Source organism: Lygodium microphyllum, chromosome 8 (assembly GCF_053477565.2).
Source record: "Lygodium microphyllum isolate KBCC chromosome 8, Lygodium_microphyllum_v1.1.10, whole genome shotgun sequence".
Taxonomy (NCBI): Eukaryota; Viridiplantae; Streptophyta; class Polypodiopsida; order Schizaeales; family Lygodiaceae; genus Lygodium; species Lygodium microphyllum.
The window spans coordinates 120,885,393-120,957,481 of NC_141142.1; the positions used below are offsets into that span (position 1 = coordinate 120,885,393).

The 72,089-nt window shown below is 41.5% G+C and overlaps 1 protein-coding gene and 1 pseudogene across 1 annotated transcript; both read right to left on the reverse strand.

The window, feature by feature from the left end:
• Nucleotides 1-209: 209 nt before the first annotated feature.
• SD3 (import inner membrane translocase subunit) lies at nt 210-15,793 on the reverse strand. The gene is made up of 6 exons (XM_087683484.1): nt 15,563-15,793; nt 15,264-15,479; nt 14,773-14,957; nt 14,626-14,674; nt 14,414-14,533; nt 210-827 (listed from the first exon to the last, which is right to left on the reverse strand). Exons 1-6 carry the CDS (start codon nt 15,572-15,574, stop codon nt 669-671), a joined length of 741 nt encoding a protein of 246 aa, XP_087539610.1. The 5' UTR covers nt 15,575-15,793; the 3' UTR covers nt 210-668.
• Nucleotides 15,794-46,134: 30,341 nt separating this feature from the next.
• Nucleotides 46,135-47,062, reverse strand: LOC148032810 (accumulation of dyads protein 2 pseudogene; annotated as a pseudogene).
• Nucleotides 47,063-72,089: the final 25,027 nt, after the last annotated feature.

A 72,089-nucleotide genomic window follows, 5' to 3' on the forward strand; every position in this document is an offset into this window, starting at 1 on the left:
CCTGCCATCACTTTTACAAGTACATTAAAGAAACTATTCGCAATACAGATGGGCTCAACAATTTAATTTCATACAATGCCACTTTCAACATTCAAAATAGAAACCCCCCCCCTTTATGGAATTGGAGAGTACTATGAGTGTGCACGCACACACGCACACGCAGACACACACACAGCTTTTGAATACTGCTCTGTAAAAATGGACAGAAGTCCTGTGAAACTTTACTCAATCATACTAGAGCTGAATGAAAATGGAATGAACGCAAACACTCATGTACAAAAGTTTGAAATTGACTCCATCCTGTTCTATATCTGCAATTGGGTCATTACTAGTCTAGCAACATGGTGATGCAAGTATACCTGCACTTAGGCACCTGCCTAGCTTTTCCATCAAGTGTAGCAAGCAGGTACAGACTAGCAAAAATTGGAGTCGACTATATTATGTGTGGTATGTTATGGAACCAAAACTTCAATCAGCCTTAGACAACATAAAAGCCAGCTCTCAATGAGCAGAATGAGCTGAATGGCCTGCTCCAGTCAGCTAGATCAAAGATCTCACTCAACACTTGAAAGAATTGCTATATCAGAAGCAATATTTCACCATCCAACAACTTTAGCTGTCTGTCGTACTGAAGCAAGCCATAAGAAGTCTCCAAACTGATTACCTTGTTACTCCGGCACATAAGACTCCAGCATCAACCGAGTTGGTGAAGGAGAGACAATATCTACAATCAGATATGTGAACTTCCACTTTTTGTCCTTTTTAACTTTAAACATCTCAGCATACACTTTACCAGCACCACGTGGACCACGAATATGGAATTGCACCTGAACAACACAGAGTAGTCAGAAAACAACAGGTTCAAAGGCTTTTCACAAGACCAAGTGCCACTTTAAATGAATTTCAGATACAAGGCAAGAAGGTTTCAGCTGAAGATCAACTCCAATTTTGAGCATTCTCAAAAAATCAAAGCATTAAGCATTCAACAAAATCTTACCATGCCTCAAACGTGAATAGTCTATATGGAGATAACATTAGACCTAAAGGAGAAAAGGAGGAAATGATGTAAGCACTAACAAACACTGGATAAAAATGAAAATGTAGGATCCCAGTGTCTACATACATAGTGGAACCATCTTACAAGGTCACAAAGGGAAACCCAAGACCATTGTGAGAAGAGGGACAAGCACCCAAGTGGCCAAGCTCAAGCAAGCACCTTCTATCCTAGGTACTCAGATGTGCTCACACCCCTATCAGCTCATAGAAAAAGAGATTCCAAGTTGTTTGATCTTTGACAAGTACATGCTCCCCCTCAATCATGCTCCTCTTGGTCGTTCTACTCCTCAAAAGAAGGTTAGGCCATAATGAGAGAATCTCAAGTCCACTAGATAGAACAATCATAACAAAGATTGGTGATATGCAAGATGACTGACGAAGAATGGAGAGAGAGAGAGATAGATACCTGATGTACTCCTGGTCAACCAGTCCAATCAAGAAGAGGTTCAACAGTCCAATCACAGAGTTTGATTGAGCATACAAGAGATGGGAACAGGGTGAAAAATGTAGTGAATAAACATGGCAACCAACACAAGCAAACCCTTTCTTAAGGTTACATGACATATAATCAAAGTCACCACCAGCCATAAAAATGGAATTGCATGCATGAAGACTGTCCACATCGTGAAAAATCCAGCATATTGATGACAACAACCCAAGCCAAGATGCAATGTCAATAGGGTGGCTAACAAGTTGGTGACAACATAAAGAAGCTCATCAAGGCCATCTGCTGCAAAAAAACCAAAGCAATATATGCTGAAAATGTAGAGTTACCAACTAGCAACGGGTGAAAACCAGGTTGCCAAGCAGGAGTAAAGTTCACCCAGCTCAAAATGCAGCAATCACAGAAGGTCGCCCAGCTCAAATGATAACATTAGCAAGTAAAATATAATGATTAGCAGCCCCTAGAGCAGTAGACCAGCCTGTAGCAGATTTGTCAGAGTGAATAACAGCAGCATAAAAAGCACCAAAGTCAGTAGCATTGATCAGCTAATACCATATGAGGATGAGCAACAAAAACAGAAGATAATAACTGTTGGACACTGAGAATAACGAACAATGAAAGAGAGAAAACAAGAACTCAAAGAAAGAATGAGCAGGTAATGGAAACCATAAAACAAGACATGGCATGCACCATACAAACCACACTAGTGATGTCACATGTGATAACCAGCAGTACCTCCAGTCTCCCTCTCTCCAAGTGTATGATCCAATACAACAAGTGTCAAGGAGTGGAGTATATATAGAACTACAGGTAATACCCAAGACAAATGGACTAGCCCTAAATGAGCATCATTATGCTCATACACGTGCCCAACACCAAGCCTAATAAATGTGCCTACAACCCATCAAACGTACACGGCTAACACATTGATGGCTGGTTTGTCATGGGGACATGTATCTTTAATGCTTAGCTTTGGCATTATTAAGTTGTGCACAAGTGAAGTGCAAGTCACTTAGGTCACAATGACATCCTAAGTACCCTAAGAATGTAGTGGGTGACATTGGCCAAAGTTGTATTAAGTTATGCTACATGTGTACTTCTAGCTGAAACCCTATTTTACAGCAGCAATTAGGGTTTCTCCGCCACTTGAGATCCGTACCCAATAATTGAAGACCCCATAGTAGCAACTATGAATTAGCTAACCTACGAGATGAGCATATTCCCAATTGTTAGGCCCATATGCAAAGAGTCCAAGAATTGAACTGTGTTCAAATCTAAACCTAGAGGAAGGGGCAAATTGCTCCTTGTTGCTACTAGTCATTCAAGACAACCCCATTGTGAAAAAAATACCTAACACAGAAACACAAATAACACCGTACGACAAAGCACAAACTAATAGAAGAACACAATTAGGGTTAGGGTAACTCAAAGACAATGAACACAGAGAATGAATGAAGTGATATGACTATTGAATATACAATGCTCATGCAACAAACACACTATATTGTACCTCGAACTCTTGTATCCCAAGGATTAGGGCAAGGGTAATGAGCTGGAGAGTGTGTCATACTCCGAACAGATCTTGAATCGCAGCAAGGCAACCTCCGAATGTCAAACACTGACAAATGCAACCAAGGAAGGCTAGATCTGATGCAAATGGCAAAGCAGGAGAGAAAAATACTAAAAACAAAGGTGAGGAGAGAGAAAATAGTGAACACAGGCTGCAAGAGAGAGAAAACAACAAATGCAAGTTGGGACGAGATTAGGGCTTAATGGAGGGCAGCATGCCTATTCATAGAAAGTTTGGGCCCTCCCAAGTGGGTTTGTGATTATGGGATACAGACACTCTCTAGAAACGCTTTCCTTTTTAAATAAACAAGGTTTCTTCTTAATTAAGCATGTTTTGAGGTTGTTTAAGTAAAGCTAATGCATTTTTAGCGCAACACCCCCTCTCAGGCCCAACAACGGTGCCACGAGAAGTAGGCCAACCAAGCCCTTTTTCTTTTTTTTGCAATCCCACCCCAAAGCAGCCAAAGCATCGAATAAAGGGTACGTGTCAACTGCCTAGAGGCTTACTAAGACTACAGAAGCAATGGTTATCTTACCAAGAAAGCCCAAGTGATCACCCCAAAGAAGCCACACCATCAAACAAAGGGTGCACGTTGGCTGCCCAATGGCCTATCAAGTCCTACAAAGGCGGATGGAATCAACTATAGACTTTTTTTTTTAAAAGGGCCTTGTAATTTTAACATTAAGTGAGGGTTTCAAATCAAGGTTTGTCCTATTGAGTATCCGTGTCCCAAACGGAAGAGTGATAAGGAATGGTCAGATCCAAGACCTTCACAAAACAAGCATACTATCCCTATCATTATTGGGTGTCAACAAAGAAGGAAAATGGCGAAGGTGTGGATGACACAAATATAGCAAAGATGTAAAGCAAGCAAGACAAGCATAGCAAGCAAGCAAGCTCGGGAGACTACCATGTGCAATGCTACAAATATGGTGGATCTAGAGTTAACCACTCCAAAAGACCGAACAAGGATAAATACGCACAGATGCATGTTTACATAAATAAAATGTCAATACATGGAATAATGCAAAGGGAGATGCAAGATGTCATGCTTACGCAAAATGCAGCACAACGGTGCCACTTGGGCAGTGTCCTCGCAAGGAATTGTTCACTTGCCCAAGTTTCCTTTTACGATCATGTCATCCTAGCAATGCAGATAAAGTTACAAATGTCTATAAATACAATATAAAAAAATAAATGAATGAATGAATGTCTAAAAATTGTAAGCATCATCATTGTCACTATCAAGAGAAGTAGTAGTCCCCCTCTCAAACTGAAAGTAAAAGTAAAAGGGAAGCACCCTCTCCCCCTCAATGTGAAGAAGTAGAAAAGGGTGTACCCAAGCTGATCCTAGATAGAAGATACTGAAGAAATGGACGGTTAACCACTCTCGTCAAAATGTCTGCAAAATTGTATGATGAAGGAACAAACTCTAGATGGATAGTATCTTGCTCAACCAGCTCTCTAGAAAATTAAAAGTGAACTCCCATATGCCACGTCCCTGATATGATGATCAAAGTGTCTGCAAGACCAATGGAACTCTGATTGTCGCATTAGACAACGGTGGGTGAGTCACAAGGGAAGTGAAGCACCGCCAGTAAGCTCCTCGAGTAGATGGCCTCGGTGGTGCCATTGAAGAAAGCACTATACTCAGTCTCGGCCTTGGAAGCCGCCACCGTATCTTGCTTACACCTGGACCAATAAATGGGAGTTGTTAGTCACCATGGGAATGCCGAGTATCAAGATCTCCTATCCAATTATATCAATGTATCCCTACAAACATAAACCAGAACCATAAGTAAGGCCATAAGAATAAGTACACCGTAAATAACGCAACACATGAAGAAATACAATCCATGTGACATCCTAGGTGTTGTGAAATGTTGATTGAGTAAGCTAAGTTTGACCTAGTATGAATTAATCAAAGAAGTTTCCCTACAATAGACCTATAGGTATGCGTATCGAGGACTGACCTAGGATATCCTTTGACAAGTGGACAACAAGATCAAGAGGCATAGCCACTAGTGGCCATATCTGATCCGTAGTGAACTGTTCCATGAGCTATGACACAAAAATACAATCCCCAGAATGAACTACCTCCATTCCCAAGAAGTAAGATAACAAACCAAGGTTTGTCATCTCAAATGTAGCACTAAGCTTTGCCCTAATTGCTGCCATAAAGTTGGGATATCGGCGCTCTACGTGCACACTTCCGAGGGTGGTCGTGTGTTGTTTGTTTTGTATGTTGATGACTTGATTGTTGCACGTGATCATACCCAGAAGGTCGACGAGAAGAAGGCAGCCCTGTATCAGAAGTTCAAGATGACAGATTTAGGACTTCTTTTTTTTTTTTGGGCCGCGAGATTTATCAATCTCAAAGGGGGATTTTCATCTCTCAGCAAAGATATGTACAAGAGCTCTTGATGACTTTTGAGATGGAGGATTATCGGTCCATTTCTACTCCTATGGATCCGAACTGGAAGGCCACTTTACACACAAATTCTCCTCTGGTGGATGCTACCCGCTACCGTCAGTTGATTGGATCTTTGATTTGGCTCCTCAACACACAAATTGATCTATGTTTTGCTGTAGGTCTCTTGGCTCGGTTCATGAGTGCCCCTTAGCAAGTGCATTGGCAATCTACTCAGAGGATACTTCAATTTTTGAGAGGAACTTCTGACCTCGGGATTTTCTATCCAACAGGTACAGGTGCTTCTTATCTTGTTCTTACAGGTTGGAGTGATTCAAATTGGGCTGGTGATGTGGATCAAAGGCAGTCTACTACAGGTTACTGTTTTACCTTGGGTGCTGGTGCTATCTCTTGGAGTAGCAAGAAGCAGCCCACGATAGCCCTATCTTCAATTGAGATAACGTATCGGGCTGCATCTTCTACCACATGTGAGACTGTGTGGCTTCAGCGGTTGTTGGAGAAGCTTGGCTGCCCCTAGACTCGTCCTACTATTTTGCAGTGCGACAATGAGAGTTGCATTGCCTTGGCATGGAATCCTGTATTCCATGCCCGGACGAAGCACATAGAGATCCAATATCACTTCATCAAGGAGAAGCTTCTGGATGTGACGATCGATGTGGAATACTGTAAGATTGAAGACAATCTTACACAGTTGTTTACAAAGGCACTTCCCCAAGCTTTGCTTCACCGACATTCCACATCCCTTCGTCTCTTGCTGTAACGTGCCCGCTCCTCAAATCGCGGGACATGTCTTAGCAGTCCATCGAGAGATATATCTAGAAGACACCACCCGGCACTCCCAAGGAATGACACGGGGTTTACCAACTAGGGTCTCTCGAGTCTACCCCGCAACGGAACTTATCCGGCTGTTCCTACTAGGATCGACCTGAAGTCTGGGTTCCTTGCAATCGGGTCTTCCTAACAGCCTTCTAGCATCGGTCTACAACTGCTCCACTTTGCACAGACACAACCGGGCCAAAGCAGACTCATACCGCACTTGGTTCAAAGAGAATGGGAAACGAGAGAAATACATCGCTCGATCTCTCTCCCCGTAGGGCATAGTCCCATTCCGGTCCCCTAAAACGGTATGAATCAGGGTTCTAACCAACATTATCTAAGGTCATCGTCCGACCTTTCCTAACTTTCTCGTTAACATTTCCTTTGAGGAAAGCTCTCGGCTAACCAAGACCATCCTTCCGTAGGATAGACCCATTGGTCATATCCACCATGCTTCCCTCGGGGGTTGTTTTAGTTATCTAATTACCTACCACATTATGTTTGACATATAAAAGCAGCTTCCTTAATTAACCCGTTAATCACAGGTTCCTTTACGTAATTTAGGGCACAGACACGAAGATAAGATAAAACAAGATCAAACACTTCCTTAACTTATCTTCAGATTAATGTTTGTCTCCTGCCCATACAGGAGAATGAACTATTCATTTCTGCCTCCACAAAAAATCCTTCTGTCTCCCGGCAATAAAACCCGAAGGTTTATCCTACCAAGATTCCGCCTTGTAACTAGTATCAAGGCCTTGAGATCCCATCTTCAGTCACGTAGAACACTTATGTAGGGTCCGGAGGTATTGAGATTTACGGCCAGAGCCCCCACTGGCACCCAAGCGTCCCCCTACGCCAAGTAATTTTCACGGAGAGACCTATCGCGGTGAATTCGGTCCACATTTCCGGCGCGGATTCGTAACCCCCTTGGTTAGGGTTTGGCGGTTTGCGGGGGATAGCTAGCGCCATCCTTCCTTAATTATCCCTTTAGAAAATCATCCATAGCTGAAACAACCAGCCTAATAATATTTACTAGGGAAAACATCCCTTTTGTTCCCATGGCAATCCATCATCACAGACCCGGCCATGAAATCATCAATCACACCCCACTTGGATTAACATCCAAAACCACATTAACAAACAGTGGAATGCACAACTACTTGCTTCAAGTTTGCATGCACATCCAAAACTTAACTAGGATGTATCAAAACACTTGCTCAAGGAATTTACAACCTTTTCTAAGGTAGAAGTCCTTCTAAGATAACAATCACCTAATTTGCTTAGGTGGCTCTTCCCCTTAGGGTTTATACGGCTAGACTCCAAGCCTTCTTTGCTAGTCATTAGGTTTCATCATAACTTGGCAATATCACAAATGGAATTTCATATGATCATCTACATCTATGAACAGCTAGGAATGAAAGAGTGCATAACCAACATATAGCTTTTATGAGTATACTTTCTCTTCAATGGATGTTATAATGAAGACTATGACCTATGAGCGTGTATAACCATAAAAGTTCTTTCATTCCTGCTAATAGAACAATAAGCATAGATAGAAAAAGGGTTCGAAAACACCGAAGTTCTTTCAACGCCATCTCCCAGTTAAATCCTTGGTCTTTCTTCAACTTGTTGATACTTTCGTAATCCCGAACTCCAGATCTACCCTTGATGCAAGAAGCCCATTGCTCCAAGAGTGACTTCCTCTTCTCCTTCTAGCATCGGCTTGCCTCTCTCTCTCTCTCTCTCCTTCTTCTCCTCCTCTTCTCCTCTCTCTCTCCTCTTCTTCTCCTTCTCCTCTCTCTCTCCCTCTTCTTCTTCTTCTTCTTCTTCTTCTCTCCCTCATCTTCTTCTTCCTCTCCTCTCTCTCCCTCATCTTCTCCTTCTCTCTCTCTCTCTTCTTCTCCTTCTCCTCTCTCTCCCTCTTCTCCTCCTACTTCTCCTTCTCTCTCTCCCTCTTCTCCTTCTTCTTCTTCTTCTCTCTCCCTCTCCCTCTCCCTCTTCTTTTCTTCTCTCCTATTCTCTCTCTCCCTCTTCTTCCTCTTCTCTCTCTCCTCTTCCTCTCCTTCCCTTTCTCATTGGATGGGGGGGGGGGGGGGAACATTACAGTTGCCTTGTCCAAGATCTGAGAGGGGGTGTTGAGAGTCATTAGTCATCTCTTATGCCACGTCAGCAGTGCCACGTGGCAGCAGTTAGAGTCAGCTGCATTAAATACAGCCGATCGATCTGATTATTTCAAGTATTTTTTAGGAATTTTTTTCAGCCTTTATAAGCCTAAATTTCGAGCAGTCTTGGACCCTTGTATCTGACAGATTTCAGTCTGCTCCTGACAAAGATTGCACTCGGGGCTGACGGAGATTGAGGTCTTCAAGGTGGAGACATATGCAGATATTTTCTCTGCACCCATGTATGATTCTGCATCCTTATACAGCATTCTTCATTGCAGATTTACTGTGTTTCACTGTCTCTTTCTCTCTCTCTCTTCTCTCTTTGTTCACTCTGTCACGGTCATTCGCTTCCGCATTGCTTCACTTTGACAACTTCGGTATATTTCTAAAGAAGTTCTACTGGCGGCTACATTCTGTAGGGCATCACCAGAAAAGTGGTCAAAGCTTCAATTGTTGTACGAGGCACCATCCCCCATGCGTGCTATGACCCTTTATGGACAGCTTCAACAGATGAAGTTTGAGTCCAAGGACACCATTCAGTCATTTTTGTTCCGTGTTAAACAAGTACAAGACCAACTTTGACACATGTAGTCTGCCCTCCTAGAGGCAAATCTAGTGGGCACAGTACTCTACAAGCTCCCCCCAAAGTTTCATGGAGTGGCGAATACTTTAAGGGCACAAACATCCTCTACACCTATGAGCTATACACACATGTCCTCAATGCTACTTGAGCATGAGACATCTTTGCATTTACAAGGGAGGCTCTCATCTCATTATGGCGGATCTAGTGAGGCCTTTGTAGCTTCCGAGAGGGGTGATAGAAAGAAGAAGTCGAAGGCTCAATGTTATCACTGTGGTAAGAAGGGCCACTTGAGAAAGGACTGCAAAGAGTTAGTAGCCTCGCGGAAGAAGAAGAAGAAGTAGAATGCGGACTCCTCAACCACATCATCCTCTTCCTCAGACTCCAATTCCGATCCTCTAGCCAAGGAGAAGTCCGCAGCGTAAAAGGGATCCACTTTTTCAGACCGCGAGAAGGGCTTGATTACCCCTTCCTCAACTGCTTTCTAGTCCAGGTGATACGGTCATCCCTCACAACTCTTTGGTGCCAGAGAGGGAGTAAGAGGGTGGTGCAATGGAGCAGTCATGCCTCATCTATACAAGTATACAGGTGCACAGGTTCCAAAGAGAGCCGATGACACATTGACTGAAGTCTAGCAGATTCAAATCCTAAAGCTGGAATTGACATTCAAGTTCATGATGGGTTGTTTATTTGACAGAAAGCGAGATTAGCTCCTACTCTTGAGCTCACACGAGGGGGCACTTTGGTGGTCTTGGCCAAAGGCAGGGAATTCATGGTCACATATGTTCATAAACGTTTTTGACAAGATAGTCTTGTATGCTACTACGAGACATTATTAAAAGACACGGAAATCTATTATGACTCTTCTCTATTTTCAAGAGCTAGTACAATCGACATTGACCTCAAGTTCTCTCTATGGCACCTTGGTGGTGGCTTGATCACCCACTACTTGGATATCCATGGTTCTACTCTGGTGGTTCTTTGTTGACTATGATTTATCATTATATTATACCAAATCACCCATGATCTGAGAGAGTATGTTAGCAATCTAATCAGCTCGTGTAAGTCTAGGCTATGCTTTCTATTAGTAGATAATTTAGCCATTTTATAGTGGTCGTGTTAGTGATTATTTAGGCATTTATTGTTGGCCGACCAGCTACCATATTTGACATATTTTAGGCCTATTTATTCAATGGCTCCTCCTCTCATTTAGTCATCATCATTCAAATGGTCTTATTGTTGGAGAGAGGAGCCAATGTCGATACCCACATAGCTAGTAACTCATTGTTATACACATCGTTCTCGTGTTTAGTATATGGATTCCATTTCCCAAGCACGTCTCTAAGTTCTCTTTCTTTGTAGTATTCTTTTGTTCTTTTGTTCTTTTGTTCTCTCTCTTCTGTCTTGTATTCAACAGTTTATTTCAGTATTTGTCTATGCTTTCATTGGTACATCACTTCTGACAAAAAACCCCACCCCCGGGTTTGTGAGAGAAACAACGTGAAACTGCATGCATGAGAGTTATCTCAACAAATGCTCTGCAAAATTGGATTCAAATGCTTGTTGTCATTTTTAGCGTTTGCCAGGCTCAAGTTTTCATTCACAATTTTAAAATACAGTACAACTAGTTGGAGGCCAACAATGAAGGTATCAAGGCCATTGTGCACTATGGATTAGTGAAGGTAACTACAAAACGTTTCACCCTTGAAACATTGTATTTCACCTCGAAACATTTCACCTTTGGACAATCCCAAGCAAAATGCCAAGTGAAATGGTTGAATAATATATATAAGATAGTTTTCTTTATAAATTATTAGTTGCAATTTACATATTTCTACAAGGTAAATCCTTTCATGTCAACAAATAATATCTATCCTACATGTAGAGTGTCTAAAAACTCTCAAAAGAACAAAAAAATTTAATTTTTTTCCAATTTAAAAATGTGGTTTCAATCAATCATTTCACTCAAGGCGTTTCATATTTCACTGAAACGTTTCAAGCATTTTGTGTTTCAGTGCTAGCGAAATGCATTTCACAGTTGCCATGGAAATAGTTATATTGCGAAAAATCACTGAAATATAACCATTAACCAATTTCCAGCATATTTCAGTAATCTAAAGAAATACCAAAAGAGGCACCAAGTTTGGGACCAAGAAGTGTCAATATGTGGTGCAGTAGCACTCTAGCTCTAGTTGTGTGTAGAATAAAATGTAGTTTACTGCCCTTTGGGCTTCCAAAGGTCAATTTCCCCTATTTATTCAAGTTGACTCCTCCTCATTCATTATCATCCACTTGCAAACTTCCATGCAAGTTCTGTTGGAGCGGAAGCCGGTGTCGATGACTCACTATTGTGCATGATTGTCTCGTGTTTTGTATATGGGTTCCATTTTCCAAACATATCTTTGAGTTTATGCTTTCCAGTGTACTTTTGTTTTCTTTTGTTCTCTCTTTTCTCATATTGTATAATCTATTATAGCAATCTTCTACACTTCCATCGCTACTATACACACTTCTAACACCAAAATCAATAGTACAAGCTCCTACCAATAAATGGTATCCCAAACCTTGGAGGTAACCAAACTAGTATAAAAATCAACATACATTAAAGACAAGAGATGTATAAAAAGAGTCATATCCCTATCTACAAATGATTTTCATACTATGGAATACAAAATCATTTAGTAGATTCTCCATTTTGTTCATATGATCCTTAATGAAAGAAGAGTCATCAATAGAGAGCATTCAATGTTTCTTCTTGAGCATAATGCAGTGTATAAAGATCTTAACCTAGTAAAAAGAAGACAACTTGTTCCAAACCCTCGTTACGGAGCATATTCTTTTGACGCAGAGAAGGATTTGATCATAAACTCACTCATAGAAAAGAATGGGCTTAAGAGTTGAGTCTATCCCAAAGAGCCACCTAATCGACAATTGACCCAATATTGAGATCCTCCACTAAACAACAAATGAGGGCAATAACAAAGTCCCATAACTCAAAGGTATCTAAGATGCACTCCACTTTGCAAGACTAAAGGACGTTGGCACCATCCAAACAATCATTCTCAAGCAATGTAGGAAAAACAGGCACTTGCCTAATCGACAATTGATCCAATATTAAAATCCTCCGCTAGACGACAAATGAGGACAGTAACGAAGTCCCATAACTCAAAGGTATCTAAGATGCACTCCACTTTGCAAGACCAAAGGACATTGGTACCATCCAAATGATCCTTCTTATGCAATGTAGGAAAACCAAGCACTTGCACAAACAATGCGTGATGGCCGAGCAAGATCCTTCAGTAAGAGCCTGCATAGAAACAAAGAGAGAAGGTGGGAGTATGTGAGGCCGAGACCGCTCTATTAGAGTATCGAGCTCTATTAGATCAAACGCTGATCTTTCATCTTCTTCATGTCAATCCTCACGATCTTGTCGATCATGACAATCTTCGCAACAGTATGACTAATGAAAGTGTGGTCTTCTAAGCTTTGATGATCCTAATCTTGGTGTCACCAAACCAATTAAGCCAATAATCAATCTATCCTTTGAAGTATCTCCACAAACACACAAGGAAATCTATGTCGGGCTGCCTAAACATAACAATGGTCAACTATACTACTACAAGACTATAGATGCTCTACACACGCCGAAAAATAGCATGATCGATGTAAAAAAATTTGAGTTTCAAGTTGTCGAGGATAGAAAAGCTATTACCAATCGCCCATTGGTGGATGGCTGAAAAGTGCAAAAACCTACACAATTACAGCAAGATATGTGTGGTCTCCTCTTCATGGAAGCTCTGGATCCTCTCATTTGGCAATGCTACCATGCGAGTGTGCAACAAAATAGATACATGAAGACAAAGAGAGAAGGGAAGAGAAAGACTGAAATGAACGCAAAGGAGAGAAGGAACAAGACTGCAGTGATCTGAAAATGAAAGCTGAATACACAACAGACTGATCAGTCCCTACACACAGCCCAAGGTGTTAGTGAGAACACTAGATCAAGCTGATGACAGAGGAAAATGGCAGGTTGTATAGAAAGAGTGGCTGGCTGCAAAAGACAGCATAGGGGCTGAAGGGGGGCCGCTATTTATAGCACCTGCCTTAAAAAGTGGCCAATCTACAATCAGCTACATTAATTGCAGCTGACGTAATGAAAACAGCTGCATCAACCTGCATAAAGGAGGTCACCAGCTGCCTAGCTGTGCACACAGCCCTGAACCTGTTGAAACTAAAAGGCACACTAAAACTGAAATGCTAAACCTGAAAAGTGAAATGCATAAATGGTCAAAGCTCCTATGTCTCCATCAAACTCTAACAGAGCTCCCAACCAAGAGATCACCGGCATGAAATACATAGGAATGCTAACAAATCCATCCATTCACCCAATCAAAGAGTTCATATAGCATGCTTTTAAGCTCTTTACCTAAAATCAGTCTAAATGGCCATCTAAGCTTCACTGTGGAAGTGCACTTGTGGACAAAGCCATCATTGTATTACTTTATTTGCATATTTTATAAAAGATACCTTAGTTTTTGGTAGCCCCAAATCAAAAGATGTTTGTGTTGCCCAATCTCTCCATAACAATAAAATTGCAAACATAATGAAACTATTTAAATTGATAATCACATGGATTAGGCAAAAACATTGATATTGACCAAATGGTCAACTTTAACACTTCTAAGGGCTCTTTCATGCCAAGAATGGAAACCAATAAACTCTCCCCTTGTTGCAATGTAACGAACATGCACCAAAGTATTGAGCAATTGGATTAACTTGAGAAACTTTCAACACTCCATGTTTACATGTAAAAGTAGGGGTCATTACAAGAAAAAAGATTAGCACAAATGCAATGTAGGGTTTACTCCAAAAATCTCTTGCACAAGCAATAAAACTCAGGTTTCAAGCCCTATGTAACTCAGCTCTGACAAATTATGCAACCAGCCAAAGAGAGCACCATCCTATAGTTTCCACACTCTAGATGCCTATCCCTCAAGACCCTAACAGGTCTATGCCCATAGGACATAATTGTCAAAATTGGTGAGCACATGATGGCCAACATTGGAATCAAGTCGAAATGAACTCAAATAGTGAGACCAATTCAATCACACCCAAGTCTAGTTTAGTTGCACAAAAAAGTAGCATTTGATTTTTAATTGTTCAAGCTCATAACCTAAGGTTCAAAATCATTCCAGCTCATTATACTAGCATGGGCACAATCAGCACCTAGCATATTCAAATTTAGGAAAAATTTTGTTTCACAAGAAATTCTCAATGATCATGTGGCACCATTATATGGTTCGCCAACAAATCAGATTCTAGTTAAAAGATTCTATCAAGGTTCAACCTCAATTCGCTCGACACCATCCTCATCTACCCAAACACGATGAGGAATATGTTGTCTTGCAGCTCGATTTCGGCTCTCTTGCCCATAGCCGGTGATAGGTGAACCTATACGCACTGTAATCTGCATGCAATCAATTCATGTAGCATTAGCTACTAAAGAAACCTTGAAGTAAAATACCTTTTGTAGCAGCCACAAAATTTTTGGCTAATCACCTGGTTATCGTTTTGGACTCTAGCTAAAGCCTGATTAAACACTTTATACCTGCCAATTGACACAGTGGATTACTCGAATGTCAATGAACAAGCTTCATAAATAGGACCCAAAAACCTGTTCCTTCAACCGCTTTCTACATGACTTACTCTTTTGGTTCAAATATTAACTCTTTGAATACGCCATATGCAGCAACGGCTGCCACAGCAAATCCAGCAAAAATGGCAATGCTGTAAGAAGCGCCTTCAACAAAAGTAACAGGCTTTTGGGGGATTTTGTCAGTCAAAGAATCAAATGGATCATCATCCTGTGTGGCCAGCTCTTGTCTTCTTGCCTGCAGTCCCAAGCAAACCCCAAAGAAAGTGAGTAAGAAGCAGTTTTTCACCTGCAGGCTCATATTATATTGTCTGGAGCCATACATATGATGATATAAAGATTTAATTCCACAGGGATTTAAGGCACGATGGAATGTTTATTGTTTGAAGAAACTCAACAGCAGAGATGAATATGCAACATAATGGATGCTATGGTGGAAACAAATTTATGCAATTAAAAGATTGTGGAGCAATCTCATTGCCAGGTCAAGCATGCCACAACTACAATGAAATCTGCAAAGCTGCAAATGCTTGTCAGTGTAAACCTCTCTCCGAGTTTGGTGTGTTGAAAAAAATGCTGAGGGGACCCGTAGGGTGGCCGGTAAGTTCACATGAGTCTGACCGTACTGCGCTGTCCTTACGGCCGGCATGCATTCAATATGCGCAATGCTCCATGCGCTTCGAGTGGCAACGCCGAATCTGGAGCAACTAGATGACCATCTGTGGGTAGCTCTGCAGCACAGGGAACGAATTCCTGTTCCCTAGTTGCACGAGACAGATTTGTGAGGGAAAAACACACACACACACACACACACACTCGCTCTCTACTCGCTCTCTATGTTACCTTCAGAGCCATGACTCTTCTTTACAAGAAGCTGACTACCGCACGAAACATGAATCGCCTTGCTCGTATGAGACGGAGCCTGGTTTTCCTCACTGCCCTGCGCTTCCTTGGGATCGCAGAGACAATACACAGCAAAATACGTCGACACTCCAGAAGTCTTTACCCATTCAGCAAAGCGGCGTTTTTTACTTACCCGGTTTTTTTTTCCTCGTTTTTTTAAACATTGAGCATAAATGTATAGTAGTGTTCAACGCTATCCCGATTCGCAATAACAAAGAGGGAAGCGAAGCTGTCGTGCTATCGTCGCTTCTCTATCGCATAGTAACTTTATCATCTTTGAATGTAAAAACATCATATAATTTGCTTCCATTGCACAACCATAACTTGAACACATATTCTTCTTTTGCATCCTCGAGTATAAGAGGTCACATGCCTGCTCACTATTTTCTCTCTTTTTTGAATCTATCTCACTATTTGTTGTCAATCTCTCTCCCTCACCCTTTTTCACCCCCCTCCTCTGTAAATTTTCTCACATATCTATTACCTCTCTCTCTCTCTCTCTCTCTCTCTCTCTCTCTCTCTCCAACACCCTTCGTTTTCTCTCTTCCCACCTTTCCTTTCCTCCCCTTGTTTATCTCTCTCCTCGATTTGCATCTCTCTCTCTCTCTCTCTTCAACACCCTTCGTTTTCTCTCTTCCCTCCTTCCCACCTTTCCTTTCCTCCCCTTGTTTATCTCTCTCCTCGATTTGCATCTCTCTCTCTCTCTCTCTCTCTCTCATACGCATACACAAAAGGATAGACATTCATTTGCATTTAGGTGTATAGAGACTCATATATGTATACAATACCTTTTATGCATCAGACCTGTAAACTTTACCCATACTCCCAACCCCTCTATCTCTCCCCCCTCTTTTCACACACACACACACTCTCTCTCTTGTATATGCATGTATAAAAGGCGAAACATGCATTTGTATCTAGGTGTACAGACACTCATATATATGTGCAATGACCATGCACCAAACTTGTAAACTTGTATCCACACTTGCTTTGCGCAATAGTTAGAAGTACCTTTATATTATCCTTGGATCTCACAATTACAAATAACATTGCTATGCTAAAATAAACACAAATGAAAGAGACACGAAATACACCACACAGTCTAAGGGTATTCAAGCATTATAAACAAACTCTCAGTATTAATAATACACATAGGTGAAGTAGAGCCTAAAACCAATGTTTGTTCCTCTAGAGACTGCGTCAATAACTTTGCACCACAAAGTCAAGCATCAACAAACCACAAAGTGTTACTCCTTGATTGTGTCTATGCATCTATATCCAAATGTTACAAAAAGGGCCCTGATGCGAATTAAAAAATCAAAAATTTCACATGGAGCCTAACCAAAATAAAACATTCTTTTCTTCGAGGAATCACTAGGAAAATTTCCATTCTCTAACACAATATGGTTAGGTGAAGCAAGTCATGTTACCACTACTCGCCTTAGCGATGGTATAGGGGACTGGATAGTCTTTCCTCACTTTCTTGTACCTTAGATTTTGGAAAGCCACAATGTAAACATAAATATATCTAACAATTGACAAAATTTACCAAACTTTAGAATAACAATGCCTAGCCTTACACTTGCAAACCACTTAGTAGGCATCGTCATAGCTTGATATAGCACCACAAAGCAACCAAGGTCTTTACATTAATATGTCAACCATCCCCTTGGTATTCTATTAGTGTGAGATCGTTGAAACATCTTATCCTATTCAGTTTCACCCATATGCACTCGAAAACACTGAGTATATCCACAATGCACTACCTCAATAAAAACTAGAAGTAAAATCTCTATATTAACATCATCATGTAAACGCTCAATGACCCTTGCAAGTGTTCTTTTTATCATATCATGCGTTATTGTTGTGGGCAATATACATTGCAGTTCCTTCTGATACTTAGAAGCTCGATAATAGCCCCAACTTGGAGTAGACATCTGCAAAAGTTTAGTAAACACTTAAATATAGTACACGGAATAATCAGTTATTATACTGAGTATATATCAACCGAACATGGCATAAAGGCCATTTCACATATGAGCCAAGCAGTGACTATGAAGCTATCAAATTTCAATAGATACATCCGTGCAAAAAAAGCAAGCATATCATTCCACCCTCCAAAAAACACATCTATGCATGCATCCTTGCAAAAAAACAATACACCTTGAAGTACATCCTTGTATACAATGTTTGTCGTGACATTCACAATGCTCCCATTTTCATCCAGCAAGACTCTCACACCACACGAGGATTTTACCCTTGAAAATGCAATATACAACTGCCCATGTGTAAATACCAGTGTCTTCTAGTAAAGACCAACAACAGACAAAGTCTGGCCCTATGACTTATTGATCGTTATAGGAAACACCAATCGAATAGGAAACTGCCTCCGCCTCATAGTAAACGAAATTGCAAAGTGCTAGGAATAAAAGTGATCCGAGGAATGAAAACTCATTCCCCTACATTTATTCTTGTTATTATCTCAATATCTATCACCTTTCTATTGAATGTCTTACATATCAACTGTGTACCATTACATAGACCTTTTCCCAGATTTAAGTTCCTAAGTAGAATAATTGGTGCATTCATCTTTAGTAGCAATAGATGGGGAGGAAACCCACCTCCAAGAACTAGTGTATTTAGATACTCTATAGAGTACAAAAATGAGCTATCATCCGTCTCTGCAATCGAATCCGCACTACAGTACTGTATAACCTCTCTAGGCATCAATTGCAATGCATGATGATTCAAAGAAGCCACCTATGTATTCCACACTGCAAGTATAGCATGCTTGCTGAAACATGCTCCAAAGTCTCACAGTGGATACTTCACTGTACACACTATCAACCGAGGTTTCAATAGAGTATCCTTTTAATACCATGTCAAATGAAATATGTAACTTATCACAATTCTCTGTAATTCCCGCTCCATCCCCTATCCCTTGAATCCAACCAATAAATCCATTATCCATTACATCACCAACATTTGACATCCACATATTCCCAGACAACCTTAGCACCTTAACACACTGCCATATTTGAGAGTAACATAGTGTCACGTTAACAATATCTTCACGGGAGCCCTTCATTATGACAAGTAGGATCTGTCTAAAATCACCTCCAAGTAAAGTGACCTTTCCAACAAATGGTTTATTACAACTCATAATATCCCTTAAAGTTATATCAACTACCTCAAATACATATATGTGCATCATGGGAGCCTCATCCCACAGAATAAGGCTCGAGTGTCTCAATAGTTGAGCAAGATTGCTCTAAATAGGAATATTACAAGTGGATCAATTACCTAGATCCAATGGAATTTTAAATCTCAAGTGAGCAATACGACCACCCTGTAGAAGCAAAGCAGCAATGCTAGATGATGCCATTGCCAATGCTATACGATGATCACTGCGTAGCCTAGCAAGCAAACACTTATAAAGAAATGTCCTTCCAGACCCACCGAAACCATCCCAAAAAAAAGAAAAAAACATCCCTAGATTTTGCACCAACAGTATCCATAACTGCATTACATGCAACTCTCTGTCTATCATTCAATATTGCCTCCATAAAAAGACAACAAATTCTACGTTGCTCCAGTATATCATATGCATATTCATCTTCTAAAAGAGGGTTGGCACACAACTAAGAATTCGTTGTTCAATGGGGCTCTAGCAATCCATCAAAGTTAAACAATCTTCATGTATGCTACCTAAAATATCTTGAAGATGCAATAGAGCCTTGTTTGATGCCTCTTGGTGTAGAATTGCAAAAGATACATGCGTATGCTCTAGTTGCAATTTATTCAAAATATCATCTACCATTGGCGCCATAAACCTATCCCAAAGCTAACCAGGCTCACAAAAGACCAAAATTGCAGCAAACAAAGCATATAATTGGGCTCTAATATGCAAAGAGGCAGCTTCTTTCAAGCACATAGCAGCACACTCATCATCACCCTCTAACATGCCCTTTGTAAAGCAATCTTCCTTAAAAGTATTGTACATCACATTGCCAACAGTATGCAAATCCTCAAAAGATGTACATCTGCAAGACACTGTTAAGAGCATTTGCAAGTAATAATACTCACCACATATAGGCGGCACAAAGTATATTCAACCACATGTATTTCCACGCTTTCTCTTCATCCACGCCTTTCGATGTGCATTCCACACCCAGTACATCGGGAAGTCTTGATATCGAATCTAGATGGATACGATTGCATGCAAACCATTCTATAAGAGTGGTTTTCTTAATATCTTTATTTTGCATAACATTTGATATATTGTCTGTATCTTAAAACACCACACAATTCTCACCAGGCAAGTGCACCTACAACCACTGTATATCAAGCTTCTCATTGTGCAATGCATAGTCATATATTCACCAACATGTTTCTGAAGCAGAAACATATTGTGCATCTAAATAACTATCGATCTCATCCACTTCACAAATGCTCGTACCATTCAACCCTGAGCTTTCAATATAAAACTTATTGGTTGCATGATCATGTCCCTTGTATATATACTTATACAAATACTTAACAGCTGCCAGTTTTGAGTATACCTCAACATTTGTATGCGCATTGTATTTCTTGCTTAAGTAAGAATTGTATGGAGCAATCTATCGATTATCAATGGTATTACCCTTTATTGTGACCATGTTTCCATCATCCCGTCTTTTGTAAATATGATAGCCAAGGCTACCAACAGTTGTCACATTCACAAACCTCCGATGAAATTTTTTAGTACATTGACCATCACGCATGCAAGGGCTCTTGGGATTCAATGCACAGCAAGGACCATGGGCATTGCACTTTGAGATAGTTTCAAACAAAGTTGAAAACCATGCTTTATCAGGAAACTCAACACAAACAAACCTATCATAATGGCATGCTTCGGAGGGTTTAAAAGGGTGCTCCAAAATCAACAAAGTATAAGAATGCAATAACCCTCTCTTTTGAAACTCAATCACACTAGCATAGTCTACAACATTTTCAAACAAATTCCTGTTCAACAATGTATGCATCATATCAGCATGTTTTTTATGAAAGACCCGAGTGGTCAAATCAAGACGATCATAAGTAGTCTGTCCTAGCAACAAAGCATTAGTTATATCTGACCACTTTGGATTACATGTCATTGTTATAAAGAGATATGGTTTTCCCTTACTCCACACTATAGCCATGGCATCTTGATACAACTAATACATGTGCCTTGGCCCACTAGTAAAAGAAGATGGAAAAACCACCATTTTACCAACAGAGGCACTGATAACCTATACTGGCCCATTATCCATCACTCCCTTCATATCTGCCAAGCCTGTATAAACTTATGAGCGTAAAACTGATTGATTCTGACAACACCAAGCCAGCCTACATTGCTCTACACTACAATAAGCATCAACAAAAACCAGTTGCAATAATTGACCACCACACAACATGCAAACCTTAGTGTCCTCATGCACTTGTAGTCAAAATGCATAAATTTGCATCTGAGTAACACAGTCCTTATTAGACAATCCATGTACATTAACTAGAATATTAATGTTACTATAAGGCACCTTTACATGCCAACCATCATCACCCATAGGAAAAAGAATAACATACATGCACTATGCAAGTTTGAAATAGCAATACATCATCCATATCTCAACTATAAACACGTATATCTCGATGATCAAGACAATTCTCATCGCCTTGTCCCGACATGACTACACGAAACTTTCAAGAGAGTATGAGAGTTCCAATAGAGAATTCTCAAAGCTACTCAAGATATAAACGATAAATGAATTTACAATCAAAAACCCTAAATTGAAGGTGATCTAGACTCAAAGATAAAAGAATAGTCACGCATGAGCACATGCATAAGTGGCCATGCATGAGCACATGCATACATGGTGCTCTCCAAAGGCCAACTAATAACCCCCCTCTCTCTAATGGATGTCCATTCATCCACATTTGCACACGACTCTCATCACCGAAGGCCTAGCAAGCACCACTCAAACTTGAAAATATGCTAGTCTTGAGCGTATTCGACACTTGAAAGTGAAAGAATAGACATGCATTAGGTCCAACATGCATAAGCAAATGCTTATATGGCCATGCATGAACACATGCGTATACAACACTCAATAAAGGCTAGCCAAGCATTGTCTAATCTCCTCTCTCTCTCTCTCTCTCTCTCTCTCTCTCTCTCTCTCTCTCTCTCTCTCTCTCTCTCTCTCTCTCTCTCTCTCTCTCTCAGCCTTGCCAATGGATGTTTGTTCGTCTACATTCATATGTAGGGCTTGTGAAAGTATCAAGGGTGTTATATATCCAAAGGTGTTTGAGACTCCAAATCGAAAGAATACCAAGGGGAAAGATGGAAAAAGAAACCATTTAAATGGGGTTCTAAAAAAGTTTTATAATCTAGAAGAGATAAACAATGTATTTCAAAATGGAGATTTTCATCAATCAAATAAGAAGTCTTGTAGAGGTTATATATATACAAAGCAAACCATGGATCCGAGGATGTTATGTAGCGATTCATTCAAGTTAACGTTGCCAAAAACCTATCAAGATAAACTTTGAAAGAAGCAAGTTGCACATCAAGGGCAATGTTTTCCAGTGTAAGGGGATGAGCCTATGTGGTGATTCATCTAGGTTAACATCACCAAAAACCTATTAAGACAAACTTTCAAAGAAGTAAGTTGCACATCAAGGGCAATGTTCCCAGGTGTGACCAAGCTCTCATTCTTATGAGTAATTAACTCACATACTCCATCCTCTATACGACTTGCATTGTCAATAAAATCTTTTATCTTCTCATCATGATCATCCAAGGATCTAGCATGTGGCCAATATTTTTGAATACGGTCATATATCTCCCCTATATAGCCCTTGATTTCTTCTAACTCATCTTGTATCCTCACTCCATAACCAAGGTTCCCTTCATATTTCTCCTCCAATATTCTCTCAATCCTTTTTAGATGGCTACCAATGTTCTCACTAAGAGAAATTGAAGTTCTTTGCGAAATAGTCTCTTCAATTGCTTCTCAATCCCATCCAAGTGATGAATGATTCTCAAGAACTCAATAGAACTATCATACCCTCCAACATGCTTGAGGGCATGACGAAATGCTTTCTTCCTTGTAACCTCTTTCACCTTGCGCATATTCATTTGCACGCTGGTAGTGCATCACACAACATTTCCTATTGCAAACACATCTTTATTTTCTACAAAAGCCTCCATGTTGTTGTGCAAAACAGATGCGTTAATATTGAGGTGCATATCAACTATTCTTAAAATTTAGAAATATGAAAAAATCCTAGATGGCATTAGATTAGCCTTCCAATGCATTAAATTTGAAACATATGTGCTCTAGACCATATGATTGATTGCGACAGGATTTGCTATAGCAAGAAACATTTAGAGTGAGGTTGAATTCTATTTATCTCACACACAGAACTCAAGTCACTCTTTCGCTAACTTACATACATGTCATATGATTGATTATGATAGTATTTGCTATAGCAAGCAACGTTTGGAGTGAGGTTCCAATCTGTTTAACCCACACATCAAACTCAACTCGCTCTTTCACTAACCTACATACAGGTCATGCACGTGTCTTCAAGGTGCAAATGGAGTATTTCAAGCAAATTCCCATGGCTTCCTAGGTGAGAGATTAGAGTTTTTGTGACAATGGATGTATTCATTTGAATATCCCTATGAATACATCCATCATGATTTGAAACCCCTCTTTCAACCTTACCTTCATCTTAAGCCCTATCTTAAGTCTAACAAATTGTCTTTGTTCACAACCCATGGATAAATTAAAAGTTCCCTATAATTATAACCACCTCATGAATTGCAATGAGGAAAGAGTTGAGGATGGATCTTTTGATGTACATAACGTTACATCGACCAATGAGTTGGCCTTTTAATTGGAATGAGGTTTTTTTCCCCACGACAAAGAGTCTCATTGCTTGTGCACACTACACAATATCCTTCCCTAGAAAATCATGCCCTACAATGATGCAACAATCCCCATTCCTGCCAACAAAACTATAACCCACACACTAAAAAACTCTGAAAGTTTGAAAACATCAATATTAAAAGCATTATATGCATACCAACCTCATGAATTGCAATGAGCAAAGAAAAGGATGGATCTATCTCTCAATAATGAAAGTCACAAATAAATAGCATTATCACTTAGCCCCTGGTGCACAGAACGCTACAACTACCAATGAACCAGCTTTCCAATTTGAATATGAGGCTTTTTCTCTAGGACAAATAGCCTCATTGCCTGATCTCATTCGCATGTATAAGATGGACCCATATGGTCCAAGGGTGCACACCACACAATATCCTTCCCTAGAAAATCATTACTAGATACTTGATTATCCATGAAGAACACATGTATAGAAATTTGTAGTCCCTACGTTGGAGTTCAAGATATATGGCTCCATCCTGGTACCTATAGGGATTGACAATATAATAGATACCTTAAAATTAGTACAGAATCTTCCACTCCATGTCTTAAAATCGGTGTAGAAGATAATAACATAAACATAGATTTAAATCCCCATATTGTTGATATCTTCCATTCCATGTCTTAAAATGCATATCTTAAAATGTTTATCCTAATCTAATGTAGATCCTCATATTCAAAGTGCATGGCCAGGTGCTCTCTATATAAATCCAACAATAAAAACTCCACTATTTCAAAAGCAGAGAGAGAGAGAGAGAGAGAGAGAGAGAGAGAGAGAGAGAGAGCTACTTTTCTTACTCAAATGTATGCAATGTATCATCCTATCTATTTATTTTCAAACAGTGGGGGGAGAGAGAAAGAGAGAGAGAGTCCATAACTAATCAATCAATCAAATTTTCTCTCCCTTGTCCCTTCCCTTCTCTCCCATACTTGATTTATCTATCAATTAATGTAAATCAATAAAACCAATAATTATTAATTGATCTCCATCTCTCTCTCTCTCTCTCTCTCTCTCTCTCTCTCTCTCTCTCTCTCTCTCTCTCTCTCTCTCTCTCTCTCTCTCTCTCTCTCTCTCTGTGTATTCCCACACTTGCGTCAAAAGAAAGAGAGTCCATAGTTAAGTAATATTCAATTAATTAATCAATAATCGATCAATAAAACTAATAATTAACTAATAAATAATAATTTTCCTCTCTCTCTCTCTCTCTGTATTCCTACACTTGCGTTAAAAGAAAGAGAGTCCACAATTAAGTAATATTCAATTAATTAATCAATAATCGATCAATAAAACTAATAATTAACTAATAAATAATAATTTTCCTCTCTCTCTCTCTCTCTCTCTCTCTCTCTCTCTCTCTCTCTCTCTCTCTCTAGTAACAAACAGAAACTCACATACATACACAAGTGTATTAACATAAACTTGCTAATAACAATAATTACGATGATAAACTACTAATAAACCAAACAAACACACACACATATGCATGCACATGCACACACACATACATACATACAGACATACAGACATACATACATCAATATATATTCATCCACCATATTGAAGGAGAGAGACTAGCAACCTAGACTCGTAAAAAATCGTTCGAAAGACCAAAACATACACAAAGAACAACATCAACCAAAGCTTTAATCAAAAGCTACTAGCAAACAAACCTACCAACGAATTCAATTAATTAATCAAGAACCAATCAATACAACTAATAATTAGCCAATAATTAATAATTTCCCTCTATCTATCTCTCCCTCACACACACACACACACACACACACACACACAACAAACATAAACTTACTAACACATACGCAAGCTTACTAACATGAACTTGCCAATAATAATAATTACGATGATAAACTACTAATAAACCAAACAAACAAACACACACACACACACACACAAATAAATATACTTACTTTATATCGTATATGAGAGAGAGAGAGAGAGAGAGTAAATAACTAATCAATCAATCAAAATTTCTCTCCCTTTCCCCTCCCCTCGTCTCCCATACCTAATTTACCTATCAATTAATTAAACTAATTAAAATCAATAAAACCAATAATTATTGGTTAATCTCTCTCTCTCTCTCTCTCTGCCCGGCCTTGCCGATTATGTATGGACATTGATGGAGAGACCTCAAGTGATCATGATATCTAGATTGATTTGCAGCAAGGCCTCAGTCCCACATGACATTGTGCAAGCAGAGCTTGCCACACTGCCCATGCTAGTCGAGGCATTATTTCAGACAGTCTGCTTCCTACACAGATTTCAGGATATGGATAGAGATCGCATTGCATATAGAGCATATATGGCATCTCATGAGATGGCTCGAGCGGGGGATACCACATCATGGTATGCACAGACTAGAGCTTGGTTTGACAAACATGGGCTGGACATTGATAGACTCCCACCTCTTCTATATGATACTCAGGCTCCCACTTACACCCTCTCTCTCTCTGAGAGGAAAAGAGTCATCAGATAGGAGATATGGCATATTTATATACGGAGGACATGGGTCAGCCCTGCACAGCCACTGCCATCGAAGATGGCACATTATTATACACAGTTCTTGAGGATATCAGAGCAAGGATTCATAGAGATTCCGAGATATATGGAGATCTATATGCCACATCGATTGAGAGTTCTTATTGGACAACTCAGGGTATCATCACATCAGCTTATGATTGAGAGTGGCAGAGCCAGTGGCATCCTGCAGGAGGAGAGGATATGCCCCCTTTGCAGATCAGAGGTAGAGAGTGAGGAGCATTTTGTTCTCAGATGCCCAGTATACTTAGAGTTGAGATCTAGATACACATTGAACAGCTCACTTTAGGGATGTATGACTGATATGGATCAGAGATCATTTGGCCATTTTCTGGGAGAGGCATGGCACATCAGAGAGCAGAGCACACAGTGGGTCCCAGTCAGAGAGGGGCCTACCCAGACGACTATTACACAGTTCTTTCAGACAGACAGAGTGAGAGCTACTGTACCAGCCTCCAGCCAGACCTCCAGGCTCACACTACAGCAAGCTGAGGACCAGCGTACTCGACGCCGCATGAGGATCCGTGGGTTTCGGACCCCACAGCCACACCGACAGGAGATCCAGAGGAGTCTTGATCTACATCGACAGCAAACTGAGATCCGACGACACTCGACACATTGGATCTCAAATCTCCAGTTTGCTCTTTCTCCACCGTCGATGTACCACATCCTGCATCTAGGAGGGATCACCTGCTATTAGCGACTTCGACGACTGCTACTACATCCCAGGATAGTATATCTCCCTGCATCTGTTACATATACACATCGCACCACTTTATCACAGCCGACAGTTGTTCCCCTATCACATCCGACATTTGTTCCCCTTTTGTAGCCATTATCTGGAGTACCAGAGCTACATACGCGCATACACATACACGACACTTATCACACTCACAGCACCGTATTTTCAGTTTTCAGTTTTTAGCTTTTTATTCAGTACTTTTATTTTGGATAGCTGGACCTCATCAGTTGTATCACAGTTTGTCTCATAGGCCAGTTTTGTTCTTTAGAAGACGTTAATATAACTTTCTTTCTTTCTTTCTCTTTCTTTCTCTCTCTCTCTCTCTCTCTCTCTCTCTCTCTCTCTCTCTCTCTCTCTCTCTCTCTCTCTCTCTCTCTCTCTCTCTCTCTCTCTCTCTCTCTCTCTCTCTCTCTCTCTCTCTCTCTCTCTCTCTCTCCCCACTACAAGGATATGGAGGTATAGCGACGACGCTTTCCAACGCAAAATAGCGGCGTTGCTATTTGCGATGCTAATAGTGACGGTGCTTAGACAAAAAAACGCGGGCCGAAACCCGAGCACGTTATTTTGCGCACATACACAAAAGAGAGAGCGAACATCTTGCATTTGAGAGGGAGAGGGAGAGAAAGAGGGAGAATGAAAGCTTCTCGCCGCCGCTGCCGCCATTCGTGAAGAAGAGGAGGAAGTGTACGGAGGGCGAAGAGGAGCCGCCGTTGCGAAGGGGAGTCACCGAATCCATCCTTGAGCCTTCACGGTGAGTGCATTGTTCCTTCTTGCTTTGTTTTTGTGTTTTCTCTTTCTCTTTTACTTGTTTTTGTTAAAATTCATGTGTATTGAGAGAGGGAGAGGAAATGAGAGAGAAAAAGAGAGAGAGGGAGAGGGAGGGAGAGGAAATGAGAGAGGGAGAGGAAGAGGGAGAGGGAGAGACAGGGCCACGATACCTTGCATTGCAAGCTATCGAGGAGACTCCCATACTTGCAACCATACGGATAGCCTTACGTAGCAAATACGTTGCAAAAATTTTTCGAAAGGGGAGCCCCATTGGCTCTCCCAACACCTAATGATGCCAAACCAGCCATTTCTAGAATGGAGATAAACCCCATAGGCATACCTAAACTACATGGACCCTACATAACTCATCCACTAAGTGACGCTTCAGTCCACTATGTGGAGGAGCCGAATGACGAAGAGTCTTATGTGCACCCATACGTGTCATATGACGAAGAGGGTAATGCAATCCTTATGGATTACCAACCTGTACTGGTGATGGCATTAGGAAGGGGTAGAGGCAGAGGCCTAGGAGGGCAGACCCAAGAACCAATTTCTTGTTGGAATTGTCGTCACCTTGGACACATCTCCTCATGCTGCCTCGAACGAGAGCAGGCTAATTGGGAAAAGACCAATCTCAGATGCCAAGAGTGTGGAATCACTCACCTATTTGTTGAATGCCCTAGACGAAGGCCACCCTCTAGTGTAGCATCAAACAAGCCATCTATACCATTGGGGCTATTTGGAGTTGAGACATTTAAGAAAGAGGACACACCCATCCCTTGCATGTCATGACCCATGTATGCAAACAAAGCAAGCATCACTACATAGACCCAAGAACTTAGATGTAGCCTCAATCGGAAAGAAGGGCCATAGGTGAAGGAGAAAGCAAGCTAAGGCAAAGGTCACGCTAAAAATCGAGAGTGCCACAACTCTACCTCCCAAAAAAAGGGTGATAGACACAAAAGTAGAAACATTAGTTCCTCTAAAGACGAGAGGAGGCCGACAAGAGGAGTGCAAAGGTCACCAACTCGAGGCCATTGAAAAGGTCAAGGAGTGGGTAAAAGAAGCCCATGAGCACTTGAAGGATGCTGAGCCCATATTGGAAGATGAGTGAGATTGATGATCTCTCAAGCGTAAGCACGCCAGCCTCGCCTCCACAACCAAAGTTGAGGGATATAGTTGTACCACAAGCAAAGCTGATCAAACAGAGCCTACATGCTACGGACTAGCAAACCAGTCGAGGCCATTGGTCAAGAAACACAGAGTTAGAAGAGAGGGAAGCAACTAATGACCTCCTCACCATGCTAGTGACCACCTCGATGACTTTAAGCCTAGGAGATTTGCTTAGGTAGCATTCGACACTATGGCAAGAACTGAAGCAATGGGTTGAAGGACCAATGGAGCAAGGGACAACTGATCTACATGATCATGATGTAGTAACTCAGATACCTAGTCTGACATTGCACTCGATGCCCAAGTCCTTGCATGTCAATGCTTTTTGGGAAGGCACCAAATCGCATGTAGTCTTACTAGTCCTAGCTCTAGGAGACACCACAAGGAAGGAAATTGTGGATACACGAGCAATAGTTAGTGTGCTGGGCCACACAGTACCCGCCTGTTGAGAATGCTAGGTTCAATGGCACCCTAGCCAATGGAATGAAAGTGTTGGAGTATTAAAGAACTGGCCATTGAAGATCACAGGGATTCAATTCTCTACTGACTTCATAGTTATGAAGGGAGTGGACTATGACATCCTGTTAGGCCAGCCCTGGATGCACAATGCACAGGTCATAGAAGACTAGGGTAACGGTCTAATCTTCTTAGGCAATCAAATAGAGGCAGTAAAAGTGGAGATGGATACATGGAAGACCACACCGGTCGACATGGATGCCATCTCCACGATGCTGAAGGGTGATGCACAAATTAGAAAATCTTACGGCCCACTAATCAAATATATCCATGTCTCAAAGATTAGCGAGATTGGATGCACATGCTTGCCATGATAGATCTATCGTTCTCGGATAATGAGAAGTATGAGAAAGTCGTTGCGGCAATTGATGAGCTTAGTGACACATCCCTAGTACCAACATGCATAATGGCAAGGAGCTCTCATAAACAACCCAACCTTGTCAAGGTACAAGTGGCCGCCATCACGAAAATTGAAGATGAAGATGAGGACTGGTGGCACCTACCTACCTACGCCAGTGACTGCCCAGAAGACCCACACCTTCGACATACTCATTGACGAGCGAGCTGACTATAACATCCTTACACATGATCATTGGACCCTCATTAGTTAACCAAAATTTCAGCCCACCAACACCAAACTCAACCCGTTTGGAGGGCGGTTCTATCACTGCTCAAGAAGTGCATAATAATGGTCTCTATCGAGACTAAAAGCCTACCTGTGACCTTCTATGTGATGCCAAATACTAAGATGCTGGTAAGGAATCGCTGCTAGGATGTACATTCAAGAAACAAGCACATTGCAATGTCAACTATTACTCACAGCGCATTCACCTTGCCATTTGCAATGTTCGGATAGTTACAACATTTAGCAAAGGCTGTGTGACTCCTCCATCACAATCCGCAAAGCCACCGGTAGGGAAATCCACCATCGAGCCTAAGGAAGGGGTTGTGATTCATCACCATCCACCAAAACCTCAACACCAGCAAAAAGCCAACCACAAAGCTAAAATCCTTGAATACCAACTCAAATGGGTGCCAAAACATCCACAATCGCCATCTAGGAGCACTCAGATGCGAACCTGCAAGGCTGAGAAATCCCCCTCGAAATCTAGGAGGCCTAGAAGAAACCACATGTATCGATGAACGGTCAAGCCGCGATGGGTTTCCAAAGCCTTATTGCAAGCACAATGCTACTACGAGGGTAACACGTAGATTTGGGTACCTAAAGTTAAGATGACCAAGGATACTACTTCAACAACGCCCCCAAGCTTACCCACACCAAGCCACATGATAGAATGGGCACCAATGCCATGCATGACCCAAATTATGGAGCAGATAGGGCCTCCAATGCAGAAGCTAGCAAAAACTAACCAGGTTGAAAGGTGAGAAGGATCGAAGCTTGTACGCGAGCTATGGCGGGAGAGCAAGAGCAAGAAAGAGAGAGACAAGAAATGGAAACTCCAACAGTCACAATGTGTGTCCGGGCCTTCCTTTATTCAAACTGTCACTAAAAGAATAAAGAATAAAGTGACGTGATGGGCGCCCGCCACCTGCAGTGTGCAGTGGCGGGTACTGTCAGTGTAGTAATACACGGGGCGACACGGCGGAGGCGCCTTTACCCCCAACAACCTCCCACTTAAAGGCGAATTTGCCCTAGTGAGAGAGAAAAGAAAAAAGAAAAGACAGTACAAATGTACATAGGTACAAGGGATGAGGAAAGGCAACATCTCATCCAATGCCCATCAATCTCCTGAGGAAGGCAAAGCGCTCAGTAGTGAGGCTTTTCGTGAGCAGATCTGCAGGATTCTCGTCAGTGGAGATCTTGACAAGGTCAACAGACTTGTCCTCCACAACACCACGTATGAAGTGATACCTCACCTCAATGTGTTTTGTCTTTGCACGGAAGACCGGATTCTTAGCCAACTGAATGGCACTCATAGAATCCGAATGCAGTGTAGGTATAGCATCAATCCCAAGGTCATCAACTAGACGGCCTAGCCATATGGCCTCCTTGCAAGCCTCAGTGGCTGCAACATACTCGGCCTCAGTGGTAGACAAAGCCGTACACTTCTAAACCCTGGACATCCAAGAGATAGCCCCTCCAGCATAGGTGAATACATAGCCAGAAGTGGACTTCCTACTATCTGCATGTCCTGCATAATCGGAGTCAATGTACCCCATGACCCCTGTATCCTGGCTGCCATAGCAAATACACATATTTGTTGTGCCCTTCAGGTACCTCATGATACCCTTCACGGCATCCCAATGTCTACTGCCAGGTGTAGCCATATAGCATGCCACAACACCAACTGCATACGCAATATCTGGACGAGTGGCTATCATGGCATACATCAAACTGCCCACGGCTGAAGCATAAGGGATCTTGGCCATCTCGGCCCTCTGCTCATATGTCTACGGACAATCGGCCTGTGATACCTTCACATAAGAAGGTAATGGACATCCAATAGGCTTTATGTCCTGCATGCGAAAGCGCTCAAGGACTTTATGAATGTACTCCCGCTGTGAGAGATACAAAAGCCCCTGATGCCTATCGCGCTTAATGCGCATCCCAAGTATATGTGAGGCCTATCCCAAATCCTTCATCTCAAAGCTCTTCTTCAGCTGAGATTTAAGAGCATCTAGCTCATCATGAGCTTTCCCTGCTATCAGTATATCATCAACATAGAGTACCAAGATAAGCAAACTGCCATCACGGGCTTTCTTCTGTAAAGACACGGATCCATAGCACTCCTGCTGTAGCCCTGTGACTGCATAAAGGCATCAAACTTATGATACCATTCCCTAAGTGCCTGCTTCAAGCCATACAAGCTCTTCTTCAACTTGCACACTAGGTGCTCCCTGCCAGGTTCTGCAAAGCCCTTAGGCTGATCCATATAGATCTCATCATGCAAGTTCCCATGTAGAAAAGCCGTCTTGACATCCATCTGATATAGATCTAAGTCAAGCTGTGCAACCAAAGCCAAGACTAAGCGCAAGGTGGTCATCTTAACCACAGGAGAGAAGACCTCATCAAAGTCCACACCATGTTCCTGCTTAAAACCCTTTGCTACCAATCTAGCCTTGTATGCCGGCTTGGGGTGTCCAGGGGTACTTTTCAGCTTGTACGCCCACTTGCATGGCAAAGCCTTCTTGCCCTTAGGCAAGGCAACCAAATCCCAAGTCTCATTCTTATGCAGGGAGTCTATCTCAGACTGCATAGCCGTCTCCCAGGAGTGATTGTCACCCCTGCGCATAGCCTCATCATAAGTGAAAGGCTCTCCTGCATCTGTAACCAAAACATAATGCATAGAGGGCTGAAATCTGTCAGGTGGACGTCTGTCTCTAGCAGACCGTCTCACCGCAGGCTCTGCTGCCTGTCTAACTGCCTGTTCAACACCCTGGCCCTGTGGAGGAACTGCTGCAGGATGTGCTACTGGTGGCTGTGTTGGAGCTCTAGGCTCCTCCTGAAAGATCACTCTGCGGATCTCAACCACCTTCTCAGGCTGCCTGTGCATCTTGTCTTCATGGAAGACGACATCATGGCTGTGTACTATTTTCCACGCCTGTGGATCCCATAGGCGATAGCCCATCTCTTCTAACTCACCATAGCCAAGGAATATGCATTTAATGCTCTTTGGATCCCAATTTACTCCTCTTGTCCTTGGGCACATGGCAGAATGCCTCACATCCAAAGACACGGAGATGCGCATAAGAGGGTGGCTTACTAGCCCAAACTTCCTCTGCAACCTAGAAATCCAATCCATTGGAAGGCGATCAGTTTATGACATGCACTGCTGTACTAACTGCCTCAGCCCAAAAACTCTAGGGTAGGCCTGCATGGCTAAGAATAGAGCGCACACGCTCCTGAATAGTCCTGTTCATGCGCTCAGCCAAACCATTTTGGGGTGGGGTGTAAGGGGCGGTCAACTGACGCTTAATACCCCTGTCATCACAAAACTGCTCAAAAGCATGTGAGACATATTCTCCCCCATTGTCAGTCCTAAGGCATTTCAGCCTATACCCAGTCTGGTTCTCAACAAGAGCAAGCCAACACTGAAAGACTGCCAAGACATCGGACTTTTGCTTTATGGGATAAGCCCACACTTTTTTAGAAAAATCATCAATGAAGGTAACAAAGTACTTCGCGCCACCCATAGACATGCAAGGCATAGGCCCACAAACATCGGAATGGACCAATGCCAAGGGCTCACTCATGCGTGGCCTACCCGATTTCTTATGCGTAGACCTATTCTGCTTACCATAAAGACAATGATCACATGAGTCAAAACATGCATAATCCAAAGGCGGAAGATACTGCAAACCAGATAACATTTTCATTCCCTTCAAAGACATGTGCCCTAAACGAGCATGCCAAAGTGATACATGTGGGATAGAACCCACTGCCAAAACATGGTCAACTGAGGACCCAGATACAACAAGAGGATAGAGGCTGCCAACCTTGGCGCCTCTAGCAAGCACAAGTCTGCCACGAGTAATCTTCCAGGCAGAATCCCCAAAACATACATGAAATCCTGCATCATCCAGCTGTCCTGCAGACATAAGACTGCGCATAAGCGCAGGTACATGATGTACATCCCTAAGCAAAAATGAACTGCCAGTGGAAAACTGCAACTGAATATCACCCATGCCCACAATGTCAAGAGACCTGTTGTCTCCAAGTCTGACTGAACCAGATATAGTGCGGTAAGAGTGGAACCACTCACGGTAAGGCATCACATGGAAGGATGCTCCAGAATCCAATAACCAGCACTGTGTATACATACTAGATGTCTCAGTCAAGTGTGAAGCATCAGAAGAACTAGGTACAAGTATAAACTCATCAGTACCATCGGACTCCTCAGTCTGTGTGACATTAATTTCCTCAATCTTGACGCTGGACTTCGCAGGTATTATGCTGCGATCAGAGGACTTCTCCTGCACTTTATCTTTCCCCTTATCCTTGCGCTTCTCATTGCGCAACTCATGACACTGTGGTCTAATATGCCCCTTTTTCCCACAATGATGACAAGTGACATTTGCATTGCGCTCACGTGACTTACTACGCGACTTGCCACGAGATTTAGACCGACCCTTCTGTGAGTCACGGCCACGGTTATTACCAGGATCATTCCTGTCATTCCTGCCTCTAAATGTCAAAGCATGATTACCACGAGAGGCATCCAAGTTTTTGCAATTCACCTCTTCCTGATCTGCCAATTTTAGAGTAGCACTAGAGGCACAAAGAGCAGTGCGGAATACATCCCATGACTCATTCAGAGTTCCAAGCAAGAAAAGAGGAGTTACTTCCTCTCCAAAGGTGATATCCTGTGAAGTCAGGTTCTTCAGTATAGCATGGAACTGGCTCAAGTGAGCAGACATAGTCGCATTATCCTTCATGCGTAGATCCATAAGCTGCTTCAACCAGTACATCTGACTCGCCGGACTTTTCTTATCATAAAGATTCTTGATCTTATTCCATAGATCCCATGCACTCTGTGCTTCCTCAAATACATTATAATGTACCTATTCAGTGAGAGACAATACAATCGTGGACTTGCATAGCTCATCAAGTTCAAGCCAGTCGTCATTGTCCATAGTTTCAGGCTGCTCCCCACTCAACCGAAGTGGCTTAATCTGAGATTTTTGCACCAAGACCTACCAAATTTGACTCTTCCAATAAGAGTAGTTGGTACCATCCAACTTTGTAATGTTAAAGATGGCACTATCATGCGAAGATGACGCCATTATGCAGGCTGGAAATGCCCAAACTGTCCAAAACTGCTTGCTGTTTTACTGCAGAAACTGCCCAAAAATGACCAAAACGGAGTCCAAAGGGCGAGCAAAGTGTGCCAAAAGTTGCTGCCCACTTAGTACTAGGTGCGGTACACCAAATCAGGATATTTCAGCATGAAAAGTACACCTCAGTCCACCAATAACTGCTTGCTGTAATAAATTGCAGGTATGCAGTCTAGATAGCAAATTGTCCCAAAATAGGATCCAATGTCAAGCAAACAATGCTAGGTCCAAAGCCGGCATGAAACGGACATAAGCAAGGCCAATGACAGTGAAAAGAACATGAGCTCAACACCGAAGCATGTCAAAATAACATCTGCCAGTGAAAGGCACACCCCCAGACACTCTAGGCAAAGTGTTCCTGTAACTGCCAAAACCTGACACAAATAGGTGTCTGCTCAAAGAGAAAGATCCAAATATGAGACTCAGCTCATAAGCATCCTGTGAACCAAGAGTACATCAATGCATATCCATAAAGATCGGAGTATGATCCCAAAGTCTCAATGCGTATATAGCTGCTCAAGACATAAACTGCTCCAATAGCATGCAACTGTCAAAGGTTAAGCAAGCATGTAAAATGCTCCCACTGGCACAAAAGGCGTACAAAGCGAGCTCAGAAGCTCAAACAACCCAAGAGAAAGCACCAGTGATAAGTGACCCTATCAATGCATCAAGCGCATCCAAGAGAGCATGACATACATGAAGCACCGGTCGTATTAACCATGAAGCAATACATAAGCCCAAATAAGCACTCGGTCAACTCAATGACATCCAAATAGCAACCAAGATCAGTGATCAAGTAAGTCGAGAATGCTTAAATACATCCAAATCCAAGCTCCAAATGTCGATATGGCATACACGAACCAAATAGCATATGTCACGAACCAAAGCATGTAATGCAAAAGCCTAACTGTCAAGCAGAGACATGAGGCATAGGCGGTCCACGAGCATGCCAAGTCGGTCCAAATGCCAGTGAAGATGGAGCTAATGCGAAGCTCAAAAGCATCCCATAATCTCATACATATGCTCCAAGTCGTCCCCAAATGTCAGAGACATCATGCCAAAGCTCAAAGCATACATCCGGTATCGGTAGGTAAGTGCCAAAGTATGTAAAGTACCTTCAACCCACTGTTATTCCAGCATGTATTTACTGTTCTAAACAATAGATTTCAGCCCCGAATTCAAGCCAAAATCATGGTCAAACCAAATGCATACATCCCCAATACATCCGGGTAGGAAGTAGACCGCATATGGGCATCAAATAGCTCCAATGGAATGAGGCATAAGCAACAAATGTCAGTGTCAGGGGTGCTACCCTGTTTCCAGCACTGTTATGCAGTGAATGACAGTTTCAAAACTGAGAATGATCAGCTCCCAACCTCTATGTCAAGCCAAAGCATCAAAATGACATCCAAAAATGGTTCAAATGCCCTCCAAATAGGCCAATGATGAGTGCTCCATGAGCAACAAGGCATTCAGCTGTAAAACGTGGAGGTTAAAGTCTGAAAATGGGCGCCATATTCAGCGTGTTGAGGCCTGGAGTGCTATTGCCAATCACGTGGAGTTATGATGGTTGGGGGGGCTCAATGATGGCCCAAGGTAGGCACATACCAAGCCATGAAGGCCCAATGCAAAGGGGAGGGAAGATATGAGCTATGGAGCTCAAGAAGAGTGGCTGCCCTTTGTTCCTGCCCTGTTTCAAACTGAGAATACACTCAAATGCCTGCAAATGCTGAAGCAATACCTCAAGGGCAAGGCCTTGATGAAGCTCAAGAAGGCCGGGATGGAGCTCGGGAAGCCGGGGAGAGTCGGGAGCTCGAGAGGTCGGCTATAGCTGCCGGGATGGAGACCCAATGCGTGAAGCAAGTCGATGCGAAGGTCGGAAAGCACCGAGTCTAGCTCGAGCAAGAGAATGCCAAGCTCTGATACCAGTTGAAAGGTGAGAAGGATCGAAGCTTGCACGCGAGCTATGGCGGGAGAGCAAGAGCAAGAAAGAGAGAGACAAGAAATGGGAACTCCAACAGTCACAATGTGTGATCGGGCCTTCCTTTATTCAAATTGTCACTAAAAGAATAAAGAATAAAGTGACGCGACGGGCGCCCGCCACCTGCAGTGTGCAGTGGCGGGTACTGTCAGTGTAGTAATACACGGGGCGACACGGCGGAGGCGCCTTTACCCCCAACACATGTTTATTGACCAAAGCCGCACCCTACTACTCACACATTGCCTCAACCCATTCCTACTAGTGCCCCTACGACCTCACTAGCATCTAGTAGCACAACACCCCCAACTCTAATCAAGCCCATCACACAAGAAGCCCAACCACACTCCCAGGAGCAACCAAGGCCACAACCATCAACTACCAAATTATCCAATTTGATCAAACCTTACCCACTAGCAAGTTTAAAGCCGTCCTACCCCAACGATCGATCCTCACATTGACCAAAGACCTAGCTGATAACATAGGAGACGACCTGATCACTTGCATCAAGTGCTTGGAAGCCACGTTCAACCTACTCGCCAAGAGCTACGAGTGTTTGGACCTAGACTTGCTTGATCCATCCTTAGCATCAGAGGTCTGCTCCATGACATGCACCTGGGATGAATATGAATTCGTAATGGTAAAAACCCCCACGATTACAGAAGAGTTGATTGCCAATTCCCAGATATCTCGAGGCCAAGCCCTCAAACAACGGTTGATCACCTCGTATAGCAAAAGCAGAGTTATTGCCACAAGCCTGGACGAGCTTTGCAGGCTAGCCGATAATAATGGCTTATCTTTCTTGAGGAAGTGGTATGCTCTCAAACTACAGTGGGAACAAGAAGGCTACCAAATCATGACCAATGCTGAGCAGTGATGTGCCTTTAAGACCTTTGAGTATGATCCCACTTATTTAGTTCCAACCTCCTATAGGGTGTTGACCACCATTTGTGACCTCGACCCTTGGAAGAGCACATCGTGACCCACCCATACTTAGACCGAATTCCGACTGAGGAAGAGCTACATCGTGACCCACCCATACTTAGACAGAATTTTGACTAAGGAAGAGCTACACGTTGCTAGCGTGATCGACTTCGGTAACCTCCTCATAGATGTTCTCACCTACATCACTCAAGTCAGCATCTATCCTTTTGATATGGACCATTATGCCAATCTAGAATATAATCCAAACTTCTATGATTAGCTTATGCAAAAGTAAAGCACCGCAAGCCAGTGCTGAATGCCCTTGACCTCTCAAACCTTAATGCTACGAAGGATTCTAGGGCAAGGTGAAATCAAACATGTAAACAAGTAAAGTGAATGAAACGCATGGATAAACATCTATCAATAGAGAACAGATAGAAATCAACTTGTGACTGATGGAAAGTTGTAGAATTTTTGGAAAGAATGGACTGCTTGAAGCAAAAAATGTTCTTGTTTGTAATTAAGCATGTTATTCTCCCCTAGAAAGCATAATTAATTCATGCCCACCTTTCTACACGAAATTACCTTGAGGACACTAATGGTGAACTATGACATTATGATAGGTACTCACTATGACAGGTCAAGATAAAAGCAATAAACTTCCATTCTCAGAAGAGGAGCAGGCAAAGTATAGCCCGTTGTTTGGAGATGAGGACTTATAATCAATTCAAATTCAGGTATATCATGAATCTAGAAGACATTGTCATGGAAAAACTAGCCATCTAGCAACTAGTGAAGCAGTGCAGGCTGCAAAAGTACGTGGAGAAGGTGGAAGAGCTAAGGAGGAAGAGGCAGAGCTCAGGAATAAGGAGGAAGAAGACATAGCTCTCGCTATCCACCTCTCAGTGGAGCAACCTTCAAGACAAGAAGAGTTGGCGGCCATGAGTCCCTTTGCACTACCATTGTCCACAACCTACGATGACTATGTGCAGGAACTCCTGTCACACGTGGAACATGCAAAGGAAAAAAAAAGGTAGCCATAGCTAAGCTCGAGGTTGAAAGGGAGATGATGGTAGCCTCTCAGTTAGAGAGTCAAGTGGCCATCTATCAAAGAGAGATCAAGGAGCTAAAAGAGAAGCTCAAGGCCAAGGGAGGAGAAGACGTGCAATGGAAAGAAAAACTTGTGGCGGAATCATATAGCCTCATGAGCCTACAACACAATTTTGATGAGCTGGTGGCAATGTAGAAAGATATGCAAAAAGAAAATGAAAAGATTCGAGATGCACAAAGCAGCTAGTAGCGGTAGAAGAAGAGAGAAGCCGATGTCACCAAAAGCATATAGCAAATCTGGAACAAAGGTTAGCCTTGGAGCTTGAATAATAGCAACGTTTGGAAAGGGAGTGTGAGGAACATGAGAGGAGGGTAAAGGCGTTAGCCTATAGGCACAACGAAAGCCTAGAAGAATTGAAGAAAAAGTCGATGATTGGGTGAGTAGGAGTGAAGAAAAAGTGAGCAACTTGGCATGTCGACTAGCCCTTGCAGAAGAAGGCAACAAAGTATTAGTAGAAAGCAGGGTAGAAGCTACATAGGTGACTTTGGAAGCCCAACAATGCACCTTCCTCTGCACTCTCTTGGATAGCACACAAACTGAGGAAGAGGAGACTGTTGAGTCCTTAAGGAAACATATTGAGATCACCCAGAGGGCTCTAAGGCATGGGCTACACACCCAAATGCAAATTACAGGGTCCACAGACACAGAGCAAGAGAGGCAAAGGCCGACTAAAGATGTGGGGCCAAGTTTTGAAAGGGGGCAGCAAGCCACGGCTCCTTTTAGTGGGAGGTTTTTACAACAAGAATGTCACCTCATATAACTCTTTTTGACCTCAAATGTCGACAAGGATTTCTATGCGATGGCTGGATCAATGTGTGGCAAAAAAAAGAAACGCACGTAGGTCATAGTCACTGCACCTAGGGGTCCTCAAGTTAGAAACACCTTGTGGCTTTAGTCAACTGTGGCTCTTGCCGCGGCTCTGTCCCTAACCCCCTAGCCCATTTATGCTTCCCCCCTCTCCGCTTAGAGCACCTCAAGGGAAGGACTTCCAAACTTGTCTCCCTAAGCCACACCCATTACACCTCCCTTATGCACAAACTAGGTCCTCAAGTGTGGGACAACACCCACGCTTGCTTGTCCTAGTTCCACTCGCACGAACACATTGTATCACACAGTGAGGTAGACACGCCCCCAGATAGTGCACCTTCTTTTCTTTTCAGGTAAATACAAATATTGCAACCCACCAACTTTGGAGTCCCCCATCATCCACTCAATTCACCATTGGTCCCCAAGAGTTCAACTAGTTGATTAGTTTCTTCCAAAGACCAATCCCCATGTAACCACATCATCATCAACTTACACTACCGCAATTGCACAACATGTCACCATGCAGCCACAACAAAGCAAAGGAAGACCAAGGAAACCCATGTCAAAAAGTGAATGAAGAAGCTCATTAGGAACAATTCCGAAGATGGCAACCTTAGTACAAACATGAGGGAGCTCCTACTTTGGCAAGGTCCTCTCAAGGATGAGGGAGGTCCTATCAAGGATGAATGATGCTCACTCCAAGGGGAACGAAAGCACCAAAGATTCTAGCAAGGTGCTCAGAAGGAGCTTGAAGGTGGAGGCTTGAGGTTGCTTGAGCTTGCATCATGAATCGTGGAGCTACCAGTGTGCTTGAGTAAGGAGGCAAGTTGTTTGGGCATCAAGGTAAGCTCACTACACCCTAGTAGGATCGAAGGTGCGTTGGCTAGGTGAGAGATAGCCATAGGTGTTCACTTGAAACAATAAGCAGTTGTGGGTCTTGGCGGTTGAGTGTGAGCTCCCACTACAGAAGTCCATTGTCCAAAATGCATAACTTTGATACCTGTTTGACGTAGATCAATCCTTGGTGGAACTTCAAGAGTATATCACTAGAGATGCAAATTGAGAGAGAGAGAGAGAGAGAGAGAGAGAGAGAGAGAGAGAGAGAGAGAGAGAGAGAGAGAGAGAGAGAGAGAGAGAGAGAGAGAGAGAGAGAGAGAGAGAGAGAGAGAGAGAGAGAGAGAGAGAGAGAGAGAGAGAGAGAGAGATACCAGACATTGTTATCTTCTTTTGGGTACTTCAACATGTACTAGTTATTCCATCAGATAGATATATAGTACAATGTCTCGTAAAAAGACATTCAAACCCAATGTGGGTGCAGGCGCAGTGGCCCTTAATTCCCAACATCCTTAATTTTGTGTCAAGCTTTGTCTTCCTCTTCTTCTTGTCCACATGGACAAATGCATCACATCCAAAGATGCAAAAGTGAGACACAGAGGGATTTCAACCAAAGAAATCCTCATAGGGAGTCATGTCCTATAAAATAGAAGTCAGAGAATGGTTGCAGATGTGAACTGTAGTAGCCACCCACACTGCCTTATCCCAAAGGGTATGAGGAGGATCCTGATGTTGCACGATTGAGCCACCTTTAGCATGGTCCAATTTGCATGCTCCACCATGCATTCTCTAAAGGTGTGTTCAAATGGGTATACTCCACCTGAATGTCGTGATCTCTCTGCAAAACTGAGAAAAGAGATTAGAAGTAAACTCTCCATCATGATTTGCTCATATGCCCTGGACTTTGAAAGTAGTCTATGTCTCCACAAAAACCTTCCACTCGCAAAAATGAGAGTACACTAAAGAATAAGGCCATAGATAATGATTGAAGTCATTTATAATCATCATCAGATACTTGAACTTCCCAAGGGAGGCCATTCCCATAGGGTTGCAAAGGTTAGTGTGAACCAACTCAAGTGGGAAAGAAGCCCTCCTAGTAGCAACCTTGGGATGTGGCTGCCTATGGTGCTTGCCCCTCAAATAGCTAGGGCACAAAGTGTGAATATGAGGGAAGTTGACCACCTCTTTTGAGAAGTCCTCAAACAACTAGGACACAAAGTGTGAATAGGAGGGAAGTTGAGGGCTACAAAGGTTCATATGAACCAACTCAAGTGGGGAAGAAGTCCTCCTAGTAGCAACCTTTGGATGTGGCTATGCATGCTGCTTGTGCCTCAAACAACTAGGGCACAAAGTGTGAATAGGGAAGTTAGGAAGTCCCTCCACCACCTTTTCCATGAGTCCTCCATATAGCTTCAAAATTGAGATGACCATAATGAGCATGCCAAAGCAGCCTAAGCTCATGGGAAGGCCTCATGGTTAAGGCTATGAGCATATAAAACCCACCCTCTTAGGATCTTGTCCAAAGAATAACACATGTAGAAGCATCCTCCATGGTCATTGTGTCCTATGTAAATACCACATGAGTACCAAGCCGTATAAGATCATGAACAAACAATAGGTTAAAAACTAGATCCAATACATAGAGAACTTTAGTTGAAGAAGACTGCTTGTTTGGTAGTAATAAAGGAATAGTCTCCACTCGTCGAATACGAACGATAGAGTTGTCACCAATGGTGATTGTGCCCCCTATGGCACTCAGTTCTTGAACCCAATCTTGTCTATAGGTCATGTGAGAAGAGGCCCCACTATCAATGAGCTAAGGGTTCTCCTGAAATTGGAAGAAGTGTCATGAATCATGTGGTGGGGAAACTTGCTTGAGCTACTACACCAAACACACGCCATATACACAAGAGGAAGCTCACTTAAGAACACAAGAACAAAAATGTAGGCCAAAATGTTTTCTTATTGGTTTTTTCTTTTTCTTTTTATATATAATACAATGTACACAAAGTATAGATAAGATGCAACATAAGGGAAAATGGCCTATTAAGTCGAACATTGCATAACTGACTATACTAATTGACTAGCGCTATAACTATGCCAATTTTAGGTAGGTGCAACAAACCAAATATAATAAGTGATAAGTCAATGGCCATGTGAGCAATTCCAGAAGGCCCTCTATGGCCTAAAGTAGGCTCCTCGTGCTTGGTACGAGAGGATTGATTGCTTCTTTCTATAAAGTGGCTTCCATCAATTAGCTCATGATTCCAAACTATACTTCAAGGTTGAGGGTGACTAGCATGTTTTGCTCATCTTGTGTGTGGATGATCTTATAATTATAGGAAGCTCTACTTCAGAGATTGACCATACTTAGGAGCTTTTGCAACAAGAGTTTGATATGACGGATCTTAGGATCCTACATTTCTTTCTTGGCTTGGAGATCTATCAACTGGCATAGGGCATTTTTATTTTGCAACATATGTACATTTTCGAGCTTCTCTCGGAGCTTAGTATGGTCAATTGTTAGCCTATTTCTTGCCCCATGGACCTAGAGTCCAAGCTTTTGGTAGCTGGAGCTCCCCTTACCGATGTCACCTATTATAGGTGTCTTATTGGCTCTCTCGTTCAGCTTATTAATACCTGGCTAGATATTTCTTTTGTTGTAGCATTGTTGTCTTCTTTCATGAAGACTCCTACTCAAGAGCATTGGAGAGTGGCCTTGTGCATTCTTCATTATTTATAAGGGTCTTCATCCTACACGATCTTCTATGGAGAGGGGGTTACTCTTTTTGATTGGAGTGATTTTGAATGGATAGGTGATGTTGATTCTAAACGGTCTAGTATAGATTATGTCTTCACCCTTGGATCGAGAGTTATCACATGGAGTAGGAAGAAGCATCCTACTATGGCCCTTTCTTCTACTACTACAGAGGCAGAGTATCATGCATTATGTTCTATAGCTATGGAGGCAATTTGGCTTCATTGCATGCTAGTAGAGATTGGTTTTCCTCAGCTTGGACCTACAGAGCTGTATGTGGATAACTAGAGCACTTTAGCTCTAGCAAAGAACCTTGTGTTTCATGCTCACACGAAGCACATCGAGGTTTAGTACCACTATGTTCAAGAGTGGATCCTGGCTCCCTAGTTTTAGCGGTGGCCTACTGTCCCACAGAGGGCAACATAGTTGATCTCTTCACGAAGCTTTTGCTCAAGGCTTCTCTAGGTGTTAGCTTGGTTGTATTAGTTATGCCAATGTGTCATCTCTTGATTGTGAGCTCCTATCAGAGTCTAGAGATAGAGTCATAGGAGCGATGGTAGTTTAGGTGCATTTTCTTGATTTGTTGGCTTCCTATGTGCATTCCTAGGCCAGTTACTACTTTCCACACTCTGCCTACACCTGTTGGACATTGTCATTGTCATCATTTAGGTTTTTTTAAAGGATCACCCTTATTTTTTCGGCTTTTTATTATTCAATGACTAGCATTTATTGCTAGGTTGGCTAGCATTTATGGCCTCTCCTAGTGTATGGCAGCCATATTTGGGCATTTATGGTTATTTATAGCTAGCCCCCCTCCTCACTTGGCAGACACACACACTCTTTAGTCTTTAGTCTTCCCTTTGCATGTGCACACTCCAACACACCAACTCTTTGTGCTTGGTGCTACCAACATCATCAGCCTAATCTGGAGTCTTTACTGACGCTTTGGGCTATGTGTAGGGATTGATCAATCTATCATCATTGTATCGGCATTCTTCTTTAGTCACTGCATTATTCTTCCTTCATCTTCTGCTTCCTCTCTTTCTTTGTCTCTGCTTCTCTCTATGTTCATGTTTCTCTTCCGCTGTGCAATTTCACAGCAAGAGCCTCGCAACTAGTGTTGGCAACACTAAAGGGCTTATAGCCCAAGACCCTTATTTATACTAGAGTTGAGAAGGTTAAGGGGAAGCTTCTAGATGATGACAACATTGATGACATAAGCATCACCAACATAAGTCATAACATCAGCAGTGCTCATGTAAGTGTTGATTCAACTACTCTTCTAGAAACTTTCAAAGAATCTAAACCTTATTAGAATCTTAATCTTCTAGAAGTTTCTAGAAGATTACTCCACCAATCAAAAGTAGGGCAAGCAACCAGTTCAACAGCCAGAAGTGTTCACGTAGAAAACTCCTCGGTCAAGATTCAAGCCTAGGGTTGCATCAGTTTTTCCACTAACCTAGATCTAGATCTCGCTTCGTTGGATGATGTCTATCATGTCCCCCAACTTGGGGTAAACTTGTTGTCCATTCAGCAGCTTTGCTAGTTGGGGCGAGCAATTTTCTTCACATCAACCATAGTCAAGGTCCTAGACTCTCACATTGGTTTAGTAATTGCTCGTGGCAATGCACAACCTAATGACCTTTATCACATGATACACTTTCTTACCGAGCCGACTGCCAATGATTTGGAGTTCCATCACTTCCAAGCTTTGGCCACCACACGGAAGCCCACAAACTCTCAGCATCTTTGGCATGTTGGAGATAAAGCACTTCGTAATTCCTTTGAATTGTGCGAAGTGAATACTAACAATGAAACAAGGTACCAAAATCTATATTCAGGTTAGGTTAAGAAGTATGTTTGGTGTTAGCCTTGTTATCAAAGGGGATGCATTGCTAATTATTAAGCAACTTTTAGACATTAGTTATCAACTTTTGTAAGTTGCTCTTAATGGATGGTTATATTATGGAATTGCAAAAATTGACCCTCGAAACCAGAAGTGATAAAGTTTAGACACATCAAGAGAGACGAGACCAAGAAGGTTGATGAGGGTGGCGAGCTTGAAAATGTAGAAAATGGTAGGGCATTATAAGTACATCAAGCATCATATGTAGGTGGAGGGAACCTAGCCAATTTTAAGTTTTTTTTTCGGGTTAGGAATCAATCAAGCACATTGTTCTAGAGAGTAGATAAGTTGTTTGGTACGTAAGTCCGTAATCTATGTTGCGTTTGGAGAAGTCCTCACAATTTCAAGTTTCTTTTGGGGTTAGGAATCAATCAAGCCCATTGTTCTAGAGAACAGAGAAGTTGCTTGGTACGTAAGTCTGTAATCTATGTTAGTTACGTTTAGAGAAGTCCTCACAATTTTAAGTTTCTTTTGGGAACAGGAATCAATCAAGCCCATTGTTCTAGAGACGAGAGAAGTTGTTTGGTTTGCAAGTGTGTAATCTATGTTGCGTTTGAGAAGGAGCGAGAGGAGGTTGTAGCCTATCATTAATGCCTTAGGCGCTGGTTGTCCAAATAGACTTCAAAAATGCAAGGTTGGGGAGGCGTTCCAGATTGCAGAAATAGACGAATTTATTTTACATTTGCTTTATTGTTGGTAACTTCATGTACATTTGCATAAATGTTGGTGATGATAATAAAAAATGCTCTTATTATTGACACGGTTGGGGCCGGGGCTATTGCGCTTCCAGGTCATCGGCGGCCATGTGCGGCGGGCGAGAGGGGCTGTGGACGAACTTGCCCAGCGGGAGGCGGAGCAGGGGCTGCGCCTGCGCCTCCAGGAGCTCCGCCAGAGCGTTATAGAGGGCCAACACGCCCGTGAACAGGCCCATGAAGCCCCCGGCCCTGTGGAGGGGGACGGAGGCGGCGAACTCGCCGGAGGTGAGCAGGACGAAGGTGGCGGCTACGGCGCAGAAGAGCAAGAAGAGGGCTCGGGAGGTCCTCGCGCTTGCCACCAGCATCACGAAGGTGAAGAGGGTCCAGCCCAGCAGGTAGACGGCCTTGGCGTGAGAGAGCACTGCTCTATTAGTAGCTGATTGGGCGTAGGCGGAGTTGACACCGAAGGACGGCAGGAGGAAGCAAGCGAAGGAGATCCAGAAGGCCCCGTAGGAGGTGAACGCCGTGGCCGAGAAGGTGTCCCCGTACCAGAACTCCAGGAGGCCTGCCACTGCCTGGGCGGCGCCCCCGTAGAAGGCCGCCAAGCCCACCACCGCATTGATAGGATCGGAGGCACGGACGCCGAAGATCCCCGCGTTGTAGCACGAGAGCACCAGCGTTGTGAGCGCGAAGCCGAATAGTCCCAAGGGCGCAGGATTGGCCATTGCGAGCGCCCGCGCCGGCAAAGGCCGCGAAGAATTAGAGGAGCTCTTGCAGGACATGCCGATTAATCTGTACTCTTCTGTGAGAGGATCGATGTTGTATGTCGAATGCGAGAGCTGTTCTATGAAAGGAACTTCAATGTGTCGTCGAATGAGAGAGAGAGAGAGAGAGAGAGAGAGAGAGAGAGAGAGAGTGTCTGTGTGTGTGCGCGCTCTCGCGAGCTATAAGCTATGTGATTTGTCTTCTGACTCTGGATGGCTATGACGCTGGAGTGGTGGCGCCTCTTATATGCCACACCGCTCGCCGCCATCTCTGTGGGCGCGCCCCTGTGCAGCGAGACGCGTCACGCCACAAAACAAAACATTTGCAGCGTGAAAACAACAACAGCTGCAAAAGCGTTCGTAACATTGTGAGCCCGGACGACTGTGTGCGCTCCTTGCGTGAATAGGTAAAAGTCTTGCGATGTCATGGAGCTACCGGCAATACAACCTCACCGATGAAGCTGTTGGACGTCATTACTTTGACCCGGATCAAAATTTCTCACGGTCATTTCAATTAACGAAGCACGCCTTTGGAAGATATTATCACGGTCACGGGCATTTCAAATAGCGAGGCACAGCTCAGGAAGATACTAACCAATGCTAACGAAACAACCAAGGCTTCTTGGATACTTGTTTAGATGTGATAAACATGAGATCGGTTCCCCCCAAGGTGGGCGCCAAGAGGGTAGGGAAGCAATTCACCAACTACTACATGTAGTGCATGTTTAAGCACTCCACCACTCCTATGTAACAATATGTCTGGTAGAGAGTCTTCCAACTTTTAACAACACAAGTCTCGCCTCTAAGTGTGTGTCCATCCTAATGCAAAATTCCAGTATCAAGTACGTGAGATGTTGCGATAGATTTGCACTCTTGATGAGGATCGGCTAGATACTCCATGCAAACATGACATTTCCTTCCTTGTTTAGAACTTTAGAACATATTTGATGGCATTGCTAATCCAACACCAACCTTTGTTGATTTATATGGGCATTGTTTGTATTGAAAACTAGGAGCTTGTAGATAAGAGAATACTGTGCACAATAAGGGAAAGAGATAGAGGCAATATAGAAATGGAGTGAACTGCAATTGAACATTTCATTGCTAGTAGTTGTATATATACATGGTACATTAAATGAGGTAGGTGAGTTTCATTTCTAAATATATGAGATATTGACATAGTGGATATCTGTGGGATCATTTTGTCCACATTCTGACTTGTCCTTATCTTATCCACCCAAACTTTTATCCTTATCCACAACTTTATCTTTACATCCCCTCTCAAAAGGATTCCATAGTAGGTATCTGTAGAGACATAAAAGATTACATTCAATTCATCAATTCAGTTAGAATGTTTTCCCCTCCCCATCAGATTATGCAAAGGATTTGCATGGCAATTTTGTGCTTCAAGTGGGGAACTGATTTGGTGAGGAAATCAATAGCATTATCACATGATGGTACATATTGAAGGATGATATGGGAATTTTCAACTAATTTACGTACAAAATGATATCTCATATCAATATGGCGGAGTTTAAGACTTAATTTTGGGCCTTGAATGACAGAGATTGATGCTTTATTGTCGATGAAGATTGGGATTTGCTGAGGTTGATATCCAAAACTGATATCTTTCAAGAGTTTCTTCGGGTAAATTATTTCCTGGGCTGCCGTGCTGCATGTCACATATTCGGCTTCAGTAGTAGAAAGTGCTTTGGAGTGTTGTTGTTTGGTGCTCCAAGAGATGGGACCTCCTGCTAGAGTAATGATAAAACCAGTGAGAGATCTTCGGGTAGCAAGGTCACCACCCCAATCCACATCAGAATATGCTCTTAAAAGAAAATCATTGCTGTCTTTTGTAAAACATATCTCCACATTTGATGTTGCCTTTAGATATCATAAGATCCATTTGAGCTGCTTCCAATGTTCATAAGTGGACTGATGCATGGCTTTGGAGAGAATGTGCCCTACATAAGATAAATCTGGATGGGTACAAGTGATTAGATATCAAAGATATCCAAGAGCTTCCATATAATGAATAGTCTCCATTTCACGAGCCTGGTCAGTTGAAAGAGAATGGGATGAGGATGGATTTAATTGGAGATTTTGGGTAGTGGAGTGACCATGGGATTACATTTTAGCATGGAGTAACGGGAGAGAATAGACATAATGTAGGTATGTTGATGCATTTTGATAGATGTGGGTGACTGCTCAATTTCAATGCCAATACAGTAATGCATAGGACCATAGTCTGTGATAGCAAACTGTGAAGTTATGATATATTTGGCTTTGGACATTGCGTGAGAAGAGTTGGTAAGAATAGGAATGTCATCAACATAGAGACCTAGGATAATGACGATGTTGCCCTAAAGAAGAGTATAAATGTTATGATCTATTTCTAGCCGCCAAAAGCCATGGTGCATTAAGTGAGAATGAATAGGAGTGTACCACTGCCTTGGTGCCTGTTTTAGGCCATAAAGAGCTTTATGCAGTAGACATATATGTGTAGGAAATTTTGGATCAATGAAGTTTGGTGTTTGAGACATATAGATTTTTTCTTCTAAGTGACCATGTAAGAAGGCAGTTTTGACATCAATATGGTGAAGAATTAATTTGAAATGAGCAGCTTTGGAGAGTAATACCCGTAAGGAGGCTAAAGATAGCATGGGAGAGAATGTACTTCTGTAATGGAGGCCTTCAATTGCTTTGAAACCACAAGCTACAAGTCGAGCTTTGTACTTGTCAATGGAGCCATCTAGTTTGAGCTTTTTGCGAAGTACCCATTTGTAGTTGATTGCATATTCTCTAAGAGGAAGGGGAACCGATGTCCAGGTGTTGCTGCGAAGAAGAGCTTTGTATTCATTAAGCATTGCAGCTTGCCATTGAGAGGCTTCGAGACTTTAAAGTGCTTGAGTGACAGAAGGGTAGATTGGGGGCTCAAGGATAGTGATTGGAGGCGAATCTCGAGCTTGTCCCAAGGCAATGTTGGCTTGAAGATGAAAGTCATGTAAGCTTTTGAAGCAAGGAGTTGGTTGTGACTATACCTCTTCAATGTCGGAGTTGAAAGTGCCGAATAGAGTAATGAGCATTGATGGAGAAGTTGGAGATGGAGACCATAGAGTGGTAACAATGAGAGCAGTAGGGGAAAAATTGCTTGAAGTTGAGAACATTGCTGCTATGCGAGCAGACCTTCAAAGTTTGTGTCCTTCAATGGAAGAGGATGGATATAATTTTTGAGAGGAGTTATGGAGAAGATCAGAATTTTCTTGAGGATATTGATCTTGTGGGAGTGAAGGAACATGAGCTCTCAACTTCAGCTGTGGAGAATGAGCTGGAATGCTTTGGAAGAGAGAGAGTATCAAGCTGAGGTGAATTTTGAATATGGAGGCTATTTATCGTGGCTGTTTGTTGGTGTGGTGAAAGGTGAGAAGGATCGAAGCTTGCACGAGAGAGCTATGGCGATAGAGCAAGAGCAAGAGAGAGAGAGACTCACAATGTGGGAACTCCAACAGTCACAATGTGTGACCATGTCTTCCTTTATTCAAAATGTCACTAAAAGAACAAAGAATAAAGTGATGGTGACAGGCGCCCGCCACCTGTAGTAATACACGAGTGGCTAGGCAGAGGCGCCTTTACCCCCAACAACCTCCCACTTAAAGACGAATTTGCCCTAGTGATGAGGAGTGAAAAGAAAAAGAAAAGACAATACAATGTACACATGTACAACATGATGAGGAGAAACATCATCTCGTCCAATGTCCATCAATCTCTTAAGGAAGGCAAAGCGATCATTAGTGAGGCTTTTCGTGAGTAGATTTGTAGGATTTTCTTAAGTGGAGATGTTGACAAGGTCAACACACTTGTCCTCCATGACCCCACATGTGAAGTGATATCTCAATGTGTTTTGTCTTTGCATGGAAGACCCGATTCTTGGCTAGCTGAATAGCACTCATATAATCTGCTCGCCAAGAATCTGAATGCAACGTAGGTATAGAATCAATCCCAAGGTCATGAACCAAACGCCCCAACCATATGGCCTCCTTGAAAGCCTCAGTGGCTGCAGCATACTCTGCCTCAGTGGTAGAGAGAGCTGTACACTTCTGAACCCTAGACATTCATGAGACAACACCTCCAGCATAGGTGAATACATAGCCGGAAGCGGACTTCCTACTATCTGCATGTCTTGCATAATTGGAGTCTCCACAACTCCTATATTCTGGCTGCCATAGCAAATACACATATCTACTGTGCCCTTCGGAGAATCTCATGATACCCTTCATGGCTACGGATGACTTTCCACACCTACAGATCCCAGAGGTGGTAACCCATCTCACCTACATCTCCATAGCCAAGGAAAATGCATTTGACACTCTTAGGATCCAACTTAATCCGCTTGTCCTTGGGAACATGGCAGAATACCTCACATCCAAAGACAAGTAGATGCGCATAAGATGGAGGTTTTCCAGTCCATGCCTCCTCTGCAACTTGGAAATCCAAACCATTGGAATGTGATCTATTGATGACATGCATAGCTGTACTGACTACCTTAGCCCAAAAACTCTATAGTAGGTCTGTATGGCTAAGCATACTATGTATGCACTCCTGAATGGTTCTATTAATCAACTTAGCCAAACCATTCTGGGGTGGGATATAGGGGATAGTCAACTGACACTTAATACCCCTCTCGTCACATGGTTGCTCAAAGACACAAACACATATTCTCCCCCATTGTCAGTCCTAAGGCATTTCAGCCTATGCCCAGTTTGGTTCTCAACCAATGCAAGCCATCTCTGAAACACAACCAAGACATCTAACTCAAGCTTAATGGGGTAAGCCCAGACTTTACGCAAAAAATCGTCAGTGAACGTCACAAAATACTTTGCACTACCCATAGACTGACATGGCATGGGCCCACAAACATTAGAATGTACCAATGTAAGGGGCTTACTCATGCATGTCCTACTAGACTTCTTATGTGTATTCCTAGTCTGTCTACCATAAAGACAATGCTCATATGAATCAAAACATGCATAGTCAAGGGGCGGTAAGTATTGCAAACCAAAAAGCATTTTCTTTTCCTTCAAGGACATATGGTCCAAATGGGCATGCCAAAGAGATACATGTGGGATGGAATTGACTAACAAAACATGGTCAACAGAGGACTCATCAACTACAAGAGGATAGAGACTGCCAACCTTGGTACCTCTAACAAGCACAAGTCTGCCATGTGTGATCTTCCAGGTAGAATCCCTAAATGAAACATGAAATCTAGCATCATCAAGCTGCCCTGCAGACATAAGACTATGTGTAAGTGTAGGTACATGACATACATCCTGTAACAAAAAAGTACTGCCAGTAAGAGAATTGCAACCGTACATCCCCAATGCCAACAATAGCAAGTGACCTGTCATCACCCAAGCAAACTAAACCAGAGACAGTGTGGTAGGACTCATGGCATGGTATAACATGAAATGAAGCACTTGAATCCAAAAGCCAGCACTGTGCATAACTAGAGTGAACCTCAATCAACGATGTAGCGTCACAAGAACTAGCTGCAAGTATGTACTCCCCATCGGAGTCATCAATCTGCATGACATTTATCTCCTCAATTTTCACACTAGATTTTGCAAGCATAGTGTTACTGTGATCAGAGGATTTTTCATGTACTTTGTATTTTTCCTTCTTTTTGCACTTCTCATTATGCAACTCATGATATTGTGGGCATATGTGATCCTTCTTGCCACAATGATGACATGTCACATTAGCATTTCTCCCACTAGACTTGCTGCGCGACTTACCATGTGACTTAGACCTAGACTTTTGTGAGTCTCTGCCTCAGCCATTCCCACGGTCATTTTTTCCATTACCGTCTCTGCCTCTAACAGTCAAAGCATGTGACACATGAGAGACATCCAAGTTCTTACGATTGATCTCTTCTTGCAAAAGAGCAGTCTCTATATCATGCAAGCTCAAAATAATAGCAGGAGCACATAAGACAGTGCAGAATACATCCCATGACTCATTCAGAGTCCCAAGAAAAAAATAATAGAGTAACCTTATCATTAAAGGTAATGCCTTGTGAAGTCAAGTTCTTGAGAATAGCATGGAATTGGCTCAAATGAGCAGACATTGTCATATTCTCTTTCATGCGCAGGTCCATAAGTTGCTTCAGTCAATACATTTGACTTGCTGGACTTTTCTTGTCATATAGGTTCTTAATTTTATCCCAAAGCTGCCAAGCACTCTGCGCTTCTTCAACCACATTGTAATGCACTTGTTCAGTGAGAGACAAGATGAGGGTGGACTTACATAACTCATTAAGCTCATCCTATTCGTCATCAGTCATAGTTTCAGCCTTCTTGTCACGCATCCCTAGTGGCTTTATCTGCGATTTTTGCACCAATACCTGCCAAATTTGGCTCTTCTAGTAGGCATAATTCCTACCATCAAGCTTAGTGATGTTGAAGATAGCATTATTAGTAGAAGAATATGCCATACTGCAGTCTAAAATGATGCAGATAGTTCAAAACTGCTTACTGTTTTCTGCTCTAAACAGTCAAAGTGCCACCAAAACCAAGGCAAAATAACCACAAATTGATAGCTAATGATGCTGCCCACCAAGTACCATCAAAAGTACATAAATCAGGATGATTTAGCATGAAAATTCCACGTCATTCCATGCACAACTGCTTTCTATAATAAATTACAGCCAGGCACAGTGAGAGCAAATTGTAGGCAAAATGAATGCACCAAGTCAACCACTGACTCTCAAAGCATAACGAGCATCAAGTGGGCATAAATCAACATGTGTCATACGAATGTCGAGCAAACACCCAAGCATGTCAAATGAATTCGTCAGTAAGCCGATACACCCCCTATGTAATAGGGCAAAGTGTACACAACACTGGCAAGACCTGACAGAAAGAGGTGTATGCTCAGGGAGTTCAAAGCCATAATTAGCCCAAGTACATATGTGAGGACCACCACATATCAACCATGCAACATCCAAGTGAAGATGCCAGTCTCAAGTATCCGAATGCACAAGTAGCATAAACCGCCTACTCAATGTCTGTCAAGTGTATCAAGACGCTCCCACTAGCACCAAAGCCATAAATATCAAGCAAAGAAGCTCAACAAGGGCATATGATAGCACCAGTGCCAGAAGATCCAAGATCAAGCATCAATAAGACCTCATGAGCATATAGGCTGTGTAGCATTCGTACATAGCATCCATAGACATCAAGTACATCCAAACTATAACTCTGCCAAGCTGAGAAATATCCAAAGTAAGCTTTAGGTAATCAAATGTCAAGCCAAAGCAAGGCTCAGTAGCGTCCAACTCTAAACAATGTAACGGGCATGTAGTAGTGACATAGGCTAAGCATGTCAAGACCGGTCAGACATAAACAAAGTACATGCCATAAGTACATCAGAGATGAAGATCCCAATGCTATGCGAAGTGAGCTCAAGCTCAACCAATGATTCGAGAGCAAATCCAAGCTCTATGTTGATCCCCGAGAGTCACTACATCAATGTATACATCCAAGACATAGCTCTAATCCAACAGGCATATCCAAACATAAGCAAATAAGCTTCAGACCTGAATATTCCAGTAGCAAATAAATGCCAAAAACTGAGGAAAAAGTGGCTCAATCCAAGCTCAAAACCATAGACAACAAACCATAGGCATACTTTCCCATAGGTATAGGCACCAATCGGGCATAATCGGACATCAAATGACTATGTAGCATGAGCATAAAGTGTAATGACAGAGAGCTGCCCTGTTTTGGGCTGTCTATGGACTATGTAAAGTAGTCAACGACTGAGTAAATTCAGCCCCAAAAGCATCTCACATCGTAGGCATACATATTGGTAACTAATTTTTATGATTTACTTTAGCCTTCCTCAATAGTTACGACACTCCTACACAATAGTCCAACTAATCTAATATCGAGAACTTAATAAGCTTACTTAATCTTACACTTTGTCTCTTAACTCCTCACAGCTAGGTCTCTACACTAGACACTAAAATACTAAGCCTGAAATTTTTATCCCTTAGGGAAATTGGTCTCAGAGAAGGATAGATCCAATGGATCTATCTACACATTTCCATTTAAATTCCTTTTAAATGATCTCTTCTCTCCTCTTATATAATAATTTTCTTTTATTATTATTAATCATTTCTTTTATGTCGTAGATTAGCACACCATGTATAGTCTTAATTATATCAAATCAAAACACCATGTTTATATGAATATTTTCTTTAACAAGAGAAATATTAAATTGGTTGTCTATATATTTCTAGGAAATTTATTAAAGCATAAAAAAGTTGACTTTAATTTTTTTCATGGAAAGATCAGAATTTTTATTGATGCAAAACATAATTTTTTAAAGTGAAAATTGAAAACTTTACTTAAAAATAATCATTTTTAAAATTTTCAACATATTATATGATATCCAAAAATTATAAAACATTTTCAATAAACTTTTAACATTATAGAATTCATATAAAAAATATTATAACTTATAATTATTGAACAAAAATTCTATAAAAATTCATCTATTTTCTTTTAAAGCATTTTTAATCATATTTAATTTTTAAAATATATAATCAAATCTAGATAAATTCTAACAACTATTCAAAGTTGAAACTGAGGTTCAAAGACATTTTATAAAAATCTTAAATCAAAGAAATATTTATGCTGAATCACTTATTTCTATTAAACGAGTTAAGGCACTTACGTAAAGTACGAGAATCATAGTTGCGTCTTTGGGAGTCATGTCCTTTGCAGTCCAGCCAGGGGAAGTCTATCCAGTCGTTCCAAACAACAAGCTCATTATTTACCGCTTCCTTGAATTTTCATTTTTAAATTTCATTGTTGCCACATAACTCTCTTAAGATTAATCTTGATTATTTTTAAGCTTAAGAGCTTAGTTTCCGTAGTTTCATGTTGACGACTAAGAGGGGGAAGGAGATTAATTCAATATCTCTAGCATGCTTCCATGAAATCAAGAGCAAACTAGAGTGATTGGAAGACAACAGATTATTCTCCTACCCTATCACTTCAGATGAAGGGGGTACATTGAAGCTCCAAACTTGAGGTTGGAGGAGAAGGCATGGCGATGATCCAAGAATAATAGTAATGAGTTCGCAATCAACAATGATGACTAGGATGATGGCAAAATTTCCTCCTCTCCCCTTCTCTTCAATGATGGCGCCCTCTTCCTCATGTTCTTTCTCCTTCTCCCTCCACCATCTGAAGGCAATGTTCCCCTTATCTTCAAAGTTGAAGAGCTATAGATACTTGTCTTTGTTAGATTGCTGGCCGAAATGGCTGCGCCCATATGTGAGCAACTAACGCCGAATGTCTTCTACAACTTGTCGCAAATGAAATGGTCAGCAACCCTCTTGATTGTGGCTACATCGGCTGCATCTATTCTTGCAAACAATTCAGGAAGAGGTATCTCTCTCTCTCTGGGGTGTTCTATGATCTCATGAAGGCGAAGTAGATGGACGCTGCCTTTTATAAAGTAAGAAGTGTCTATTGTAGCATGCACCAAACTATCTCCATATCAAATTGATACAACTGAACATAGTCAAGAGATACACTGAATATTCATGTATGTCTATCAGTGATATCACAACCCACAACAGCGATTCGTAGCTAAACCTCCATAAGTGGTGTTGGCCCCATCTGTGTTGTATTGAGGCTAGAAAATCCAGACCATGGAGACCATGATGACCTTGATGATGCTGGGGACGTAAGAACGGATCTTGGAGAAGAGAAGCATGTACCTTTGGCATAGTGCATGGATGGAAACATGCAGAAGATGGCGGTGCCCTTCTCTTCATGACCCCTCCTATTTCCAACGGCCTTTCGTATTTGTGAATTTCTTTTATAAAACAAATAGGCAACTCCCCATCCCTTTAGCATCTCCTTCATGTTCTCCATCAATCGGCGCCTCTCCAAGAATCCGACGCCCTCCCATCACCTCGTATTTGCAACGGCCTTCTTATTTTTTCTTTTTCTTATTTTCACTAACTCCCAACAATTAATTCTTAATGGGAAAGGCTTGACATATCTAAATCGGGTATTAGGAGAACTTTACTATTGACAATGTAAGCCTAAGGAAGATGGGGATGTTAGAAAAACAAATATTTCTCAATACAAGTTCATTGCCAAATTACTTCTCTTGTTTGTACTTAGGTCGGACTTAGTCTTCCTTCTTTGTCTACAAGGATTTCTCTCTCATTATCTAACACCCTCATTGTCCACATGTGAATAAGAAGCTGGTACTTAAAACCAAGTATCCTTCGTATATTATGCTCAGTCAAACAAAGAATCCTTAAGAAGCAAAGATCCCTTAATACTTTTGGCTTTGACAATTTGACTATCTCATTGGAAGATCCTATGTTGGTTGCAAAAAGGTTCAAGCTTTCCAATGACCTAATATTCATTACCTCCCCAAAGGGATCTCCATAATAATCGATCTAATAATCACCCTCTTGCAGGTCATTATCAAATTATCAATGTAAATGATGATCAACATGTAGCAGCAGGGTCTTGTTCTCAATCATGCAGATTCAATAAGTAAATCTATCAGAGTTCATCTAAAACTCCACCCTCCTCTCCAACAAGAACTTCCTTGTACCAACATCTCTTGGCCAGACTACAAAGACACGTCCTCCAAAAACAACAACAATGAGCACCGTATTTGCATTAAATTAGTGTAAAAAGTTGGTAACAATGTGCCGATTGTGTACAATGTTGCTAATTTTTTTTGCAATATTGGGCATTGGTTCTAGGTGTTGTTAGAGGCACCTTTACCCCCAACACGTGGATGATGATTAGGTGACCTGGCATCAATAGACGTCACTGTGTGCTGCCGCGTGGCAAGGATTAAAGTCGCCATGTGGATTGGATGCTTCATGGCAGAAATTGAAGGCGCCATGTGGACTGTTTGTGGTTGTCTCAATTGGTGTGATTGGTGTTGCTAGATTAGGCATCATATTAACATCACTTGGATTTTTTGATAATCTATAATGTGACTCATTAATGATAGATTCTTTTGGATTTAAGGCTTGTTCATATGGGACAGCTAATATTGGCCCTTTTGAATGAGATAAAGACAATGATAAGGGAGAAGATAATCTATGCATTGAAATAGGAAGAGAGGATTTTGTAGAAGATATGGTGGGACTTGCTTGAGCCATGTCGAATATTGGATTTGTATTGTCATAAGGAACAATGGGATAAAGTGTGAGAGATTGAGGTTGTGTGGTATTTACTGGAAGAAGATTACTTTCATGAAATATGGCACTTTGGCCATAAATAAAAACCTTATTGTTGGGATCATAAAATCGATAGGCTTTGTGACCATGTAGCTCATCGTATCTTGTAAAAATTAAGTTTGTGGCTCTGGGAGAAAATTTGGATTTGTGATCTTTGTTGACAAGAAAGGCAGTGCATCCAAAGACCTTTAGATGTGATAAGTCAGGAGGGTGACCAAACCACTATCCGTAAGGAGTATTATTATTTAGAGAGTTTGAGTACAATCTGTTTTGAAGATATGTTGCTGTAGCAATTGCTTCCTCCCAATATTCTTTTCCCAGACGAGTTAGTGATAGCATAGCTCTTGCAACATTTAGTAGAGTATGATTCTTGCATTCATCAACTCCATTTTGATGTGGATGATGTGGTATGGTAAGCTCACGTTGAATGCCAAAGGTTTTGCAATAATCTTCGAACTCATTTGAAGTATATTCTCCTCCATTGTCAATACAAAGGGCTTTGAGTTGTAACTCGTGCTTATTTTCAACTGCTTCTTTATATTCGAAGAATTTGGAGAAGACTAGTGACTTCCTTGTGAGAAAATATACACAGTATATCTTGAATAATCATCAATAAGCACCATAAAGTATTTTGCTCCAGTGAGAGAGACATGATTTATTGGACCACAAATGTTGGAGTGTACTAATTGAAGCAGTTGAGTCATAATGGAGTAAGATTTGGGATAAGGAAGATTTGTAACTTTACTAAAAGCACAAGCTTGACAGCATGGAAGTTGAGAGAGGAAAAATGGAATGCCACGAACAAGTTTCTTGTGAATAAGTTGTTGGAGAACATTTTGAGAGGCATGACCAAGTTTAGAGTGCCATAGGAGTGTCTTCTGTGGTGTACTTGGTGAGTGAAGTGGAGTTAGCTGAAGCATTTGAAGAAGGTTGTAGAAGTGAATACCCAAGTGTATAAAGATGATGGGGCAGGAAAGTTTGAGAGAAGGTGAGAGTAGTTGTAAGATGCAGTGGTCTTTGTAGAAGTGAGCAGTGAGAGAGGATTGAGAAGTGAGCTCATTGATACTTAATAGATTTTTCTTTAGATTGGGAACATAATAGACTTTATGTACCTTGATTATGTGATTGGAGGGAAGCTCCACTTGAATGGTGCCATAGCCCTGAGCTTGTTGAATGATGTTGTCCCCACTTGGGGTTTTGTTGAAGGTGTTGAGCTCTTTTGTGAAGATGTTTTGGGTTGTAAGCAGTTACAGCTAGAGCCTTGGGTTCTTGATTTGAAGAAGTAGAAAGAGCATCTCTCATGACTTGCTCTTGCTTGATTCTATATCAATGGCTGAAGCTTGAGTTTATTAATGGAGGTTTGAGTAATAATAAAGGCTCTCCAAGATTGAGGCAAGGAAGAGACAAGAAACATAGCTTGTAATTCTTTTGAGATGACTAAACCAGATATTATGGTTTCATCTAGCAAAGATTGCCACTGTTCTAAGAACTTAGTGGCAGACTGATCTTCATGCATAGTGGCAGTAGATAGTTTTCTAAACATCATCATTTGGTAAACAATATCTGTGTGTTTATATGTATTGTTGAAGAATTCCCAAGCTGCATCTCTTTGCATCCAATCTTCCTTGTCTACTCCTTCTTTTCTCTTGGATTAGTAAGAAGTAGCCAACATTGGCATTGTCTTCTACCGAAGCAGAGTACAAGGCAGCTTGTTTTGCTGCATGTGAAGCAGTATGGTTGAGAAGGATCCTATGGCATATGGGAGTGCAGGATGAAGAACCAACTGTGCTGAGATGTGACAATCAGAGTTGCATTGCCATTGCCAAAAATCCAGTGTTTCATGCACGCACCAAACATATAGAGATCCAATATCACTATGTGCATGATTTGATGGAGGATGGGATAGTGGAACTGGTCTACTGTCCAACAGAGGAGAATGGAGCAGATATCTTCACCAAAGCACTTAAGAAGGATCTGCTTCAAGTTCATCTTCAGAGACACAGCATTGGGCCGAGGAGATAGTTCACCTATGGGTGGACATTGAGGGGGGGTGTTAAATATGCTCAATGCCCCACCCTCATAAGGTGCCACCAATGATCCATGGTGCTCAAAGTTGTAAGGCCCCCATTATGAGGAGAAGCCAAATGTGAGCCCAGACTTTGGTTGAGTCGTGACTTGTATATCAGATGAGGTCTATGCGACTGGATGGCAAAAAGGTGATCATTGTGGGTCTAATCTTTGGGTTGGAATGAGTAGTGAAGCTGGTAGCAACTCGAGGCACATTTCATCGAGTTGCGGGGTAAGGGAGTTAAAAGGGCCCCCTATTTTGGGGTCCAGGGGCCGCTTGGCTGGGGGTCCCAAGGGGGACAATGCCCCCGGCCCGACGGTAAAGGAAATATTCCTTGGAATATTCCCTCGCCAACTAGTGGAGGCTCATATGGTAGGTCGGTCATGTCGACCTAACCTCCTTCACGGGCTATAAAAGCTAAATCTCTTCACAGCCATCGATAATCTATCTTTCACCCAATCAGAGTTGTTCTAGTTAGCTTTAAGCTCTTCACCTATCTTCTATCTAGATTGCCATCTAAGCTTCACTATGGAAGCGCATGGATGGACAGAGCCATCTCTGTATTAGTTGTTTGGAGCTAAAGAAATTTTCTAATTTTCCTCTTATTTGTTGTGTACTCTCTATCTCTATCTCTTTCTCAGATTCTGTTCACTGCGCCATGTAATTTTTACACCACCAACCCTATCCAAGGGGATTTTTTTGATAACCACATCGAGAATGTGGACTAAACCCGTTGTGAGAGGTCTCTCAAAGGTTTGTTTGTAGGAGAATGCTCGGCGGGTGCCAGGGGGGTTGTGGCTATGAATCCCTTGCCTCTGAGTCCTACTCAGATGGTCTACGTGACTCGAGGAGGAATCTTGAGGTCTTGTCACTAATGCAAGGGCAAAAACTTGGAGGAAAATAAGACGCATCTTTACGGATTGCAGGAATTGTCCCATGGATGGGATTTGTATCTCAATTGAAATTTTAATATGAAGTTTACTTTCAAGGAATTTGTCTAATCTCTTTTCATGTCAGTGCATAAAATTACATAAAGGAACATGTGACTAATGGGTTAATTAAGGAAGCTGGTTGTATGTGTTACCACTAATGTGCCCTTAGGTAAGTAGGAAACTAAAGCTATCAAGGGAAGCGGGTGGGCGGAACCCTTGACGGGTTTGTCCTACGGTAGGGTGGTCCCAAAGAACTGGGAGGCTTCTCAACATTCAAATCACGATGACATATTGACCTTAGATAATGTTGGGTAGAACCCTGGCTCATATCATTTTAGGAGATCGGAATGGGACTTTACCCTACGGGTAGGGAGGTCGAGCGATGCATCCCTCTCATTTCCCATTCTCTTTGAACCAAAGTGTGATATGAATCCATCTTGGTTTAGATGCTCTACGCAAAGTAGATACTCCTTATGTGCTAGTTTTTCTTTCTCTTAAAACACTACCATGTAGATATCAACTATTTGAATAGACTACCCATGCATCTTATCCTCATTAAAAATTACATCATGGTTGTGTACTACCATCTTAGATTAAGGATCCCATAAGCAATACCCCGTTTCTCTTGATACTCCATATCCAAGGAATATGCACTTCTTAGACTTAAGATCAAGCTTACTCTACCCCTTGGTACGTGCATAAGTGCCTCTCCTATCTAGAGACACATAAATTACTCTACCCCTTGGTACGTGCATAAGTGCCTCTCCTATCTAGAGACACATAAATGACCATAACTAGGCCTCTTTCTAGACCATAACTCCTTTGGAATTCTGCCAGCCATACAATGGCTTGCAAGGAGACTTGTTGATCAAATGCATTGTTGCCTTTATATCTTCAACCAAATACCCTTTAGGGAGACTAGCATTATAGAGCATACTATGAACCCTTTCCTAAATTTTCATATTCATATTCACAAACATACCATTTTTTAGTAGGATTCTCAAGCTCTCTCGACTCTCTTTTCATATCATGGCTAACATAAAGGTTTGTAAAGCACGATAAGTATATTTACTAACATTATCACTTTTGAAGTATTAAGATTTTCACCTAATTGATTCTCTACAAATGCCAAGAAATTTAGAAATGCATTTAGCACATCACACTTCTTACAAAGAGGGTAAGCCCAAACCTTACTAATACATCATCCATGAAAGTGACAAAATACGAAGCTCCACCCAATGAGGCCATGGGTGTAGGCCTAGAAAAATCACTATGAATCAAGTCCAAGTACTCTCATCCTATAGTACCATCATCTCTCTTATGCAACAATTTAGTTTGTTTACCAAAAAGAAAATGCTTATAAAAATCAAGATCAAAGAAGTTCAAACATGAAAGATAATTAAGCCAACACAAAGACTTCATTCTAATATAACTAATATATGCCCCAAACAGTGATGCCATAAACAAACTAGTTGGATATTCATCTCTGATAGTTGGATAACATGGTCTCTAACTAACCACATATTTAGGAATTTTGGAATTTTCATAAATTTTGGGAATTCCTAATGTGATTACTATTTAGACACATGGTCAAATCATATCCCCTTACTTGAAGTTGAAATTTTCTCTAGATACTATATAAGCAATCCCTCCAAGTCTCACTCTCAAATATGGGGTTAAGATTTAGCTGCTTGGTCAAATCTTTACTCCTTATTTGAACATGGAATGTGGGAGATTCCCAAATTCTCTAATATGGTATTAGTTACTCTAGAAACATACAAATGATATAAAGTATATATACCCCTATATGGGTCCTTTACAAGCACCATTGTATTCATACACATAAGCTATGCATAGGCTACACATACATGTGTGTATGCATGAGTATATTCCTATGCATTAATCATGCATATACATATATGTGTGTCTATAGATATGTATGTTTATAGTCTATATGTATACATAGCCTGTGCATATACATGTATGTATATGTATGCATATACCATGGCTCATACATATGTATAGCTTATGCCATTGCTTATACCTATGCATATGTGTAGCTAATGTGTATGGTATGTGTAGCCTATGCATAGCCTTTGCATACTTACACTTGTATGCATATGCTACACATAGACAGATGAATATATGCACACACACATGGATACACAGGCTATGCATGCACACACATATCCACATAGTCTACAAATATACATACACGTGTATAGGGGGAGGACAAGTCTCAACCCATGTACATAGCAGACAACCTAACCAAGAAGGAGGAGCATGATCTCATAAATCACCTAGGGGAATTTGAGGATGTGTTTGCATGGTCCTTAGATGAGCTTAAGGGAATAGATCTGAGTATCGTGACTCACAACATCCCCATGATCCCATTGCAATACAAGTCAAGAAATGGCCATATGCAATGAATCCTAAGCATGCACATGCCATAAAGGAGGAGATTGATAAGCTATTGAAGGTTTGATTCATTTATGAGATAGAGCATATGATCTGGGTGTCAACCATAGTCATAGTCATGAAAAAGAATAGGAAGATACAAGTGTGCATAAACTATAAGAAAGTTAACACGGCCACCAAGAGAGATAATTACTTGCTACCATACACAAAGCATATGCTAGAGAGAGTGGCAAGAAAGGAAACCTACAGCTTTCTGGATGGCTTCTCAAGCTATAACCAAGTGCAAGTCCATTCAAATGACAGGCAAAGATGGCATTTGTCGCCATCGAATGGGAGGTGTTTGCCTGCATAGTTATGCCATTTGGACTGACTAATGCTTCTCCTTCCTTCCAATGCCTCATGTGTGCCATTTTCAAGGACATGCTCAAGAAATGGTTGGAAGTCTTTGGTGATGATCTATGCATTCACACCAACTGGGAAGAGCACTTGGAAAAGCTATGAATAGTCTTTCAATGGTGTCAATAATACAGTCTCTCTGATGAACCCCTTAAACTGCCAGTTTAGGGTAAAGCACGGGTGCATCTTAGGGCACGTTGTGTTAAGGAATGGGATAGCCATAGACTTTTCTAAAGTCAATGTGATTATAGACCTTCCCCCTCCTATCGAATTTAGGGGAGTTCAATGTTTCTTAGGCCACACATGATACTATCAATGGTTTGTATTGAACTATGTGTTGATTGCTAGACCCTTGTACAAGCTACTAATAGTCTTCAAGTAGACTGAAGAATGTCAATAGGCCTATGAAAGGCTTAAGCAAGCTCTAACTTCAACTCCTATCTTGAGAGCCCCAAATTGGTCCATTACCTTTCACGTGCACATTGATGCATCAAAATTTGCTATGGGGGCAGTGTCGTGCCAACCTAGCAAACATAACCTAGACTATCTAGTCAGTTTTGCTAGCAGACAACTTACTGAGATAGAAAGGAACTACTCCACAAGGAGAGAGAAGGATTAGCCATGGTGTTTGCCATAAAGAAGTTCACTCACTATCTTCTAGTGACACCCTTCACCTTCTTTGTGGATCATCAAGCACTACTTTATCTTGTGAATAAACATTGCATAAAGGGATGCATTGCTCGATGGTTACTTTTGCTTTTGGAATTTGACTTCTCTATGGTTGTACACAAGGGCAAGCAACATTATATGGTAGATCATATGTCCCACATACCCACAAGATAAGCTGCTATGGACAGGGAATAAATGACAACCTACCAGATACACATCTTTTTAAAATGTCAAGCAGCGAATGAGAATTGTTTAGAGCAAACCTCACACTATATTGGGGGGATGACATAGTCCACATACTCGAGAATGGACAATCGAAATGACCCATAGAGAAAGGTAGATTAAAAATATTAATCTTAAAGATCTAACCCTATCAATTGATTGTAGTTCAATTGTATCAGCTAGGATAGGGTGGACTTTTAAGGAGATGTATGTATGATGTGCTCAAAGAAGCTCATAGCAGAATAGTTGGAGGGCACTTCATTAGAGATACTACAGCACATAAGGTGCTCCAATCCCAATTGTGGTGGCCAATGCTATTCTACGATGCAGCTAAGTTTGTGAAGCATTGTGATGAGTGCCAATGGACTAAAGTCCCTACTCATAAGGACAAAATGGAGTTGACCCCAATGAACACACACCAACCATTCGAGAAGTGGGGAATCAATTTCATTGGCCCAATTAGCCCTATAGCTCATCGGAAGTTCATTTTGGAAGAATTGCACCCAAGCTAAATGCTACCTTGCTAGTTTGTTGTGTTGGTAGAACTTCTTTGCCATTTGCTAAATCCACAAGCAATCTAGGTGTAAGAATAGTGTTTATGCCTAGCCTTTTTGCACATTTTGGTGATACGAAAGAGTGGGTACTTCCATGGTCGATTAAAATTCGAAAGGGTTTACCTTGATAATCTACTAGTGTTTGAATTACTAAGAATTGGCAATTTGGATCCTTATTGAGAGTGGCGTGTACTCTGGCACTTTCAATATCGGATTCCATTGTGGGATCTTTATCATTATTGACCTCCTTTAGGTTTATTCCAGCAACCTTTTCTTGGCATCTTGGCTTTGCCCGTGAAACTGACCTTGGCCAAGCTTTGGGCACTACCTCTTGAAATGTCCTGGTTCCTTACAAAAGAAGCACCTTGGAGTCTCATTGCTCCTTCTTGTGGGTATAAAGCTTCCCATTGCATTTGATTTGGCCTTCTTCATCTTATTTGGTTGGTACTTCCCTTTGACTCTTTTTTCATAACCTGTGGGCAATCCTATTCACACTTGGGGAAATGCAAACTAATGGTTTTTGTAAAGACTAAGAGTCCACCTATTTTTCTACGTGTGCTAGCCCAATAAGCAAAATGTTGTAAGGAGTCACTGCTAGGACGAGTGTTCTAAAAACAAGTTCATTGTAATTTTGATTGTGACTCGCAGTGCATCCACCTTGCCATCGGTCATGTTAGAATCATAACGACTTTCAAAAAGGGAACCACACTTGTCCCAATGCTTGTAGTGCCACCGGTAGCTAAACCTAATGTCCACCCTAAGGAGGGGGATAGTACATCCCAATGTGCTCCCATGATACCTTCCCAACCACATCAAGGAACCATGGTCCAAACATTCAAGTGGGTCTCAAAGCATAGGTCGACGTCAATCATTGGGAATGCATATTTTCCATGGCTCAACTTGCTCTAGGCCCAAAAAGCGGAGTTGGAACTCCTATAGTTCACACGTGACTGAATGGCGCTGGGTTCCAAAAGACTTGCTATGGTTGCATAAACTCACAAGTGCTATGTATGATCCCCAATCTCATGCCTGAAAAACTAAGCTTTGGCAACGTCAACTGAAAAAGGGGAGAAGAAGAACTAAAAGGGAGGGTGCTCAAATGGTCTATTGACCCAAAGCTCAACCAAGATTCCATGAGTAACCACTCATAAGCAAGCCCTCGTCTAAGGACTCTAAGAAATCACCATCGAAAAACTTGATGACAAAGCATCAATCAAACTTCAAACCTCACAATCCAAGCCTACCACATCCACTGAGAATCTTCAAGTGAAAGTTGTTAGAATATTAAGCTCTCGCTACTCTTCAGTCAATCTATCTTTATATGTGTGACCACCAACATTAGCTGGATACAGTTGTACACGTGTGTGACATTCAATAAGTCAGTGTAATCAGTGAGTTAACCACAGTTAGACTTGGTTAGTCATACATATGTGTGTAAGTCTCTTTCAATTAGTATTATGGAAGAATAATGGAAGAAGATTAACAATGAGCTGAGGCTCATCTTCCACTCCACTCTGTCTCTCTCCCTCTCTTCCAATATGGTATCATAGCTTGAATTCCTGAAACCTGAAGGCTTGGCAGTGGCCATTTGGCATCAAGACATAAAATGTGAAGAAAACGTCATCAAAGGAGACTGTGCCTGCAACTCATTTTTTTTGCAGAAGATATATCTTGCTACATAAATAGTTTTTGGAGAAATGGCCCATTATTCTTGACCATTTTGATGTGGTCTACAGCTTTACAGAAGAAAGTTTTTTCAAATTCCTCATAGATTTTGAGATATAGCACAGACCTATGCAGACTAGCTGTTTACTACAGTAAATAACAGGTGATTCTAGGGCACTAGTGGCTTTCATCCTAACAATGTATACGCCCTTATTATCATGCATTTGAGCATGATATTGGAGTGTTAAATGCTCATTTTTGGAGCTTATTTGTAGGCTGGAAACAATGAACTAGTTGCTATCCTGAATTTGGAAACAATATACCTACTAGGTTGAAGTATATATGATGCTTATTTGCTATTGATAAATGCTTGGATCATACCACTTGAGTGGTAGATGCTTTTTGGGATATTGTGAGTGCTGAAAGTCCAAATTTTGGACTGATTTGTTGCTGGTTATACCAGGGTATTGACTGGTTATTGTCTGTAGGAAGGATACCTATCATCTTCACTTGACATACATGTAATATATTTTGACCGATTGGACATGTATCAACTCTTGCATAGAGTGGAAACTGAATGAGATATTTTGGGGCTGTTTTGAGGTCTCTTGTTTTAGCAGAGAAAATACTGTTGGTTATAACAGTGGGCTGGTTGTATTTGGTATTGCTGCTTGCATACAGTACAAACATTGATACTTGTATGGACATAGTTTTTTGCTGGGATGTTTTGCCACTACCATAGAATGTTTTGAACTGATTTGAGCTTGGTTTATGCTCAGTTGATTGTGTTTTTTCATTTGTTGAATATAGTTTAAAGCAAGCAGGTTGTCAGGAAAATTGTCCTGAATTGTAAGAAAATGTCATGAATAGCAAGAAACTAGTCCTGAATTGTAGGAAAAGGAGTCATATACTTACAGGTTGTATACATCACTAAATACCTAAGCTACAACTATGGCAAATGCTTAAGGCACTAACAATATCACTCAAATTGTGGGAGAAAAGTTGGACAATAAATTTTTTGCTTTATGGAAGTTTCATATGAAGAATTTTTTGGTTGGCAGAGGTTATTGGGACTTATGTATAGGTGAAGAGGCTGAACCTGAAATGCATGAAAAGAATCCGAAAAATGATTAGAAAAGGGATCATAAGCTATGGATTGAGAGAGTTTGCAAGGTGTCACATTGGTTTTCCTTATGTATATCAGATGCTATGGTTATACAAATTACTAGATGTAGTTCTCCAAAGGATGCTGGGACATAATCATGAAGAATTATGGAAATGTAACACATGCAAGAAAGATTCAGTTGAAGCAACAATTCAATAACATGTCTAGGAATGGCATAAGCATTTAGGCCTACACTACAGAGATTAAGAACATAGCGGATTAGCTTGCCACCATTGGATCTTCAGTGTTGTCTGAGGATGATATGATTGCAATGACATTGAATGGACTTTGCAAAGAGTATAAAGCATTTGATACGTCTATTTCTGTGAGAGTTGAATTCCCTGATTGGGATGAGCTAATTGCTTTGCTACAGCATGAGGAAGTTAAGCTTGGGATGAATACAGGTTCTAGTACATCTCAAAGTAGAGACATTGTTCTTTACTCTAGCCAACGTGGTAGAGGCGACAGAGGCCGTGGCTCTTTTTGAGGTTGAGGAGACACTCGAAACACTTATGGACAACATCAACAGAATGCTTGGCATGGCACAAATACACAGGGACATCGTGGATTTGGTGGCTTTAGAGGCAGGGGGAGATCATCCCATGGTAGAGGTGGTGGATCTAGTTGATGGCAGTCAAATGATCAGTCAAATAGAGATAAGGACTGTCATTACTACGGCAGATATGGATACATTGCAAAGGATTGTTACAAGAAGCAGGGAGATAAGAAGGCAAAGGGAAAACAACATGGGCACTATGCATCTTCTAGCGGTGCTCATGATGAGCAGGTTGACAGATTGTTGCCATGCAGCATGTGTCTAAGAATGCATCTAGGCAGAACAGAGATGAGAGATGGTACATTGATTCAGGGGCTTCAAATCATATGACACCCCATGGAGAATGGTTTGATGAGATGGTTGCAGGTTCGCATGGTTATGTGTGTACTAGGGATTACACCCAACATGACATTCAACACATAGGAATTGTTTCGTTGTTGATGCCTGATGGCAAGAAAAAGAGCTTGCATGATGTACTACATGTACCTACAATAACCAAGAATCTTTTGTCAATTGGATAAATGGCAGAATAGCCTTCTGCAGGTGAGATTTAATATAGATGGATGCTTTGTTGAAGAATATGGTAATGGCTGCGAATTGATTGCTAGAGGCCAAAGAGATGGTAGAATGTTTACTCTTGATGCGTCAATTCCAGAATTGAAAGCAGCCATGTTTGCACATGACGATGGTGCTATACGTGATGTTGAGATATGGTATAAGCGAATTGGCCATGTGAATGTAAAAAAGCTGAAATCTATGCAGTAGAAGGAGATTGTGCTTGGACTGCCTAAGTTCAAGTATCATGACTTTGGACATGTATGTGATGCATGTCAGTTTGGAAATCAAGCACGGCTTCCATTTATGAGACATGTATAGAATAGCTCACGAACCTGCACTTGGTACATTCAAATGTATGGGGTCCGTCTCATAATGCTTTGTTTGGTGGTGCTCGTTACTATGTATCCTTCATTGATGATTTCAGTAGGTATACTTGGCTTTACATACTGAAACATAAGGATGATGTGTTTGATGCATTCAAGGACTTCAAGAAGCATGTTGAAAATGAGTTGAGCTATAAAATTTCATGTCTTAGATTAGATGGAGGTGGAGAATATATCTCATATTAAAAGGGTTACCCTTGGTGGATGGGCACTCAAGAGAGTTGAAGACATTTCTACATTGAACTCCAAGTACTTGTGGCTCTCCATTATGTGGGATTGGGCTTCATGGAGCAATCAATCATTATGCATAAAGCTATGAACTCCATTGAAGAGGTAAACCATTGAATCTTGCCTAAGAATTCACTAAAATTAAGTCTTAATAAAGCTCTATTTATTCATTGAAATGGAAGGGTTACATTAGCCATTAGATCAGCCCACACTTCAATTGCATTTGTGCATCAAAGAGGATCAATTGTATAATTTGAGAAAATCCATGCAACCATTAGCTTACTAATTACTCCCAATTATTATGAGCTCATTGTAAATCTCCTAATTATGGTTATCTAACTTGTTGTGTTGATCAATGAGAATCCCAAAATTTTGTAAAAAGGGTAAGTTGGCATGCAGTGAATCACTAGATTTCCAAGGTAATCCCTCCCCCATCGACTCCGTTGTCTATTCCATGCATTTCGTGAAAATTCCAAAGTTTGTTTCCTATCAAATACATTTCATGCTAGTTTCTTACTTTAAAATATCCTACCATGTATACTCCACAACTGAGAAAAAAGGCCGATGTCAAGCAAGATGGTAAGCCAAAAGAGAGGTGACCCTCCCTTACCACTTAAGACCTTGAATAGATACACCACCTGGCGTAGGGAGGAACTTTTCCCACCTCCTCTAGTGATTCTAAGGCTAGCACTCATTTATACATATAGCTACGCTCCCTTTTACAACACTTGAGAGATTGATAGTGGCAAATATATGATTGACAAATGTATTAGCAAAAGGGTTGAATGTGTAGTATTCCAAGCTTATGTGTGTATTGCTCAATGAAGTTGCAGACATTGGTACCCCATGTATTGAGTTCCAGCATGTCTACAGTGTTCTATATGCTTTGCATGAGGTCCCATGGGGTATTTAGCGCATGAGGAGGGCAAATAGAGAGGATTTGGCCATAGATATGCTGTAGACCGGGTGCAAGAAATTGCAAATAGCTACAGAAATCTATTCACAAAAATTCTATATTATTTTTGTTGGAGAGCTCTATAGCTCATCTAAAAGAGGGCATTGCGGCCTTTTTTTTGAATCAAAAAATTCTCAATTGAGAGGTACAAGCAAAAAGCTACACCCTTTTTTTTGCAGCAAAGTTCAATGGACTACACTAGAATGGCAAGGCATAAAGACAAAAGAAAAGCATGGCGCTGCTTGGTTTTGATGCCTCGATGAACATGCATAAGGCACTCTTATAGTCCATTAACATATCTAGGCCTCTTTCAGGGACATTCTATCACATATACCATTGAGAGCTTTGATAAAAATCCAAAATTAATTGTTTCACAGTCAATCTTTGGGATTAATGTCCTATTGAGGTTGGGATAAAATATTTAAGATATTGAGGTACATCTTTTGAAGTTTAAATAAATATCTTAGGATGATTCCTAGTTGAGACTAATGGCATGAACAAACTCATTTATCGACTCTTCACCTACAAACAAGGCAATCAACCTATTCCCAATTAGGAAACCATATGTTTTCCAAGCATATCTTTAAATATTTTATGAAAACCAAATCATTTTCCTTTGAATGTCCTAGAAGAGAAGAAATAATACAGAACTTATTTATCCTTAGGATGAAATCACGTAGAGTGGCACATCACAGTCTCCCCTAGTGTTTAGGGTGCAATAATTACGATGAACTTTTCCACATGGAGAGACACAATGACATGGTTGCCAACCATCATCAAATGCTCTCTAAGATTGATCAAGCAATCAAACAAATGGCCCTCTCCAACTCTAGGACTCAATAAACATTGAAGCAACTCATCACTCTTGTTACCGACCTAGTGACCACTTCAACGCAAGACAAGGCCAGAGTCCAAGCTTGAAGCATGAAGTTATCCACCATTGGAGCAAGTACATGGCTCATATGGCATCATTGGAGCTAGGGGCATTCCATCTAGTACTTTACGAGGTCAGTGAGCCCTCCCACATAAATGAAAAGCCTCTTTTGAGCTCTCCTATCATCCATGCAGCTAGCCCTCTAGTGAGACCCTCGCCCACCATTGGTAGAAGC

Excerpts from the sequence above, each read along its gene's own strand:
- SD3 (XM_087683484.1), bottom strand. Across the intron at positions 14,958-15,263 it reads CACACCAAACTCGGAGAGAG|GCAAGAAGACAAGAGCTGGC; the intron begins GTTTACACTGAC and ends TTGGGACTGCAG. Across the intron at positions 14,675-14,772 it reads TTAATATTTGAACCAAAAGA|GTATAAAGTGTTTAATCAGG; the intron begins GTAAGTCATGTA and ends GTCAATTGGCAG.